The 72,089-nt window shown below is 37.5% G+C and overlaps 2 protein-coding genes and 1 long non-coding RNA gene across 5 annotated transcripts; 1 reads left to right on the forward strand and 2 right to left on the reverse strand.

The window, feature by feature from the left end:
- Window positions 1-27,019: 27,019 nt before the first annotated feature.
- On the reverse strand, window positions 27,020-30,011 carry LOC129730732 (uncharacterized). Its single transcript, XM_055690286.1, has 5 exons — window positions 29,886-30,011; window positions 28,983-29,825; window positions 28,340-28,537; window positions 28,153-28,284; window positions 27,020-28,079 (listed from the first exon to the last, which is right to left on the reverse strand). Exons 1-5 carry the CDS (start codon window positions 29,931-29,933, stop codon window positions 27,882-27,884), a joined length of 1,419 nt encoding a protein of 472 aa, XP_055546261.1. The 5' UTR covers window positions 29,934-30,011; the 3' UTR covers window positions 27,020-27,881.
- Window positions 30,012-41,400: 11,389 nt separating this feature from the next.
- LOC129727654 (uncharacterized) lies at window positions 41,401-43,609 on the reverse strand. 3 transcript variants are annotated; one of them, XR_008728576.1, is made up of 3 exons: window positions 42,228-43,163; window positions 41,790-42,087; window positions 41,401-41,721 (listed from the first exon to the last, which is right to left on the reverse strand). It is a non-coding gene; the product is annotated as an uncharacterized LOC129727654 (long non-coding RNA). The 3 variants fall into 3 exon arrangements; XR_008728577.1 differs by lacking the exon at window positions 41,401-41,721 and having other exon boundaries at window positions 42,228-42,558; window positions 42,629-43,609; XR_008728575.1 differs by lacking the exon at window positions 41,401-41,721 and having other exon boundaries at window positions 42,228-43,609.
- Window positions 43,610-50,525: 6,916 nt separating this feature from the next.
- On the forward strand, window positions 50,526-55,044 carry LOC129727653 (uncharacterized). The gene is made up of 2 exons (XM_055685689.1): window positions 50,526-53,348; window positions 54,536-55,044. The coding sequence occupies exon 1, from the start codon at window positions 50,641-50,643 to the stop codon at window positions 52,675-52,677; it is 2,037 nt and encodes a 678-aa protein (XP_055541664.1). The 5' UTR covers window positions 50,526-50,640; the 3' UTR covers window positions 52,678-53,348; window positions 54,536-55,044.
- The last annotated feature ends 17,045 nt before the right edge of the window (window positions 55,045-72,089 follow it).

The raw sequence follows: 72,089 nt of genomic DNA on the forward strand, positions 1-72,089 counted from the left end.
GGCAGTATCAAGATAAAATATCGGGAGTCATAAAATCAAACAGATTTTATCGTGCGTGTAATATTTTCCACCGACATCGGCGTGACCACTAGTGCTCTGTCTGTATACAGTGGCCAAAACACGCGTGATCCTCGCAGACGGCTCGAAGTCGTTCGCAACCGAGTCCAAGAGGTTGCTTTCAGTATCAGTTTTCCTTTTCACACAGACTGGTTTTAATTTGTCATTCAAAGTGTCATACATTTAATATATATAGTGCACAACAACGCAGTGGCGCTCACGCGCACAGCCTATTGAATCGGTCGATCGGAAAATGGTCTACAGATTTCTAAAGGCAGATATTTTTCTTGAAAAAAAATATTAGAAAAAGATACTGTTGAGGCGAGAACGGGTATGATCGTGTCCTGAATTTTACATTTAATGCAGGGTTGATCAGTCTAAGATGCACCTCTGTTTGTTGTACACATTTGTTCATTCATACTTTTATGCAGAAAAGTGCACAGTAGCATTCGAAGCAGTGGTGCATTTCGAATTTCATGTTATGTTTACACCAGTTAATGGTAATAAAAATAATACCGAATATAAATAGCAACGTTGTTAAACAAGCAACGTCCGTTTATACCCCAGGCATATCTATTTTACCCCCACCGCCCTCAAAAATAGACGCACAGTTCAAACTGATATCTTGGCCTGGCCTGGAAATGAAATAAATATCGCCATAGGGCAGGCACTGCTGAAATGGTCAATGGAATAATTAAATATACGCGTCTCCCGTACATCATTGGCAGCCCAACGGCACCGCACCATTGCGATACCGTGTTTTCATACGCACGTTAGTCGAGGTGTCCTTCGGGTGAATCGGTTTTCCGGTGTATCATCTTCTCCCATGAGAAACGCACAGCTTTCGTTCCGCGACGGCAATGGGATCTCGGTGGGTTATTTTAATTATTGCTTTTATTCTCTGGCATGTTTGCGTGGCCACTCGTACCGATCCGTGGCCCCCGGACTTGGGACAACCGTCAGTTGAATAAATATGACTGTTTCGGTAATTATCGGACGTGGAGCTTGCCACCAATTCAGGCAGTCGACAATTATAGTTCGGCTCGCGGGGTTGATATCAGAAATTTTTCAGTGCTATTATCTGCTACCAAAATAAGAATGTACACATTTCTTGCTTGAACTAGAACTTCGACTTTGACATGGACCTGGACTTCTTATCAGAACAAACTTGTGTTAGCAATTCAAAGTAATATATTTTTTTTTATACTTGAATTTAAAAGTTCTACTTCTTACAACAAATATAAGTTTTATATTTAGTACTTTAGTATATTTAGTATTTCTTGAGTGGTTTACTTCACGCGGATTTTTTGATTACCCAGAGGGTAATACCTAACCGAGGGGTTTTCTAATTTTTTTTTGTTATTTTTTTTCATTAATTGTTAAGACAACAATATCCTTTTTAAAAGACCTCGTGTCACCGTAGGTACCGTCTCTCACCAGCGAGATTTGCTCTACTTTGTTGTTATTTTCGTTTTTGGTCTCCATTGTCTTTAAAAAGTAATATTGATATTTCGTACTGAATTTGGTAATTTGTTTTGTTCAGAATAGAGTCGAAATGGTTCGAGAGCAATTTATAATTGCTTTCATTTTCGATTTTACTTACCTTTACTTTTTTAGATTTTTTATTTTCCCCCGTTTTGTGTATTTAACCACAAGGTTTATTCAAGACTATTATCTGGATTTCAGGGATGTTTTTCAGCATCAACTGTTGTATGCTTTTTTGCTACCTTTTAAAGACACTTTGAAGTTTTTCGTGGTTACTTTAGGATAAATTTTTGATCGTAGCTTTTATTCGTTCTCTGACTAATTAATGTATTTGGAAGAGCATAACGAATGGTTATTAATAATCTGCAACTGAGGTTTGATGCTGCTGCAAATGCACAGCAGTGTGATGTTTATTACGATTTGTTGATACTGTGCATAACCAGCGGTATATACGAAACAAATCCGATTTCAAACAAAAAAGTTCGGCACGTTCTGCTCACGATGCTGAGCCTGTTTTAGAACAACACTTCATTAGCAATGATTAAACCTCTTGGAAAAGACGGTTATAGTTTGATATCACAGCAGAATTTCGACCTTCATACTCATGTAATAATATACAAAAAGTATACGGAAAAATATATCGTTTCACACCATTAAATTGATTAACCCTAATCGAGTGTATTTCCAAAGCTATTGCAAAAAATTCATTGACATAAGAGAGGCTGTCGTAATTCGACGTTCACCTTGCGGTCGTATCTTATAAGCCTTATAACCTCTTCAACTTTTTACAACACAAAAACACAGTTTGTGAGACGGTTATCAACCAATACACCACAAAACTATCAACTCAATTGCAGGACGTGATTTGTCAGGGCATAAGGATTGATATTTTCCACTATTTATGCAAAACGAATCAGAAAAAAATTGATTGAAAAATTAGCCTACTGATAACGATGGATATAAAAAGTATAGAGTAAATTTCAGCCTATCTGTTAGGCCAATAATACAGTAATCACCCGATTATATCTGTACCCGATTTTATCTGCCCCCGATTTTATCTGCCCCCGATTTTATCACATTTTTCACCCGATTTTATCATCATAAAAAATTTCAATAAAAAAATGTCAGGGTGAACTGATTTTCTATTACGCTTCAATATTTAAGATATTTTTCATAATTCTGTGTGTCATTCTGGATGCAGTTTACATTAAAAATTCAACCGATGCACAATGTTACATTTTGCTGTTATCGTGCGAATAATTGATTAGTGATACAAATACAATTTTAACCGTATAATATGTTCGGAGAAGTTTCAAAAAATTTGAAAACGCATCTTTTGAATGTCATGTAGAAAGCTGGAAGATCAATTCTCCTAAAAGTGAGATAGAATATTTACTCTTTCATTAGATAAAGAAAGACGCTTGGTGTCTTAGGCAAAGTATTAGGTGATCTCAAAACAAGAAACTTTACAGAAGACATCATGTTTCTATCTCTTAGATATTGCAAGCAACATCAAGTTTTCTATGAGAAGGCATTGAAAATCGTTATTTACATTTTAAGATTTTTCTGGTTGCAATATGTGAGAGATATCAGCATGCTGTCTTCGGCAAAGTGGGGGTGAGTGAGGTTAGTGTTGTGAGAACATCTAATATTTTGCCTATGGTACTGCGCTACAAAAAAGCAAGCAATTCATTTTACCAATTCAAACAAAAACATGAACAATAAAAAACCTTAATTGTAATTAATTTGCAACTTTACATCGATTTTTTTTAGGTTTTTTATTTTGTAAGGTTTGTTAAGAAAAGTTTCAGGCAACTGAATTATCTATCTAAAAAAATGTTTTAAAAAAATAGCGATGATCGATTTTTTATAGTCACTTTTTGTTTTTAAATTTTTTTTTCAGTACAGGATCTCAAAATGAATTTTTTAAATATTTTTTTTTGAAGCTTAAACAGCTTTCTCAAATTCATCTCTTGACAACTTTTCTCTATCTTTAGTCATTATTCAGATATATCGATTTGTGAAAAAACAACTGTAGCTTTTTTCGTATGTTTGTACAGATAAATTTTCCAAAAAAAGATTAAAAACGCTGATTTCAAAAAAAAAATTAGCCTACTGATAACGATGGATATAAAAAGTATAGAGTAAATTTCAGCCTATCTGTTAGGCCAATAATACAGTAATCACCCGATTATATCTGTACCCGATTTTATCTGCCCCCGATTTTATCTGCCCCCGATTTTATCACATTTTTCACCCGATTTTATCATCATAAAAAATTTCAATAAAAAAATGTCAGGGTGAACTGATTTTCTATTACGCTTCAATATTTAAGATATTTTTCATAATTCTGTGTGTCATTCTGGATGCAGTTTACATTAAAAATTCAACCGATGCACAATGTTACATTTTGCTATTATCGTGCGAATAATTGATTAGTGATACAAATACAATTTTAACCGTATAATATGTTCGGAGAAGTTTCAAAAAATTTGAAAACGCATCTTTTGAATGTCATGTAGAAAGCTGGAAGATCAATTCTCCTAAAAGTGAGATAGAATATTTACTCTTTCATTAGATAAAGAAAGACGCTTGGTGTCTTAGGCAAAGTATTAGGTGATCTCAAAACAAGAAACTTTACAGAAGACATCATGTTTCTATCTCTTAGATATTGCAAGCAACATCAAGTTTTCTATGAGAAGGCATTGAAAATCGTTATTTACATTTTAAGATTTTTCTGGTTGCAATATGTGAGAGATATCAGCATGCTGTCTTCGGCAAAGTGGGGGTGAGTGAGGTTAGTGTTGTGAGAACATCTAATATTTTGCCTATGGTACTGCGCTACAAAAAAGCAAGCAATTCATTTTACCAATTCAAACAAAAACATGAACAATAAAAAACCTTAATTGTAATTAATTTGCAACTTTACATCGATTTTTTTTAGGTTTTTTATTTTGTAAGGTTTGTTAAGAAAAGTTTCAGGCAACTGAATTATCTATCTAAAAAAATGTTTTAAAAAAATAGCGATGATCGATTTTTTATAGTCACTTTTTGTTTTTAAATTTTTTTTTTCAGTACAGGATCTCAAAATGAATTTTTTAAATATTTTTTTTTGAAGCTTAAACAGCTTTCTCAAATTCATCTCTTGACAACTTTTCTCTATCTTTAGTCATTATTCAGATATATCGATTTGTGAAAAAACAACTGTAGCTTTTTTCGTATGTTTGTACAGATAAATTTTCCAAAAAAAGATTAAAAACGCTGATTTCACGTATTTAGTTATTGATTTAACATCTTCAATAAAAAAAAATAAAATTTGAAAAATTTCCCGATTTTATCACTTTCCCTATTTTATCACGCCAAAAATCAACAGGGTGAGATGTAATCGGGTGATCACTGTATAAGCGAAGCAAAAATCTGAATAAGCTTAGGAAAAATATTAATTAAAGCCGCACGCAGCGCAACATATGGTATAATGCTAGCCGCGTTGTCAGATGTAAAAACACTACTCGTGCCTGTCGGCGCTTTACGACGCTATAACTACGGCGGATATGAGCATTTGGCATGAAGAAATAATCAAACTATATCACCACCTCATTTGTCCCCAAGCCATAATCGTTAAACATCAACAACAACAACAAACTTCTCCACCAAAAATAAAACGTGCATTTGTAAGCAGTGCCCCGATCCCATTCGATACAGCGAAAAAAAAAACAGTCATCGACCGTTTTCTGACCGTTCAGACAGTGAGTCATAGACTATCTCACCGAATCTCTTTAACTGCACTTTTTTGACAGTTAGTGGTAACGGTAACTTTATTTACCTTTTAGACTTTATGCTTTTTTCTGATGGAGCGATCGTATGCGTAGTGGAAAGGCTGCTTAATTTACATTTATTCTTAGTGTACAGGCACCTCCCACACAACATTTAAAAGGCATTTTAGTCACAATTTAAATGATCTGCTATAATTGAGCATCACCCGAAGGTGAACAAAGTTACCAGTAGCTGTCAAACTCAGGTGCGTGACGTCACCGTGCGATGGTCTATACCAGCAGTCAATAATGGAAAAAACGAAAACAAAACACGCCAAATGCTGCCGACCACACTCTATAGTTTGCTCCTTTCAATACACATAGACTATCTCACCGAATCTCTTTAACCTCACTTTTCTGACAGTTAGTGGTAACTTTGTTAACGTTTTTGAATTTTTGCTTTTTTCTAATGGATCAATCGCGCGCGTACTGGAAATGCTGCTCAATTTTTAATTGTTCTCAGTGTACTGGCACCTCAAGCACAACATTTAAAAGGCATTTTGATCTCAATTGAAATCATCTGCTGTAATTAAAACAAAACTGCATCACCCGAAGGTAAACAATGTTACCAGTAGCTGTCAAACTCAGGTGCGTGACGTCACCGTGCGATGGTCTATTGTAAATGATCGAGCGAGAGAGTTTTAAAATCGGCTTCTCCGAAACTTCGGTCGCTATCGCTAGAAAAAAATCGTCACACGAGAGAAAAAGAAAAACTACTTTTTCGTTCGACCGATCGTTGCTGCCGTTCAAATCAAACGAAAAAAGCTTGTGTATTCATCGTAGTCACAATCATGTTTCGATCCCTTTTCAAGCATTGTTTCTGTCTAAAATGTTTTCATTCAGTTTGCTTCTCACAGCGTTTTCATGTGCTTTGAGTCTGAGAACATAAAAGATTTCAAATGTTGCTGAATTTTAAATGTTTTCATATTATTTGTTGCAAAAAATTTAATAATTTCACTCTAATTCTTAATTCTAGCAAACGCCTTCATAGTTCTAAAGATATCGATATATATAATCACAAGGTAAACTCCGAAATGGCTTCTAGCAAAACATAATTAGAGGCACGGTTCTCCCAAAGACCGTTATTATAAAAAAATGCACCAAAGAATCTGAGTACACCATTCGATTCGTTATGACGTCCAGAATCTCTGGTCAAAATTTCAAAATCATCGAACGGTACATTTTTGAGTAATGCCCTTTTGAAGTTCGTAAAGTACAAAAAGGTGAAATAAAAATGACGAAATACTTATTGTAAAGCACGTTTGCAGCCACCATTTCATGAAATAATGTTCAAAATAGTTTCTACACATTCCAAGTATTATATTTCAAGACATTCACAATTGAGCCGTTGAGAGCAAAAGTGGTACATGTGCCATTTTTGCACTTTTTGGGTTTTTTGCATAAATTGATGCAGGACGCAGTAATGTACTAGTATGTCCAAGAAAAACCGAGATCTGACAACCTAAACCAAAGTTCTAGCCAAAACAATTTTTGGTAATTAACATAATCACCATTTCGTTGAGAGCAAAAATGGTACATGTCCAGTCTGTGCATATATATATATATATATATATATATATATATATATATATATATATATATATATATATATATATATATATATATATATATATATATATATATATATATATATATATATATATATATATATATATATATATATATATATATAAATAGGATATAAAACAATCATGTCTTAAGCAAAGTTGGTCAAGTGATTGAGTACTTTCAGATGAAGATCTGTCTGCTTTGGCAATTTCTCACTACGTGGCGCTAGTGTTTCACCTATTTCAGTATCAAATCGTATGCTGTTACCAAATACATATACACCAGCACCACGAAGAGACAGAATTCCTTAACAAACAGATCATCATTCAATAGTACTCAATCACTTGGACAACTCTGCTGAAGACATGAATGTTCTATATCTTCAGATTACAGAGCTATAATGCATCATTCATGCTCACACTGGACATATACCACTTTTACTCTCAACGTTTTCTGGTTGTCATTATTTTTCCCATAGAACAAAAGTGGTACATGTTTTTCCATTGAAGTTTGTGTAAGTTTCTCAACCAGAACTCGTTATGTTTTCATATACCGTCTTTTGAAACCTTTCCAGCAATGATTTAGTGCAGTTATGTTGGAAAAAATTGTTGAAAATAATTAACTATTTGAGTGTTTTCGTTTATCGCGTCTCCTGTAAAATTTACCTAATGGCACCTGTACCACTTTTGCTCTCAACGGCTCAATTGTTGAAAAGATTTATTTGAAAATCTCACAGTGTACAGTGGGATTCGAAAAATCATGATCGTTTTAGATTTGATTGTGAAAAATTGATTTTATGTACTCAATGTCTTCAGCAAAATTGTTTTATAGAACAAGACCTTACTTTTGGTATTTTCAGGTTTTCAATCAATCCACCTAACAGTTAGCTAAAATAATATTTTTCTAATTTTCTATATTTCAGATTGCTTCCTTTAGCAAAGGTGTGAAAATTTTAAAAGAAAAACAATTGCTGAATACTGCGATGTCCTATCTGTACGTTGTACACGACAAAATAGAGTTTTTTTGTAGAACATCCCACCTTAAAATCAGTTTTTGTCTATAATTTTGTCTGTAATGGTCAAAACAATGCAAAATGTTCCAAGATTTTATGCATTCAACTAAGCTTCCTTCAAGATTTTATAAAATTTGTTGTTTTGACAATCACAGAAAAAATATAGACAAAAAACTGATTTTAAGGGGGGGTGTTCCATGTAAAACTCTAGTTTGTCGTGTCCAACGTACAGGTCCTATCGTATTATTCAGCAATTGTTTTTCTTTTAAAATTTTCTAGAACATTGCTAAAGGATGCTATCTGGTATATTGAAAATTAGAAATAATATTTTTTTTTATCTAACTGTTAGGTTGACCAAAAAACCGAAAACGCCGAAAGAAAGGCCTTGTCCTATGAAACAATTTTGCTGAAGACATTGAGTACATAAAATCAATTTTTCACAGTCAAATCTAGAATGATCGCGATTTTTCGAGGTTAGATCACTGTGTACTGTGGGATTTTTAAATAAATCTTTTCACTAATGGTTAATGTCTTGAAATATAATATTTGGAATGTGTAGAAAATATTTTGGAAGTTATTTCATAAAATCAGTGGTTGAAAAAAGTACTTTACAATAAATATTTCGTCGTTTTTATATCACTTTTTTGTACTTTACGACCTTCAAAAGGGCAATCGAATGGTGTACTCAGAATGGTGAATACTTCTTTGGTGCATTTTTTTTTATAATAACGGTCTGTGGGAGCACCGTGCCTCTAAATATGTTTTGCTAGAAGCCATTTCAAAGAAGATTTCGGAGTTTGTTGTGTTGTTTTTTTCTGGCATTTGGACGTGTTTTCATTTTCCTATTATTTAAAGCATACCTTGTGATTATGGTGCTTATTACGGGAGTCACTTCACGGTGAAATCAGAGTGAAGTGAGCAAAATCCTATTACGGGACTCACGTAAGTGAGAAAAACGTCGCAAAGTGACATCTGCCGCGGAATCTGGGTTATTATGAGTGTCATATCAGTGAAGTGAGAACGGAAAAAGCGACGTTTCGCGTGGAATTATTCCACGACCATTTTGAACGGTGAAATGATTCCACGAAGATGCATTAAGTCTTAAAATTGATTGATTTGAAGGCGTTTGCTAGAATTTAGAATTAGAGTGAAATTATTAAATTTTTCGCAACAAATACTATGAAAACATTTGAAATCCAGCAACATTTGAAATCTTCTATGTTCTTAATCGTTTCCAACTTTGAAACAATCTGCAGCAAAATTTAAATTCAATTTGGCGGCATCCATAAATTACGTACACTCATAGGGAGGAGGGAGGGTGGGTATTCTTGAGCGTGACGATTTGTTACACAGGGGAGGGGGGAGGTGAGTTAAACGTTACGTAACGAAGATTCTCTGGAGAGATTCTCCAAAACCGAGCATTTCTATCAAGAAAATTTTTCTGCAGCGTTACGTAATTTTTATGGGAGGGTAGGGCTCTTTTCATGTATGGCTTTTCTGGTGTAGGTGATTTTGGGCTTTTCGTTATTCTTCTGACATTTTTTTATGTTTAATCCCTCAATAAACCACAGAAACATACATTTTTCAACAATTACAAAATAGGTGGAAAGAAGAGGGGTTTTGTCAATGTTCGCGATTGTCCATCGGGTGTGGAACCTGGGAAAAATTTACTCAACAATGCAAGTATCTTTTAATTGTGATATTCGGGGATATGGATGTTAGGCATACTGCCACAAGGCATAACGGACGCGAGGCCGAATGGACGAGAGGTCGAATACGATGTTGTATGATCGCATGAGATCCAATTATCGTGACTATGTGTCCCAGATTTGCAACATACATTTCGCATCAGAATGTCTATTGGAAAATATATCGTAAGTTTGATGATTAACGAAAAGCGTCATTCAATGAATTATATATTAAATTCAGATATTTTTTACCCTGTCTATGTAGTTCAAGTATAAATACGTTCTGGCGAAGACTCATAATCGAGGACAAGGAACCGAGGCGGCACTAAGCCGCCATGGCTTGCGTAGACCGAGCCGGCCGCCGACCCGCCGTTGGAAGCGGCGGCTTCTCGCACACAAACGGTTTGCTAGGTCTACTCAAACAGTGTTTCTTCTCCTCAGTTAAGACCGAACGAGCGGTAGCGAGTAAGGACAGCATTCGCTCGAACAGAGACTCGGCTGAAGGCCACGAGTGTATTATTTTCCGAATGACACTCTGAAGCGAAATACATGTTATCGAAAGAGGGCTGTGATGATGATTTTTCGTGTACCCCCTCAAGGCTTTCGCGTATCTCTAGGGGTACGTATACCTCAGGTTGAGAACTGCTTCTATAGTGCCCAGTGCCGCCTTGAGACACGCTTCAGTTGAACCTCTAAAAAGCTTCAATAGCAAAGCAAAGCAAAGCCTTGGTTCTACATCCCGTATCGGAACTTGACTTTCTGTTCATTTTACGCAGACAACGCAGCCAACTGTTTAATGTAAAGTACAATTGCAGTGCTAGCGCTACGATCCTACCGACACCAACAGTCTCTCCCGAGCCAAGAGTCGAACCTACGACGACTGGCTTGTTAGGCCAGCATCGTACCTCAAGTCCAGCTGGAAGCTTCAATAACTACTTGAAAAATGTTGATAAAGATTCATAGAGATTTTAATAAGGTCCGTCTGAAAAATAACTTGGGCGCTAGAGAGATCAAGTTACTTAAAAATTCAAATAGATATTAATTTTTTTTTGATAATTCTGCCAATTCTGCCATTTTAATAAAGACAGAGAAGGCGTAGAATTTATGTTTAAATGAAATGAAAAAAAAGACTCCCTCTGCCCGTCACACAAAATCGCGGTTATTTTGTACACGGAAAAATTTTGTCTGTTACATTAAGAGCAATAACGAAAATTTTTTCTTTTGTGACAAATTTGTTACGAAGCAATAACATGTCTCTCTAGTTGGGTAACAACACATGCTGTCGTATATTTTGCGCATGTTTCTAGTTTCTTCCATCTCCAATTCATCGTACGTGTTTTATTTGTTCGTCGTACACGCCTAGGGATTAGAGAAAAAAATAATAACAAGAAATGCAAACCTGGCATTTCTCCGTCAGATGCAAATGTTGATGATTTCAATAACTTCATATGCTTCACATCACGATCGGTAAACTGCGAAAGACACAAACACAATACTTGCAGGTACAAACTCATCGCATTATGGAAGCCAAACGGATTTGAAGCTCCGCTTATAATGTTTTATTTCCTTCTTCAAATTGTTTCTCTACTAACTTCATCGTGTTAAGTCTTTGAAAAAAAAAAAAACATTTGGACCTGTTTGATAGTACAGAACTCGTGCCAATCTAGAAACTTCATATTCATATTTTAATGTTTTTGACGTAGAATTACGTCATACGGTAACATATATAGGGGCACAAATTGAAAAATCGAGAGCATGCCGCAAATTGTTCGCGTTCGAATACCAGTCAGTTTTCAACGGATTTCTTTCATTCTTGCTACAATCGGTTGGAAAATTAGTTACGCGTTTACCAAAATGCGGAAAATTGTGAATTTGTGATGCTAACTTTTGTACTATTGAAAAATGTAGAGCTTTTTATAACGCATGTTTAGACCAATCAAAGCGCTTTTTCCTCAGCACGGTTGATTTGAATTCATAACCTATGTGTTGTTGTTGCTGTTATTTCACTAGTCCATAAACCAAATTTAGGGAAAAATTTGGGTCTAGAGCTCTGTAGCAACATTTTAGAGAAAGACTTTCCTCTACAAAGTTGTTACATATGACAAAGCGCTTATTGAAAAATTATCAAAAATTAAGGTGACCAACATTTTCGATGTAATCAAGTATTAAAAATCATTTAAAATCTGTCCACTTGGTATGTGGATGGCCCCTTAAATTGTGCTCAAAATCGCAGGGATGGATCTTTGTTGAAAGTAATCAAACCCGTATTGTTTCGTTGGGTTGTTAGGGGGACTAGCTCCGAAATAGGGTGACCATAAAAAAAAGCTTTATTCGATGTGTTTTATTTAAAAAACTTTTGAACCAGTTGATCGATTTTCGATATTTTTGTTTCAAATTAACGGTAGTTACTTCTAGTTATAAGAAAAAATACCAAAAAAAATCTGAGTGCTTTTATAGGCATAATGTATAAAATTGTTGAAATTTTCGTCTTGTTTTTAAATTGAATTTACTCATATTTAAAAAATAACATATTTTTAAAAAATCCTCTATTTAATGAGTCTAGTATACTCTTTAAAATGAGACCAAGAGATATTTTTTATGTTTGCCTCAAAAAATAATGACATACAAATGAAAAACACATATTTTTTGATGAAAAATATTGATAACTTTGAGTAGAATTGCAAAACAGCAGTGTGTTGAGTAAAACAGCATTGCAAATTGTTTCTCTTAAAAAGCTCTAAAAGTCGTTCAAAGACAGTTTGGAGATGAAACTTGAATTAAAAAAGTTAGAGCGCGAAATGTGTTTTTTCAATATAAATCGGTTGTTTTCAAAGATAGAGAAAAACTTTTTTTACAAAATTACTTACAATTAATGGAGCAATAACATTGTAGAACAAAGTTTTCTTCTATCAACAAAGATAAAAAGTTAGATACTTGATTCCATCAAAAATGTTGGTCACCCTAATTTTTGATAATTTTTCTATAAGCACTTTATCATATGTAACAATTTTGTAGAAGAAAGTTTTTCTCTAAAATGTTGCTATAGAGCTCTAGACCCAAATTTCCACCTAAATTTGGTTTCTCGACCATTGTGCAATGATATGCCTACAGGAAGTTTAACTCTCAGTAGTCACGTATAAAAGTTAGCATGCAGAAATTTAGTTTTCATTGTATAACCGATTACTACGGCAAGAGGACGGTTAACTGTTACTGGAAACTGGCTTGAACAACAGCTGATTTTAGTGCAGTAAGGCTAAGTAGGCGACTCATTCGATCGCAGCGTTCCACAGCAGACGGACCACCGGCAAAAAGCAGAACTGCACAGCATTGCTGGACATGTCTGAACATGTTAGTTATGTTGTCCAAATCTGTCGCTTCGCTTTCAGCTATTCGATCACTGCTAATAAGTGTGCCGGTAGCGTATGTGTGATCGTTATGTCTTGTTGGTGGCAGTGTGTGCGGAGCGGAGATTATTCCCAATTATTATTCCCGATGGCTCTTGTTATCAAGAGCATATGAAACTAATTCTCTGTTACCAGTAAATGAAAAATCCAAAATCAACGCTCCTCTTTATGATTACTAATCACCGTGATCACGGTATCCCCTATGCCAGGTAACCAACCAATTAATCAAAAAAATTGAAAAAGAATTTTCGAAATTTACCGCTTTGCACCATTGAATTGATAAACCTCAATCGAGTGTATTCCTAAATATTGAGGTGTGGCGAGATGGACCGTGAGCAAAAAAAATGTAAGGTGAGCTAGTGAATAAACAGTTACATTTCAAATTAGACATTTGAGCCTGGAGCGTTACGGGAGAGATTCTGCATAGGGGCCACGGTCCATACATTTTTTTAGGATTTATATGGGCAGTTGTCCACGGAGGGGGAGGGGGGGTTAAAATCGTTAAAAATCTGTTCACGTGGTATGTGGATGGCCCCAATGTGTCAGTAAAGAAAACTGAAATGAACCTGAATGTTTCATTGTCTCATTGTCATGTTTGATTCGGCTAAAACTTTGCACAAATATTTTTATGGGCACATTTCCAGTCAAATTAAAAAGGTTTGATTGAAATGGGTGCCCTATTTAACGTGGAATTCTATAATATTCATTTGAGTCCCTCCAAAAGAAATCAATCAATCAATCAACCATAATATTCATTGATTTTACCTAGGTAGAATCAACTTTGCTCTTAATTCTTTTTCGAAATAATTTTTATGATTCTAATGATTACTATAACATTGTTTAAAATTCTTTCAATTTTTCTTCTATATGCTAATAAACATCGGATCGTATAGCAGATCAAACTGCTGTTAACTATTCTCGATTCGTGAAAACTATAATCTGAAAAAACACAAACAAATCTCAGACAGACAAAAATTTGTCTAATAAGGCTTTCAAAATGGAAATATAAAACAAAATTTCTTGTGTAAGCCGAATTTCGACCTAAATAAAACTCACATCACAAATGGGATCTAAAGTGCAACACATGAAAGGGTAACCTCCAAACATCGTAACAATAAGTGGTTACCTTAGGTAGTGTATGTAACATACGATTGAACGCTGCTTAACTGTTGCGGTGGCAGCTGGGCCCTCTGTTTGGGGTGCCCTCGGCATAATAATAATCAGTAGAAGAGCGATCTTGGCCCGTAGATCAGTTATTGTTTTCTTCGAGCCACCGAAAGGCTCCATCAAAGTTCGTGGAAGAGTTTAATTTTATGCTTATAACCGAATCCACCGGGAAAGGGTGCAGCAGGGAGCGGGCGCGCGAACGGAGGCTGCCATCAAAGTTCGATCTATCGCTCTCGCGTGGTTTCGAGAGATATATGGCATTGATAATGACTTGCTTTACGCTTCAGGTAGCAGCAATCGGTCGTCGCTGGGCTTTTTGGCGTGGATTTGAGTTACAGATCGAAAAGTCGTTAGCGTGGGTCAAATAGATACCACTTTGCGCCCGCGTTTATAACAGTGATGACTTTCCACATGACGCGACGCGGCCACTTAATGTGAGGCACTCTCGCTCGGGCCTTCTCGGTGGGATTGTGAAGCTGAGAAAGGGACCTAATGGGTAAGATGACTTTTCAAAAATATCGGAGACTCTATTTAGTTTTGAATGCGTTTATGTATATGGGATCGATTGTTGATTCGAATAAGATTTCGAGTGGATGTCGGGTGGATGGAAAGTAGTTTTGATTTTTAAATTCGCTGAAATTAATTGACTTTATGTTATTTTGAGTCGTATAGTTAGCGATACCAGATAAGCTAACCGTTGCGAGAAATTCCCCGTTTAACGATGGATGTTGAAACTGGACTGGCTTTGTATTACTTTGTATGAATACATTTGGTAAGAAAATTTTAACAAGTCACATGATGTTTGCGACGTTACAAGGCACCAAGAAGAATCAGCAGCGATGATGAAAATACCCTTAAAACACATCGTGTAAATGCTCTAGACATCGTAAAATGGCCCACTTGACACGACATTTCAGTAAATTAGCGTTGTATTTTGTTCTCATTCTCTGCGAAAGAGCATATAGTCCGTGCAGTTTCTCGAAGACTTGAATGGCGGTAAATGACGAACCTTGGTCTGGATGATGACGGTTATGATGAAGGAGCGAATGATTGCAGGAGAGCGAAAAACCATCAAATTTTGATTACACAAGTTTTCTGTAAAAACAAAATGAAGACAAGGGACAAATAATGTGCTGTCATTAAACGTGTTCGAAATTTCACGAAAATTTTCCTTTGCTTTCAAAGGGGAATTTACGATATTAAGGTTTATTATGATCATTTTCAAAATTTAATCTCCCTAAGTCAACACATTTAATTCAAATGTTTAGAACGATGGCAGTGATTTTCCTTTGCGCAAAATTACTCCAATGGAGCTATAAATTTCGCACACGCTGCAGCGCTCGCTGTGCAAAGATTGTAAGATTTATTGTGATATTTGTCATCGTGTATTTCGAGATTGGTCGCTTTCCTAACGCCGCCGTCCTACCGCTGAAAGTAATTTACAATCAGCCACTGAATTTAACTATCATTTTCACCTCTTATTGTGCCGACACTGTACTGAAGCTTGACATCACCTCTCCTTCACGGTGGGGGTTAGAGAAGAGCAACTCACCGGTGCACGGTAGCGTGGAAAGGAAAGAAGTTTATTCTGCTGAAATCTGTCTCCTGTGGTTGGTTATGAAAAGATTACATTCTGCACATCCGGAGTGATAATGACGCCACCGCACAAATAGCACGGGCTCTATTTGGCGGATTATTTCAACCAATGAGTAATAAAACACCCAGCGACTAAAGAATCAATTCCACCAAGTCCAGCAGAAAGGGCTGCCATAGTCGTTGCTGCAGCCGCAGCCGCTTCCATTTGGCTAAATCCAATCAGGCCGCTAAGCGGCTTCGAGTGTAAGGGTATTATTATACAACACACTTTGAAGATTTATGGCGCTATCCCTGGACATTATTCACCGGGGGAACGAATGGTGACGACGACGGGATGGCTGCAGCACTCGAGCAAAGCACCGACCAGAGCGACTCTTTCTCCCGATCCAATCCGTTTTCTTGGCGATTTCTGCTAGAGCCTTTCACACTTGCATCAGCTGGAGGAGCGTCTATTCCTCACACTCGGCCGCAGCCGCGCAATCGGTTCGTGTCAGGCGGCTTATTGTGGCGTTTGTTTATTGAATTTATGATGATCAATATATTTGAGGTTATGTTATTATTACTCCTAACCACTTTTCGATTGCCGTTTGATCTCCCGGTCTCGCCCTGATCACGAGAGTATGGGGCGGCTGGCGGCGCATCGGTGAGACCCGGTCGTATTTCTTACCCTTCTTTTTATGCTGTAAACGTTTATCGGAACGATAAATTTTCATAAACTCTGGCCCGGGTATTGCGAACGATGTCTTCATTAGAATCTACTTATCTACAATTTAGCTAAATTGTCATTACGCGAGGCGCGTACTTTATTGCCAGTCGGTCGAGCGTCACGGCGGACTTTCCCATGGACGGGCTTAACTTCGCCGTCGACGGATGCCGCCACCACCTTGGGAGGTTGTAGGTTTATATGTGATGTTGTAAGCGGGCTCTGTTAACAAGTCTGTTGGTCGCTGTTTTATTTCATGCGATTTTGGAAAGGACTGTTCCGATTACCTTCGATTGCTTGTAGCCAGTTCGCTGTGCGATTGAATGTGGCCACCAGCATTCTACATGTTTTTATCAGTTGATTTTATTAGCCCATATAATAGTTCATTTTATTTGGGTGAGTAAAGTACGATACTGATAAATTGGATGAATAAAAAAGCGAACGAACCGGTGAACATCACCTAGTGCTTGTATGTTATGAGTTACTTCAGTCAGATACAACTATTAAATTAGTGCAGCTAGAAAAAAAGCGAATTGTTTTCAATAAGTCTAGAGATAAAGAAAAAACTGAATTTACAACAGGAATTGTGAAAAATCAGCTACATGAAATGCAAATTTTGAATTTGTTTTCTGTAAACTAGACAACTTTTACTCCGATAGCAGCGCAAGTTTGTATACAGAGCTCTTCGAGTCAGAATCGCGTTTTGCGAGTGACTTCTTGCTTTGTTAATTTTAAAACTGCTTGACCTACATTTTGTTTTTACTGTTGAATAGTTAATCGCAAAAGTTAATATAGGTATAAAGGGTTTTATTTTTTTTCGCGATGGTTATGTAAAATTTTCAATTGTAAAAAAATTGTTACTTTTGAGCTGATTTTTGACGTCAAATTAAAGGTCAATCTACCTTTCCAGGGAAAATACCAAGTTGTGCTGTAAATAACAATAACTACTGGTAAGTTCCGTTTTGGCAACACGCTCCTCGATTTTCAGTTGCCAAATATGGAACAGTGCCAAAAACGGAACATTTTTTTTCTGAGAATTTTTTGTTTTTTATTATTCTTAATATTGGTAAACAACATTTGAATATTAATTGGACATTACATTTACCGTAAAGTGTCTTCAATTTTGTTTTACGAGTGAGAATGCAACTGATCACTTAGGCGCAACAAAGGATTAGTCATATATATTCTTCTTCTTCTTGTCCTATTACTGAATTGGGTTGGGTTGAGTGAAATGTTCGATCGCGTTTGAGAGAGGCAGCTTTGTGAAAAAAAGTATTGTTATTTAATAAATACTTGTAAATATTCTCTTCAAGTAATTTATTACCGAATGCATTTGTCCGAATGTTTCACGGAAAAGCGTCCAAAAAATGTAGAAAGACACAACGTGGAAAAACAGTGCTTTGATCTATTTTTATCTAAAATTAACAATATTTCAAAAAAATCGCTCGAAAAGCCATCATTGATAATTTGTTATGAAATTTTGATCTTAAGAAATATTATTCACCAAATGAAATGTGAAGAAAGCAATTTTTGTATTTTCGTGAAGCTCCATGTCGAATAAGATGCACAAAGTTTTGTTCAATGCACTAGTGAAGAGAGAACAAGCAACAGCTGATGTATGGTGCTGCTAGAAACCTTTTCTCCTTGAGAGTGTAAATTGGCTATCTACACAACTAGTGTCGAAAAAAATCTGAGATGATCTATTTATCAAATAATTTTTTGTTTTTAAAATGAATTTCTCAGTATACGATTTCAAATTTAGTTAATTGAATGCTTTGACAACTATTTTCAATCTCTCGTCATTATTTAGATACATCGATATATGGAAAAGAGGTTCAAACTCCAGACCTTTTTAAATGTTAGTCTGGATGAATTTTCAATAAAAAAAAGTATGCAATGTTTCCTAGTGTAGTAAAGCCTACACACTCACAAATTTTCATTAAATTCTGATAAAATGTTACCAGCCAAGAATGTCGAGTTGGCCAAAAATGTGACATATGTTGTATGTATTTATACTTGTAGAGAACAATGAGGATTAGTTTTGAGCCGCCAATCAGTAAAAGATTAGAAAGAATTAAAAATAAATTGTGTTGCCAAAATCGGAACGTGCTAAAAACGGAACGTGCCAAAAACGGAACATACCAAAACGGAACTTACCTGTATTCTGTTAACTTTTTCTGAAGAAGAATTTTTTAATGATTTAAATGTTGTCTAGAACGATAAAAATACTACCTACAACTTTGCTGAAGACATAAGATACAGTAACTGTTCGCTAACTGGGTGCTGTTTAACTGGGCTGCTTTTTAACTGGGCGTTCGCTAACTGGGCTATAGCCCAGTTAAAAAGCAGATGAACGTCAAAAATCAGCGTTTGGCATATCGCTGTCAAAACGAGATAGGGGCACATGAATAGTAAATTGAAATTGATTTTTTCAGTTCAATGGATTTTGGTTGTCATCACACATGCGATCCACCAGATATCCATCTACTCGTTTCCAGGTCAAATAAATATTTTGTTGAAAGAAAATGTTTCCAAGCAACGGTTAGTGCAAATAAAGCACACGCATAGCTGAAGACAATTTATTATTTCTCAGTTACTGTTCATCAATCAGAATTTTTAGTGTATTTGTTTTAAAACATTTTCCAATTTTCGCTGAGGGAGTTTTGCCTAGCGCCATTACATCGAAATCCCCCTCGGTATTTGACGACATTTGAAATGTCAGCCCAGTTAGCGGGCGACATTCGATAACTGGGCTAGGCCCTCAGCCCAGTTAGCGAACGAACAGTGTAAAACGAACAAATAAAAATATGTATTTTTTTTTAAAATTTTGAACGTTTTTACTTTTTCTTTTATCGTGACCAAATTTTCACAGATTGTAGTTAACATTGTTATCTTCAATGTGTAGAAATACTACAAGGTATACAGCCCTAGGGGTTGTATGAAATGGTGACGTAGAACTAAATGTATATATTATATGCTGCGATAAACTGTTCATAGGCAACCGTTTATATTTAATGGTAGTCATTGTAAAATCAACGATGCATGAGTACATGAAAATTTCACACTAGTAGTAGTTGTTGAAATTCTCAAAACTCTTATCTTCAAGCAGTTATAGTTCTGAAAGGAACTGATTCCATTATCTTCAGCTCGAAATGTGTGCTACAGAACTATGATGATCGCTCCATTGTACACTGGAAAAAAAATTAACCCAAATTACCACTAAATAGAAGCTGCTGGGCTGGCAAACTGAAATAGAGCATATCTTATGTCAAATTGGTCACTAAATCGATTGGTGACGGTTTCATTTTGTGCAGGGCACGGAAAATGGTCTATTTTGCGCTTCTTCACCCTATTTCTACGTATTTTTGAAAATAAAGACCTTTTCCCGTGCCCTGCACAGGATAAAACTATCACCAATTGATTTTTTGACCAATTTTACATAAGAAGCGCTATATTTCAGGTGGCCAGCTCAGCAGCTTCTAATTAGTGGGAATTTGGGTTTATTTTTTCCCAGTGTGCATCGGTAGCATTGAATATTTTGCTTGACCGCGCATAATAAAGTTTGCTCTCCGCTGTGCCCTCCAGTAGCTGTGCCAGCTAAATATTCTGCAGCGTACGATGGTAACTGTTGTTGCCGTATGCAAAATTAAGGTAGCATGTTCCGCAGTGCCTAGAAGTTGACTCGTATGCAGCTCTCGTTTCTCAATTTCGCGTACCTCTAACAGCTATATTCCACTCGCTATTGTGTGAAAAACTAGACTAAAGCTGAATTTTCCACACGCAGTCTTTTGTATCGAGTTCAGCGTAGATTTTTGCCATTTGGGCGTGGCCACGCAGTTTAGAGAAAGAGAAACAAAACAAAACACCTACTACTGAGTGATTTTCATAAGCACCTAAAGAAAGTTTTTGCTTTCCCAAAAATCGAAAATCACTCTGGTTCATAGATTAACTGATTTTCGTTACTAATATTTGACTGATAACGGTGTTCGAGTAAACCGGGAAATCACTCAATTTAGCAGTGAAAATTCTTGAAATGAGGGTTATATCTTGCTGTGATAAACTATTCACAGGTAACACTACCGTTTATCTTTGGTGCGCCCTGGTCGTTATTGCAAAAATGGTTATTGAGAAATAGATGAACATTTCACACTGGTAGTAGTTGCGAAAATTCTCATAACTCTTATCTTCAAGCGTTCATAGTTCTGAAAGGAACTGATTCCATTATCTTCAGCTCGAAATTTGTGCTACAGAACACTGATGATCGCACCGGTAGCATTGAATATTTTGCTTGATCGCGCATAATAAAGTTTGCTCTCCGCTGTGTTCTTCAGTAGCTGTGCCAGCAAAATATCCTGCAGCGTAGGATGGTAACTGTTGCTGCCGTATGCAAAATAAAGGTAACATCGTCGGTTTCGTGCAACACTGGCACAAATCAAAATTCATAGTTATTTTTCAATTTTCAAGCAAACTTCAAAATGTAAGATTTCCAATCCTTATTTCACATTTTGAGGTCTATTATGGACAAGTAAATAGCTTATTTTTACTAACTTTGTAGAGAAATTTCGATTTGTGCAGCAAAGGCACTTCTATTCATAACTCTGATTTTTTTTTTGGAATTTTGACACGGGGTTTCTCGGGATGTAACTTAACAATATTTGGCATCGTTTGCCACCAAAAACTCAAAAACGCAAAATTTTGAGTTGTGCCAGTGTTGCACGCAACAGACGACATGTTCCGCAGTGCCTGAAAGTTGACTCGTATGCAGCGCTCGTTTTTCAATGTCGCGTACCTCTAACAGCTATACTCCACTCGCTATTGTGTGACAAACTAGACTGAAGCTGAATTTTCTACACGCAGTCTTTTGTATCGAGTTCAGCATAGATTTTTGCCATTAGGGCGTGGCCACGCAGCTTAGAGAAAGAAAAACAAAACAAAACACTCTGTTGAGTCAAAAAATGTAGGCAGTGGAGTTCATTCCGTCCATGTTATTGTTATCCGTGCTCGGGAAGCAAGCCAGGGAAATGTATGGGAAAAGCTTGACATTGGAACTTTTCACCTTTTTTCACCATTAAGCAGTAAAGCAACAATGTCAAACATTATATCAAACAATTGTCACACATTTTATCGATCCACCGACAGATAAATGACTAAGATGCATTAAGTCGTTCGCTTGCTATAATCGTTTGAAATCAGACACAACATTTGCCAGTTTCATTTTTAATTTCACAAAATGTGATCTAGTATAGAAAACAAAGACGTAGTCCTACGTCAAAACATGAATTTTTAAAAAAGAAACTTTTTGGGATATTTAATATTTTTTTATTGTGTATATACATTCCTCAGAACCGCAACTTTATTACCTATAACTTTACCTGAGACATTATTTTAATCCAACAAAACAATTTTCTCCTACAGTCACTTTACAATTATCAGAACAGTCAACGTATTGTCTGAGTGTTCAAAAATAAATATAAAATCGGTAAAACAATCAACTCTCAATTTACTGTTTTACTGCCTATTTCCGTGTTCTGATGTTGATAAATCAGTTGAGAAGTAAAATATCACTTACATAGCAAATGAAGCCCGTAAAATGAAATCAATAGTACTCACATAGATTCAGGGACATCCGAGAAAACTTACATTTGTTTGTCACACACATGAGGCAGAAACAAATGGGGAGAGGAAAGCCGTTACTCTCTCACGTTATAATTGACTTAGAGAAAAAGAAAGAGAGCAAGATATACAAAGAGGATAGAGAGAGATAAAAAGAAAGAGAGATAAAGAGAAAAATGAAAAGAAAGAGATAGAGGGATAGAGAAAGCGAGATAGCAAAAGAAAGAGAAAGATAGAGAGAGAGCATAAAAAAAAGAAAGGGAAACTTAAAGCACAGACTAGGAGAGAGAGCAAGAGAGAGAGAGAGAGAAAAGGAGATAAAGAAAAAGTGAAAGGAAAGAGCGAGAAAGGGGAGAGTAAAAGAGAGTAGGTATGATCTGCGTCTGTAGTTTATATTATTGGAAAAAAAATCTTAGTGTCTAAAATTCCGATTTTAAGAAATTGGACTTTTGAAGATGTAATTCTTCTGTTAACTTCTTATGAAGAAGAGTTTTAATTCTGATGTATATTTTTTCTGCACGATAAAAGAGAGATGAATAAAAAAAAAGAAGAGAAAGAGCATAAAAGATAGAGAGGAAAATTTTAAGCACAGGCTAGGAGAAAGAGAAAGATAGATAGAGAGGAACATAGAGAGAAAGACAAAAATAAAGAGAGAAACAGAGAGAGGGAGAGTGAGAGATGGAGAGAGAGAGAGAAAGAGAGAAATATGGAAAGAGAAAGAGAGAGAGATAGATGGAGAGAGAAAGAGAGAGAGATGGAGAGAGAGAGATAGCAAAAGAGAGAGAAAGAGAGAGAGAGATGGAGAGAGAGATAGCAAAAGAGAGAGAAAGAGAGAGAGCGATAGAGAAATAGAGAGAGAAAGAGGGAGAGAGACAGAGACAGATAGAGAGAGAAAGAGAGTGATAAGGAGAGAGACATAGAGAGAGAGACAGAGAGAGAGAGATAGAGAGAGAGATAGAGAAAGAGAAAAAGAGAGAGAGATGGAGAGAGAAAGAGAGAGATGGAGAGAGAGAGGGGGGGGAGGGGGAAGATAGGGAGGGAACCTTGAAGCACAGACTAATAGATGCAACACTGAAATCTAGCTCCAACATCACAAAAAACGATCATTTCAAATTTTCAATCGCATAACCGCTGGAAAAAACCGTCTGGAGCACTGTCTAAATTCTCATACATATTTTGACACATGCACGTACGCTAGCGCTGAGGTTGAAACATAAGTCACGGCAGCAGATGGTGCTAGTGTTACTATCGCAATGTACTGATATAAGCCGAACGATGATTTTATGGAAAATTTTTTCACACTGTTATGTCTGTTAGTCTGTGCTTGAAGCATTGAACCAGACAGGTAAAATCCTTACCACCAAGCTGTTTGTAACTGGACCACGGTGCTCCCACAAACCGTTATTATAAAAAATGTATCAAAGTATCTGAGTACACCATTCGATTCGTTATGACGTCCAGAATCTCTGGTCAAAATTTCAAAATCATCGTACGATACATTTTTGAGTAATGCCCTTGTGAAGGTCGTAAAGTACAAAGAAGTGATATGAAAACGACGAAATACTTATTGTAAAGCACGTTTTTCAGCCACCAGTTTATGAAATAATTTCCAAAATAGTTTCTACACATTCCAAGGGTTATATTTCAAGACCTTAACATTTGGTGGAAAGATTTATTTGAAAATCCCACAGCGCACAGTGGTCTAAACTCGAAAAATCGTGATCGTTCTAGATTTGACTGGGAAAAATTGATTTTATGTACTCAATGTCTTCAGCAAAATTGTTTCATTGAATAAGGCCTTACTTTTGGCATTTTTAGTTTTTCGATCAATCCACCAAACTGTTGGATAAAAAAATTTTTTTTTAAATTTTCAATATACCAGCTCGCTTTCTTCAGCAAAGTTGTGGAAAATTTTAAAAAGATAAACAATTGCTGAATACTGCGTTGTCCTATCTGTACGTTGGACTCGACAAAATAGTGTTTTTTGTAGAACACTCCTCTTTAAAATCAGTTTTTTGTCTAAAATTTTTTCTATGATTGCAATTTTTTCTATGATAACAAGCGAGAAGAAAGAAAGTCCGTGTTGATATGTTCCACCGGTATTTGGTTCGCGCAGCGTCAAATATTACATAGTTAGAAGAAACATAGAATAAATGGTGCGACAAGTATTATTTATTAAATGGCGACCGTGAGTTGAGAGAGTTAAATGAAGTAAAATTAGTGAGATTAAGCGCCGTATATGACATATGTGTTAATTGTCTGCAATCAATGCGTTGTGTTTCGGCTGTCGAATGCAAATAAGGCACGTGTGAAAATGCAATGTTAGCTTTTGTTTGGCTGTACATCGAAGGAATTCAAAAAGAATATGTAACCGTTGGCTACAATTCTTAGTTTTTTTTGTACATAATTATTTGTTTGCATGTTTCGAGCCTTCACGTTTCTCTAAAATACAGAACATAAGCACATTAGTCAGGGACGAATGCCGCTGCAACAATATAAATCGCTGTTTGGTCGATGAGGCGGGACTCAGCATGGCGCAAACTGCTTCAAAAATGGAGATTGAAATTAAGCGCAAAACTATTGGAGGGAACTGGCGGACTTTCTAAGACTATAAAAGGAAGTGGACTTACAGACTCGGGAGCTTTTTTTATACACCAGGCGTCCGTGTGCTGTTCAGCAGTGAGTTAGATCAACGATTGGACCCCCCCCCCCCTTTGGGGCTATCGGTAGTGCGTTTGCAGATTGGCCCGCAGCTACAGGAGAACTGCGCAGCACACGGTTCGGCCCGCGAACTTGGAAAGGTTCCGCGCCTAACCCGTAAAGGAGCATCGACACCCTCGAACAATATGTCCTAATCGTTAAGGGGGGTCCCCTCTCGGTGCTAGCCATTGCGGTCAGCCGCGGTCAGGCCGATTGTGTCAAAGAGGAAAGACGCCTGCAACATTGGAGATCAACGTTCGAGATCATTGGGTTCCGGCTATCCACCATCCGCTTGCCGCCTCGCACCGGTTCGGAATCGGGTTGCGCAGTCGAGAGGACTCCTGCGCAGCCGAAGCAGCGAAAACTAGTGAGTAGACCTTACACGCCACACCATCATTTGTGATTACACACCCACACGCCACAATTACACGAAATAAAATAAGTAAAGTGAAGGTTCTTGGTTTTTGTATTTTATCCGCGTTATCCTTGATTACCCGGTAGCTAGCCGACCCTGCGATACCAGCAAGGCCTGCTCTGCCGCAGCATTTGCCAGCCGTAAGTGTTGGGAAGTCAGTCGGTTTCAAATGAGTAGGGATATTGGAAGAATGAGAATGAGAGGATCAAATAGACACAGGAAAAATTACAGAAAAACAAAGAGAGGGAAGGAGGCATTACGTTTTGCTTAGTAGGCTTCAAAAATCCCAAAAAATTTAATGTTTTATGTAAAAAATGGAGCGGATGAGTTGTGAAAATTTTGTTTAAAAGAAACAGCAAGAAAATGAAAAAATTAGTTTAACCCTCCTCCTCAACATTTTTTATCATTTCGCTATACAATATATTTTTGATTCATTAACGCAAACAAACTTTTGAATTCAGTGATTATTTCTTTAATTCACTAAAATCTTATTAGTTTCCTTCAACTTTGTTTAATTCTCAATTGGTAAATGTAGGATTACTTATAACTTAAGAAGAAGATAAAGAAACAGAAAAGAAGAAAAAATAATTAAAAGAAAAGGAGAAGAAAATAGATGAAGAAAGAAAAAAAGAGAATGATGCAAAAAAGGCAGGCAAAACGAAAGGGACAGACAAAAAGAGAGGAAAAGAAAAAGAAATAGCGAGTAAGTGAGAAAAGGGCAAAGAAAGAGAGAGGCAGAGCGAGAAAGGAAGAGAGCGACAGAGAGAGAGAGAGCGTAAGAGGAGGACAAAGAGAGAGAGAGAGAGATAAATGGAGAGGGAGACAGAAAGGGAAAAAGGAGAAGAAAGAAATAGAAGGCATTCCGGGCCACGGATGTATGTATTTAGCGTATTTCGACCGACAATATAACATTTGTTTTAGTGCAACAAAGGTAAAATGTCAAAAAGTAAACCGTCAATGTTAATAGAACCTATCTCAAATCGTAAAATGTGAATTATGTTAAAAATGCTCTACGAATCTTTGTTTCAGAAACTTACCTTGGTTCAGATCACTCATTACTCTCTCACGGTATATTTGACTTCAGGAAAACTATCGCGAGCAGTTCTAATTCAAGAATCCTTCACCCCACAAGCATCGTTTTAGTTCGACTGTTAATGCTAATTGTGCATCCGAATCGAAGTAATTGAGTTCGCTCATTAAATCGCTGAAATTGACCATTATCTTGGGCCATCCACTCCCATTGTGCTGCGAGTGTATGTGGCTGTGTGTGTACGCGCGTCTGCGATGAAAAATTGAAATGGAGACGCCCAACGGTCGGTGATTGCAGCACCAATAATATTCCGTGCAAGCGTTAATGTAAAATCGCTACCGTGCTACGTTTGCATCGTGACAGACGAACATTTTCCCGGCGAGACGAGATTCTGAACGATGATGACAGTGATGACGATAATGGTGATGTCGTTGGAGCAAATTGTCCGGGATGTGCGTAACCGAAGAAAGGGATGTCTGTTCCTGCAGGGCAACGCAAAAAGGCGGAACCCGGCATTAATCTTTGCCATCCCGCGGCAGGTTCCTCTCTCTTCGTACAGACAAACTCTGGTGCTCCGGTAGAGGTATGATACCATGGTAATTAACTTTGTGATCGAGTTCTTGTCTGGCCAGTGTGTGAAGGATATCTTGCGAGAAGGCTTGTACGGTTGTTGTGCAATCTGCTCCGAAAGTGATCATCGATGGTTTGTGATACACTTAAACACATAGGAAATGGCTACCGTTTCGAGATATTTTATTACTAGGAACATTTGACTTATGCTCAAAACCTGAATTGAGATTTGGCAGATCAAACTCGAGGAATCGTGGAATCATTTTATTAAATATTGGGCTTGCCCTGAGCAATCGAATATAACCTAACCTGCAAAAAGTTGTATGCATATCAATCACGAAATCTGAGGAGCCGAAGGAGCTATTTTAGAATTATAGTTGTTCGCAAAAAAATGAGAAGATCGAACCTTCAAGACTAGCGTGCGTAACTTGGAAGCTCCGTTTCTGCCTTTAAATTTAAAACCACAGACTGATCTACCTTCGAGAAAACTTTTTATGAGTGTTTGATAGAAGATAAAAAAAACTGCGCTCAGGTTTTTAAATCAGTGTTGCTAGTAGAAATTAGTCGGTATTGGTGTTATACTGTACGAGAAAACCCGTATTGGCTTCAGGATTTATTTCTATTTTCTAAATCAATTTGGATTCACTGCTCTGTCTCGCGCAACTGGTAGCACGCAAATAAAATACCCCGACTAACGGCAGCACCCTTTTGGCAGCGATCCTAATAAATATTTAAATTAGCTCCCATCAAATGCAAAACGCCTTCGAGGGCTTGATTGATTTTCTAATTTCTCAATAATGCTGCCGGCTAGCCTTCCTCAGTGCTCCGGACGGAGTAGCGTGATCGTAAATTTTGGCAGTCAGGACAGCTAGGTCAATACGAAAGGGTTTGAAAGTCTTTTCACACGAATAACTGTACACTTTTTCCGCCTGTTCGCGGCGGCTGCTACTGCTGCCGATGGCGGGCGGTATCAACCAGAATCGATCAATCTCCAGAGCGGTCGGCACAGTGCTGTGGACACCCGCAGGCGGATAGTGAAATATATGCGTATATTTCTTCATCAGGAGAGTATCTGGGTGTAATCCACGGCGATGATCTTGCTACTGGAATGCGAGATGTGGACGTGCGGCAGCAGACGGGACAGCTCGCCGAAGGATGGAATTTTGGCCCGCGGGCTGACGAGAAAGCAGCAGTCCCAAAAGTATAGGTAGAAGATCGCCGGTGCCCGCTCGTAGATGATGTCCAGGACGAGGGAACTCTAAGGAAGAAATGTTTTTTTTGCTGAATTTCGAATCAGTGATGCAATAGAATGAAAAATAAAATGGGTTTACCGTTCGAACACAGCGCAGGATAATCTCCCGGGTTTGCATTTTTGGGAATTGTAGCAGAAGATTTTCCTCGAGGTATATGTCGTACAAAAACAGCTTCACGATCGTTCCGAAGTGGCTGAAGTATCGCTGCAACTAAAACAAACTCGATGATTAGGATGGTGTAACTATTAGAGAACAAATGTCCTACATAGATTTGCTCCACAGGTCGCACGCTAAATCGACCCTCTCGGACGGTATAGTTGGAAATTCGAATCACTTTCAGTGATGGCAGGTCATTTCCTAGCGGGGCTAGGTTCCACACGTACGTGTGAAGGCTGACCAAATTCTGGAAGTTCCATGAAATCAGATTGCTGGATTTTTCGATGCGAACCAATAGTTCGAGTTTCTGGAAACAAGGCAAAAGGTGCTTAAAATTGTATGAATTATAATTTGAACATTTTCCAATAACAGTCCAATAACAATTTCGGGCCAATAAAATAAATATGTTGCTGTTTTTTCATTTTTCGGATCAGAGCAATTCCAAATGACAGAAGAAAAGAAAATTTTGAATCGATTTCCGGATGAATTATGTTTTGTCCTCCCAAAAAAAATACAGCAAAAACTAATTTTTTAGTTTTTATTTTTTTAAGTTCAAACAACCTAAAATTCTGGTAATCTCAACAACTTTGAATTTCTTGTGCCTAATAAAAAATCTTTTGTATTGTTCTGATTTCAGGCATATTTGCTCAAAATTTTGTAGAATTGCTAGATCACACATTTAAAATAGAACGCATTACTTACAACTAAGGTGCAAACAAGAGTACTTTCTACGAAGTTTACAAAATACATACCCGCAGTCCTTGCAATCGGCCGATAGCATTGCACGCCGCAACGCACAGATCCGTGCCTAGGATTGAGAGCGCCTCAAGACTGTGGCAGTGCTGCAAGAGCGGAGCATAACCCAGCTGAAAATCGTTGTGGCGAAAACCGATAGCGAGATTCTTCAGCTGACTCAGCGTCCTAACAAAGTTATCACCGATCTCGAATGCATTGGAGAACCGTTCCGGAAAAAATGTATCCGATCTCAGCTTCAACATTCGCAACTTCACAAATCCCGGCAAATTGCAGCACTGCAATAGCAAGTCCAGCTTGGTTGATTCCAGAAGTAGCTCCTCTAGCTGACCAGCGACAGTTTCTACTAAGGCTAACTCATTTCCATTCCCTAATACTATCGCTAACCGCGTCAAACAATTTGGAAAATACCACGCGCGATTTCTAGGTAAGTTATTAAGCTCACAGCAACTAACGATCAAATAGTTAAGACTAGGGAAACGACATTGGCCACACGATTCACCAAATAATTCAAACAGTAAATCACTTTGAATATTCTCGACTGTTAATTCTTCTATGTGACTTAGAACCAGTCGCCCGAATATTGCCTTGCGAAGCAAGCTGAGAAAGTTCTTTCTTCGCGCAGATTTTGGACTAGATTCGTCATCACGAATGCTGACGCAAGGAAATTTGGCCCACTCCTCACTATCATACGCAAGGAGTTCGACATTGTCGGAGCTCACTTTCAGCTGGCGCTTCAATAAAAAATGCTTCCTGACTAGGATCCGGTACCAGTGGCTGCATACCAGGTGCAGATGTCGCCGTTCCGCAACGGTGAGCTTGTCGAATATGCAGCAGAGCACCTGAAATTGTTTGGAAACCGTTACACTGCGAATCAAAACTGTTAGGCTGCAAACTCTAACCTCAACGGGAAGGTACTGTATCACTGACATTTGCACGTTTTCAACCATCGAAGATGGAGTACGAACTACCGAGCAGAAGCCAACTGCGATGCGACGATTGCTGGTTGAAACATCTGATCGAACAGCTGCCAGTTTTGCACCAGAAGCAGGGATCGGTCACGGACTGCTCCTGTCCGGAGGCCTTGCGAGGGAAATTGTTATGCGGGCGTAATTCATGGAAAATAGAATCAAAACGAAGAGGATGAACGACTAGAAGGAATATTGCGCCGAAATGATGTTCATAGTTTTCTTTTTTCATTTTTGGTTTGTTTTATGTGCCGCACATTTCTATGCGTAGCTAAGCACGTGGTGGAAGTGCCGAATGTTCAAGTTTCGTTCAGCTATCGTTGAATGGATTGCGTTGTAGTTGAGCTGCTAAAGAATGTTCTACTGAGTAATTTGCTATTTCTTTCGTATTTCCAGGTATGTATTGCCTATCCGTGGCTTAGGTTTCTGGGCATAATAGTGGTAGAAAGGATGTCCGTTATTTTGATTGAAGTTTGTACCTGTGAACGAACTGTAGAACAGGTCCATATTCATTTTAACGGAATAAAATAATTAATGCATGCTGAGTAATATAAATAATGCATAAGTTGACATTGATTTGTGTTTTTAATTTATCGGTTCATATTCGAAAGGAATTTTCGACAATGTGTGCCTGACAAATAGTTTTTATGGGGAGTGTTACTTCATTATCAACATGAAGAAAAGGGTCGCAAAAAGTATATACAATATAATTAATATAATATAATTAAAAACGAAAAACAAAGAACGTCCCGAACAGATGAAGAATTGGTGACATTACTCGATAAAGTACTGACAAACCCATAATTGAGCTTCTCAACAGACGAGAACTAATGCGCTTGAGCCGGGTATTAAAGAGTGGCTGTGTTTTAGACAACGCCAGGCCTCATATTAGAAAAATCGTGGAAACTTTTTGAGAAACGCTGAAATGAGATGTTTTGTCCCACTTATCATAGTCGCAGACATCGCTACATCTGATTTTCATTTGTTCTTATTTATGAAGCATGATTTGTCGAAGAAACATTTTTACAAATTTGTTAAAACGAAGAAGTGCATTGATTCATTCGTCAAAAACAAAAAGTAGAGGAATAGGATGAACAATACATCGAGTAATTCCAGTGCAATAACCCTAATAATAATAAACCATTGATAATTATTAAAACGATTTAGCCGCAAATGCTATGTTTAAATTTTATTTCTGGTTATATGTATTTAATTTGATAAATTGTTTACTTTGCCTTCATACAGTAACAAAAAATATCGATATCAAACACTCATTACTGGTTGTAAAGTCAAGCTTTCTCATTTATATCGAAAACTTGAGCCGAGGAGGCTTGTGTTGTTGGGTAAATTCGACAATTGCTGAGTGCTACGATTCTACTGACACTGATAGTTTCTTTCAAACACGAATTCAAAACCGATTAGAAAAATCATTTTTTCAAAACAAAACGTTCAAACGTTGTGCAGTTCATTGTTGATAAAACCTAAACTAAAACTTCAAATCAGAGTTGATAAACCAAGCTGTATATATCTGAACAATGAGTGATGAAACCACTGAAAACAGAAATCACTGCAATTTTCTACTGAAAATTGTAAGGTACAAATTTATTTCATTAAATAATTTGATTTCGTGAGTAATGTTCTTGGTTGTGAGAAAACTTAAGAAACTTGTGGGAAAATATGTATCTTGAAAAAGCAAATCTGGAAATGAAATATAATAGAACATAATAAAGTAGTGAACGCACAAATATTTTCCTCTGGTTTCAACTAACCGTTGAAAGCCAAACCTAAAGGGTGATACGGTCGAAAATTGGTCAAACAAAAATGTGTGTAAATCGGTCATTTTTGAATAAAATATCAAATCTTGTTCCTTTGTCAAGCTACCTTTGTACTGACCTTTCTCTTGACTTCTTCCATCAAGTTTTGTAGGTACAGTCCTCTTGGTCACTTTGTTCGCCGCCGAACGCCAGTTAGCCTTGAACTGAATCTCGTCCTTCGTGTCTTCTTGAGGTTCCACTTGACAATAGCCCAGTATTTGTCTATAGGGCGGAGCTCTGGTGTATTAGGAGGGTTGATGTTCTTTGGTACCACCTGGATGTTGTTCGCGTCATATTACTCTTGGACTGTTCCGGAACGACAAGATGTCAAATCGTAATCTCATTAGCTTATGAAAATTTTAATTCGAGAGAAGAAAGTACTATAAAATCTGATCCAAAGCAATTTTACCGTTATGCAAATGAAAAAATGAAAACTGATAATTTCCCATCACGCATGCATTTTGAAGCTTATAGAAGCGCTGAGTCTCAGCTTATTTGCAACCAATTTCCGAACTTTCCAGGCAGTTCACAAAATCAACTACACTCAAAAGTTCAAGCTTCTGACATCGAACACAGAATGTGTGAAATACACAACGCAACAGTTGTACAATGAATACATTGACAGAGATCGAAATCAGAATATGTTTCATACACACAAAACTCGTGATGTTTCGGTGAACTTCGGTTTCGAGCGAACGATTTCCTTGGGGACTTTCAAAATAAAAAATTCCAACATCGATGCATAAAACATTTGCATTTTTATTAGTAAAACCATTGCTTGACTTTTCAATCTTTCAATCAAAGAAGTGTAGAAAAAATCATTTATCATCCCAATCTCCAAATCAGGTAAACGTTCTGAAATAAAAAAAATATCGCGGTATAGCAATCATCGTTTGTATTTCTAAATTATTTAAATCAATCAGTAACAGTGGCGTAGCCAAGGGGGGGGGGTTAGGGTTAAACCCCCCAGAGCATTTGATCTTATATTTTTTCCATGTTAGGATTCTGCATTACTTTAGCAGTAGGGTTGAGATGCTTCGTCTCCTCGAAAAAAGTCCCTATGCAAAATTTTTAGCTTCGGTATGTGTAGCCTCAAAGTGGTCAAAGTTTCACTTTTATGATAGACTAAAAATATGATCGACGAAAATGTCGAAATGAAGTTATAGAAACCGAACTTTTTTGACACCTAATGTTTAGCAATGCAAGAAAACTTCGAGATCTGGTGTAGTTTACAAAAAAAAAAAATCAGAAAATCGGTTTTCTGTCTTCTAGTTCGAAAACCTGCTGACTCCATTTCGAAAACCTGCTGACGCCATTTCTAAGGCATTTGGGATTTTGGCTTTTTCGATATCAAAAATGTTATGATTTTTTATCGGCCAGAAAAGTAAAGCTTTAACCGCTTTGAGACACAATTTCTGGACGTCCGATGGCAAAGGCTAAGTTAATCTTTTAGACCTTTGCAAGAGACTTGTAATACAGAATTCACCGTGCGTACGAAGAAAATGAAGACCACCCGGTTTCGAGAATGTTGCTAGATTGATTTAGTTAAACAAATTCTAATGAAACCCAGGAGAGAAACAATCTCCTTTTCCAAATTTTTCGCCTGTCCTCCTTTAGATTTTTATTTCTAGGTGTTGAAAACTTCATCGCTATTCTTCTTTTTTTTGTTGTCTACTCAGTGCGCTGTCATGCAGTTGTTGTTGTTTTTTTTGTGGAAGTTTTTGTTCTGGGGAAAAAATGTCGTGAAAATATGCTATTTTATACTATGCAACAGAAGGTTGAATCAAATGTCTGTATGTGGGAATGGAATTTTGTGACCTCTGGAAAAGTTGTTTTCGAATTGATCGTTGACTGAACTACGATTAATTTAAGCAGCACGTGCGTTGCATGGTTAGCGGCATCGCTAATGATAGCAGAAAAACACTTCATTTCCCAAGTTGTTCTCTCCTATTCTCTAACCTCAATATTCTCTCGCACTCAGGGCCGGATTTAGATGCTGGGGAGCCCGGGGCAGATATTTTCGTGGGGCCCTCTTTTCTGAAAAAAAAAAAAATAGCGGTAAAAAAATTAAAATTGTAAAATGACTCTACCCTTCGCTGATAGGTGATGAGCAAAAAAAAGGTCAGGAAAAAGAATTATAAGTTTCCGTTAGACTCTGCTAGTAATTTGAGAAGTAAATATTGAATTTAGTCCGTACAAATACGTCATCATCAGTGCTTATGTGGACTGGTTCTCCACTATGTCTTCACGTCTAGCCCAGGAGTAGAGGGCGTCTCGTATCGAAAGGCCCGGCGCATTTGCCCCCTTGGCCCTTCCATAAATCCGGGCCTGCTCGCATTAATTTCTCTACTGCAACGCATCTCTTCGAAAAAAAAAAATGATGGGAGCGCATAAAACCACTGTTTCTCTAGTGCCGTCTAATGCATGTGGTAGGTTACTCCTGTCTCTCAACCTGCCACTCTCTTCAATACCTTCAAAATTCATTTTTTTTTCATCAATCCTGGTAATCCTGCACATAAATTTCCTGGTTGACAGAACCTTTCGCGATGAAAATGTTGCTCTTCAAACTACAGAAACAGATAACCTGCCACACGAGATGTTTCTTTGCAAACTTCGACAGCTTAATGTGTTTGAAAATCTCTGCCACCTTTTATCTTCCAGTGGCCGTACAGATCCTGTACAACGCAATCAAACTTCGTCCGCACCTTCACGTACAGTTTTCACAATCGTTGTCGTCTGGCCGACTTGTTTTGCTTAGCGTTACGATTTGAAGCCACCACCTTGTTGTAAGTCGACAGTCCGGCTCGTTTTTTTGGGTTATTCACAGCGGTAAACGACATTCTCAGCTTGCCTGTGACATCTCGGACGGAAAGGTTTGGACTCCGCTTGAAACTACTGGCCACTCTTTACGTGAATTTTGCAGCTTTTGGATTTAAATTTCTCCCCGATTCTGTCTTCCTAGCAGTCGACAAACGTTCTTTAAACACTTTAATTACGTTGTTGATGGTTCATTTCGTTGATAAACGGCTGGACACGTGTAGCTTGAGACCCTAATGTGATCACTCACCTCTGTCCAGCAACTCCTATCGTAACCTTCACGAGACGGCGCGCCGACCGGGATTCGAGTAACCCCCGGTGGAAACTTTGGGAAGCGTGTCGTACGCGGCTGTCCCCATGTTAGGGGTGGCGTACAACAGCGTCTGACCTGGAGCGGGTGGCTGAATTAGGAAATGTTGTATCCCACCAGCTACATCTAAGATGGTAACCCCATCAGCAGGATGTAGGTATGGCGACTCTGGTAAGGTAGCATATCGAAACCTTTCTTCAACCACGAACAACGAAATTAGAAATACGGAACGGATTAATCGGCAAAGACCTAGGCTACGAACACGGAAAAAAATTAAGGTAAACGATTGGAAATTGGGTACTTGGAACCTCCGATCTCACAATAAAACCGGCGCGGGCTGCCTTGCTTGCTCGAGAACTACAGCGGCAGGGAGTCGAAATCGCAGCGATTCAGGAGGTTCGGTGGTCAAATTCCGGAGAAAGGGAATTCCGTGCAGTAGACCCTATTGCACGCACTTCTTTCAAGTACCACATCTACTACAGTGGCGGCAAAGTAGCGGAACGGGGCGTCGGTTTCGTAGTGTTGGGAAATCAGAAAACAAGAGTCATCCGGTGGAGGTTCGTAGATGACTGTATATGCGTGTTGAGGATTAAGGGCAAATTCTTCAACTACAGTTTAATCAACACCTACGCACCGACGAACGACAAATCTGATGAAGTTAAAGATGAGTTCTATGACAAGCTTGAGCGAATCTATGACGAGTGCCCAAAACACGACGTAAAAGTCGTCATCGGAGACGCAAACGCACAGGTTGGGAGGGAGGAATTCTTCCGTCCGGTCATTGGAAGGCATAGCCTCCACTCGTCAACCAACGAAAACGGCCTGAGGCTGATAAACTTTGCCGCGGCCAGAGGAATGGCCAAATGTAGCTCCTATTTTATACGTTTGAATATTCGGAAACACACCTGGAGGCATCCAAATGGAGAAGCCTACTCCCAGATCGATCACGTACTGATTGACGCTCGGCACTTTTCGGATGTTACTGATGTTAGGTCTTTTCGGGGACCAAACATTTACTCTGACCATTATCTCGTCGTTTGTAAGATCCGCACACGGCTGTCAAACGTGCTGAAATCTCGCACAGAGAGGACGATACGTTTCAACATATAGCGGTTGAAGGCTGATGGCGTAGCAGAAGAAGAATAGAAGTCTGAAGTACAAATTTCCCTGCGCCGGTCATGTGTAATGACAAGGACGGAAACCTGCTTATGGATAAGCCGACACGGTAGCAACCAGGTGGAAGGAGCACTTCCAGGTGCTACAGAACGGTGAGGGGCAGGAGGAGTGAACGATGAACAGGATGAGGATTATGAGTGACGAACAAGCTGTGGAGCCACCAACACAGGAGGAGGTCAAAAAGGCGATTAGTGAGCTGAAAAACGGCAAGGCCATTGGGAAGGATGGTATCCCGGCCGAAATTTCAAAAGCGGGAAGCGAGCGGCTGTACTATGCGATCCATCAGACCATACTTAGAATCTGGGCGGATGAACAAATGCCGAGCGACTGGTTGGAAGGCTTCATATGTCCTATATATAAGGGGCCATCCACATACCACGTGGACAGCATTGGGAGGGGAGGGGGGTTGGCTAATGTCCACGGTCCATACAATTTTTTTAGAATTTATATGGACAGTTGTCCACGGAGGGGGAGGGGGGGTCAAAATCGTTAAAAATCTGTCCACGTGGTATGTGGATGGCCCCTAAGAAGGATCATCGATTGGATTGTTGCAACTATCGAGGCATTACGTTGCTCAACTCCGCATATAAAGTGCTCCCCCGTATCCTGCTTTTACCACGAAAGATCAAAACAATGGTCGCAGTGGTCCAAATCTTACAAAAACAAAATCCTGTTCTTCAGATTGAAACCGTTAACGGAATCCTTTGTTGGCGAATGCTAGGCTGGTTTTCGACAGGGGCGTTCCACGGCTGATCAAATCTTCACCTTGCGGCAGATCCTCGATAGGTTCTGGGAGTATAACCTGCCGACGCGCCATCTGTTTGTGAATTTCAAGGCGGCATACGACTCAGTGAAAAGAAACGAACTGTGGCAGATCATGCTTGAACACGGTTTCCCGACGAAACTAGTTAAGCTGAGTTGAGTCGTTTGACGCTGGAGGGATCGAAATCATGCGTGTAGATAGCTGGCGAGACATCAGCCGCGTTCATAACGTTGGATAGGTTGAAGCAGGTGGATGTGCTCTCTAATTTCTTATTCAACATCGCTTTTGAAGGTGCAGTACAAAGAGCAAACGTACAAAGAAACGATACGATCATCACAAAATCTCACATGCTTCTTGGTTTGCGGAAAACAACGATATCATCGGTATCGACCGTAGGGCAGTGAAGGAAGCCTCCGTAACTTTTAAGAGGGAAGCAGTGAGATTGGGACTTGTCATTAACTCTGCCAAAACGAAGAACGCGGTAGCTGGCAGGGAGTGTTGGAGTTCGCGTGGTGTTGGTACTGAGGTTGAGATAGATGGGGAACGATTTGAAGTGGTTGGCGAACTCGTTTATCTTGGTACGCTTGTGACATGTGACAATGATATGAGCCGTGAAGTGAAACGACGAGTTGCAGTTGCGAACAGGGCCTTCTACGGATTACGTAACCAGCTATGGTCCCGTAGTTTGCAAACTCGCACAAAACTAGCGCTGCATAGGACGTTGATACTCCCGGACATGAAGCATGGACGCTGAAGGCAGCTGATCGACGAGTGCTCGGAGTGTTCGAGCGTATAGCTCTGCGATCGATACTTGGCGGTTAACTGAAAGATGGAGTGTAGCGCAGACGCACGAATCACGTGTTGTACCAGGTATACAAACATACTGATATAGTGAAGGTAATACAGCGGGCAGGCTTCAGTGGGCTGGACATGTAGCCAGAATGCCTGATGAGAGAGCCGCCAAAACTATCGTCAGTAGAGAACCAGGAAGAGGCCGTCGACTCCGTGGTAGGCCTCGCACGCGGTGGATGTGCGCAGTGGAAGAAGATACACGATCTGCTTGTATACAAGGAGACAAGAGTACGGCTGCCCAAGAAAGAAGAAGCTGGACATCTCTAATTTGTTCGGCCCTAGATCGGTGAACGGTCCTTTAGCCAATAAAGTAAGTAAGTTACTTCCCTCATTTTAATTAAAGGAAATGGCTGCTGAAGCGCATCAAGAGTTAAAAAATGCTCTCGGAATTATTACTACAAGTGTAACGGTGTCGTGACTGGTTCCATCGCTTTATAGATGGTTATTTCGATGTTGACGACTTTCCGCATGAATAAAATCCAAAAATCTGCGACGACGCTGAGTTGGAGGAATAGCGCAATGAGGACCCATTCCAAACGCAGGAACAGTTTGCTTCGGTATTAGAAATTACCCGTCAAATCATTTCAAAGCAATTACATGCTTTTGGAATGATTCAAAAACAGGGACTTGGGATCCTTATCATTTGAAGCCTAGAGACGTTGACCGTCGTTTTTGCGCCTGTGACAAATGCTCCAGTGGCGAAAGGAAGGTTTTTTTCATCGCATCATCGGGTGATGACAAATGTATTCATTACAGCAAACCAAAGAAAAGAAAGTCATGGGTATTGCCTGACCATGCTCTTACTATTGTCGACTGCAATTCACGAAAAACGGTCAATAAACGAGCAAAGGTACGAATCAAAGTTTTAACTGCATGACAACGCTCGCTCTCATACTGTAAAAGTCGTTGAAATTTACATAAAAACGCTCCGATTATTACTTGATCCGTTCGATGGCACATGTTCTGACTGATCAGCAGTTCTGCTCATATAAAGAGTCAAAAATTGGCTTGATTCGTGAATTGTCTCAAAAGACGAACACTTTCATCGTAACGGTGTTCGAGCTCTGACAGGCACATCGGGGACAATATTTTGCACGATTTACAGGTAACTGTTCCTTTGATAATGATGTTGCGTTTCTATTAAAAATTTACGAGAACTTTCTATTTAGAAACGTAAGACACAATCAAAACTTATGATTTTGGTTATTAATTAATTTAAACATAGTTTTTATAGCTTGAAAATGACAGTAACTAAGAGAACGGTTTTAGTTTAAATTTGTAAATGCGTATGAAAATTTATGATCTAGTCAAGTTTGACATGACTAAATTTTATCACACATTTTAGCTTTACATGAAAAAATAAAATAAAATAAAGAAATTGAAAATGGATTCATAGTTTTCATTTATTGATTTTCTTTAAAAAAATCTGTATAAGTCTTGAGAAGTTTCTCTTGACCATACTCGGCGTAAGGATTGTGCACTCTTCTAACTGCAGCCAGTCTTCTTCACCGGACAAAGCGACGACCGCAGGAAGCAGACTCATTTCCGGTGGCGCATTTATGGCTCTTGCGCAGCGCTGTAGCACAGTACCAATTTAACGGCATTCAATGACTTCGCAATCTCGGGCGGTACACCGCGTGGTGGATTGCAAGACTGCATGCACTCCCGGTCTTGTCTTTTCTTGGCTTGATAGCAGAATGGCTCCAACCGTCATCCAACCACGAGTGCGAGACAGAGAAAGAGAGAAAGAATGCTGACCGAAAGCCAGCGCGATGAGCCCTGCGCTGAATAATATTTACAAACGTCATTTGATCGTTTACTGTATTATTAGTTTGTTTTAAAGTAAGATGCCTCTAGGCGATCTCCGACTCCGCGAACGCTGCACAGAACAGACTAAAGGTGGAATTAAACTGCTGCGACGGTAGCATTATGCGCACCGGGACTCGTTTATACGATGTGCCAAGATTACGACCCTTGGGCTGCTGGAATGGACCCCATAGGCGTAATGTAGCAGTGCGGGAATGGGGGCCTGACAGCAGCGGGAAGGAGAGAAATCACTACTGTTCTGCATTTTAATAAGTTTTGCGTTGCATCCTACTTGCCGGTTTTCCAATCTTGCGTCTGGGCGCATATCGCGTTCGGTCATTTTTCATGAAGCTTCAGCCGAGCCGAACTGGAGCGCAAACAGCGGAAGAAGAGGATGCTGCTTCCTCGAGGCTATGGCTTTTTCGGTGAATTTAGATACCTACAGGAAATGTTTAAATTATTCATAAACGTTTCGTAAAACGGTTTCCGTTCACTCGGGTTGTTTAACTGGCATTTTATTCTCACTTTTTCCCCGATTTGGGTAATTATGATTTTTCTTTAAGCCCTTATGGGGTCTCGACTCATCTCTCACCAAGCGCTCGCTGTCATGTGGCATTCGTCCTTTACGTTTGCCTCAGGTCCGCACTGCTGTTGTAGAGTTAGATTAGTTGTTCGTGCAGAAACAGTTTCATCCCTCGGCTGACTAATGGACACACGTTACTGATTTTCTGCGGTTGCAGATGAGGGTAATTGCAGGCTTTTGGACTGCTTTTTATTGCAGATGCGTTTTCACGAGAAATTATGTTACATTTCCTCTCGTTCATGAGTGCTGCTGGAGCGGCTACCGGCTGACCGACTGACTGACGGACGGATGGATGCGCAAATCGGGACCAGCAGCATCATGAATGAAAACATCTTGCTGACTGGTAGGTTTTTGGCTCTGGAATGTGGTACTGAACCCACAATACAAATCAGATAAAAAACACCGATCGATTAGTGATCCATTCTTCATGATCAGCACTGGCAATTGTTCGGAGCTAAGGTTCATTTCATTGAGATAATTTTCTGCGTGCTACCGTGCATCCGCGTGTCCATCGGCAAACTTTTCAGTTGCGGTTTTAGGTGATTACGGGGTTGTCGGTTCGGTTCGAAACATCATTTATTTTTATTGAAATCCTAAGTGCTGCACTGCAATCTTGTCCAACCGTGGCAAGTCACGAAGGTCCGGCCAGGCCAGGCCAAAAGTGGTGCCAGATGAGTCCCGCTTCTGGTGTCGACTCTCGTACGACAACCCAGCTAACCGGGCCGACCGTAGTGGACTGTATAGATGGTATTTTAATTATAATTGTGATATAATTTAAAGCAGACAACGAAAAAAGTGCCCGCGGCATCCTTCTCCTCCTGAGCCGACCTGATTTTAGGCGGTTACAATTAATTTCCATTCTCTTCCAAAGAAGGATTAAGAAAAATCCTAAATGGAAAAAACATCTTTGGAAAAACTTGTCATTAATATGCATGGACAAGATGATGAAATCATTTCTCTTGTCAATTTGTTTCAACATCGCAAGTGTTGAAACTTGAAATTCCATCCACCACTCATGTTATGAAAATATGAAAAGTGGATCATAATCAAAGAAGGTATTGTTTTGATTATGGAGGCAAAAACAATACCTCAGTTATTAAATCGAACGCAAGTTCGAATGTTTTAAGTTTATATTTACAGCAAAAAACTCCAATTCGCGGATGTTTAATCAAAACATGCAACCGAGCGGATTTACGAAAAAGTTAACAACGATTGCATCAGCCGTGCACGGGCACGTTCGCGAGGAAAGAGACGGAAGAGCGGCCCGCTCTCGTGAGAAGACGACGCCGCGGGAAAATTCGGAGTGACCGGAGTAGCGGCGAAGACTTAAGCGGGGACTTCAAGGAAGTCCGACGTCGTTATAGTGATACCCCTCGTGAGGCAGGTGCCTACGTCGTTATAGATAGTCCGCGGTTCGTTTAGGTGTTAACTCTTAAGTTTTATTCCGCGAGGCAGAAGTGATGCCCGTTGTTTAAGTTTCGGTTTAGTGTTTAAGTGATTTAATATTTTTTCAACTTAACTGATAGATTAAAAGTAATTAAAATCGAGCAGATGTAGTGCAGTTAATCAAAGGACATATCACATCCAGCAGTAATAGTGTCTAACCACTCGGTACGTATTCCGCTTCATTGGTGACAGCGCAAAAGAGCCTGAAAAGATAGGCTCAGGTGCGCCGTTTTCTGGCTGGGCCAGTAGTGAAAAAGTAGAAAAAACTTACGTGCTTAAGTGACTTTGACGTATCGGAAAAACAGACCCAAATCAACGAAAGTGAATGCCACGAAACGTGCAAGTCCAATATTTCTAAGGGCTCCTCCTCGAAGATGGTCGAAACCTAAAAGAACAAATAAAAAGGATTAGAAGAAGAAACAGTGAAAGTGTTAGAGGAACAATAATAACAATCCGAGATCGACTGTTGACCAGTGTTACGCGAATTCAAGTTTTCGAAATCCAATCGCAATAGATCCCACGGACAGGGAGCAGCTCACAGGGCACTGGAACCAGCAACAGGATTCAACCTACAAAAAAAATGAAAATAAGGTAAGATCAACCCAAGTGGTAACCAGCACAAATAAATTAACCTCCCGCTTTAAGGCCCTAGTTGGAAGACCCTAATTCTATTCTTGGTTCATAATCATAGAAAAATACAATTACTTACCCATCCAACCTCACCGCCATAGCGGACTGTTCACCACACTATTCTGGCACAGAATATTCCACTTTCTGGCACAGAATATTCCACTACTACGACACTACATTCTAATCCGTGGCTAGTCACACGCCACTAAGATAACCTCAGAATTTTTTTTAATTTAATGAACAAATCAAACTAAAAAACCAGGGGTACCGACCCGTACTGCCCATACCGAAACAAATTAAGAATGACGACAATCAATAATGCATAATTGCATTTTTATTAGTCGATTGACACGGTTTCACACATACCAGTGAATCAAGTCCATCGAAAATTTTCCAATTGGAATGGAAACCTAAAAATATATCAACTCACAGTGGGTCAAACACGTGAGTTGATCACATAAAATAACATCAATAAAATACCTTTTCATTCGAGTTCCTCACAACTGGACTCAAAGTAAACAGCGAAACCAAAGATCAGAGGATCTAAGGTTCGAAACAGGAACGTTTTTTTTTTCTCTCTCTCTTTTAGTTTACTAATACATGATCAAATTTTTGTTATTTCACATCATTACATGAATTTAACTTTTACAGCTAAATATCACAAAAGATGACAAGTGACAAGATGACAAGATAGATGATGACACAAATATTAATCCACTGATGACAGGCATCGCCAAATTGTATAGGATTAATCACGTCTCCGATACAGCAATAATCGCGGAACGCATATGAGTATGCGATTATTGCGAACAAAAGTGGGAAGAAGAAAACTAAAGCTTCATCATGACCTACGTCAATAATTGCAAAGCTTAGTAGCTACGCGAGACCTTGACCGTCAAACAAATGGCACATTGAGCCAGTAATGAAAAAATAAAAGTCCAAAATTAATTTTCACGGTTGAAACACAAACGGCAATAAAGAGTGGTCAAGGCATAATTAGGAACTACGCTTAGAGGGAAAGAAAAAAAAAAAAAAAATAATATAATTATCTTTATATATTAAAGGGAAATGTTTCTTCACAAATGCATAATTTGAGAACAGATAGAAGAAATTGCAAGACTATTGGTGTTGTTTAGTTCGTCTAGAGCCCCGACGGGTTTATAAATAATAATAATAGGGGAATTCCACTAGAAAAGATAATAAAATATTAGCAATAAAATTACAAATTTGACACATACTCATCGGAGCAAAGCCCATCATGCAACACTCACTATGAAAGTGGTACTCCAGGAGTAGCGACCAAAACGACTTAAGAATTGCATACTAAGCAATTCACGCAGAGCCGCAAGGGGAACACAATTCGAACGAAGCGAAGCACGTCGCACACAATTTAAACAAAGCCGTGGTATGAAAAGACTACACATAGAACAAAAAGGTTCTATACCCAATACCAAGACATATAAAGACATGCAGTTAGCACGTTCAGCCGATACTGGACTAAATTTAGTACCACAAATACATTAAAATTACTTAATCCCATAAGTATGAAAAGGGGAGAATAGAGCAAAAAGACCCAAACAATCTAAAATTGGAAAAAACTCTCGGTATCCCTACAAATATCTCCTTTCTCTTTTTAAGGTCAAATAATATGCTGCTGGAAGCAGGATTAAATGACCAGATTAGAGGAGATCAAGGAATACGTTGAACGGGAATATAAAAATCTACTCAAAAGCAAAAATAGGGCAAGATCACTTCAAGGAATTCTAACGAAAAAAGAACTCCTGAGGGATCACCTAGAAGAATTCGAATCTTTAGTCCTTAAATATGATAAAAGACTAAAGGACAAAGATTGGAACAAGCTCACAGATGACTTTGAGTTTGTAAAAACCAAAGTAGAGCAATCCATTAGAATATTAGAGGGAACTTCGATAATCCCAGAAAAAGAAAATAAGAGGCAAAGACGAAACTCAGACTATTATATCGAAGTGGTAATTCCTACACAAGGATTAAACCACTCGATATCCCTCGAGGATTCGCAAATTTGGGAAGCGTTACCCTTTACTTCATCATTTAATATATCAGGTGAAGTAAAGAGCTTTCTACAAGACAAGAATCAGATAGATAGAGAGGGAGAAAAGGCATCAGGAGAGGACTATCCGATATCGTCTTCATTTATATTACAAGAAGACGCTTCAAGCCGCTTCAAATTTCCAGATCATATTAGTCTGGAAAGCGAAACAAATCCGGAAAATAAAAACCATACAGAGGATTTTGATTTCGATAACACAAGTTTCATTGAAACTTTAGAGAGGCTTAAAAATAAATATTACAAAGATAGTTTTTTCTTCAATAGATTACTAAAGAAGAAAAAAACCAAAATGCCAGCAGAAACAACAAAAATGATGATCGATGCAGCTGCGATCATTCCAATATTCAGTGGAAAGGCGGAAGAACTAGATCCCTTCCTACTACAAGTTGATTATTTTGCAACAGACATCCCGGCAGCAGCTAGTCACACCCCATTATTGAATGTGGTGTACACAAAGCTCAGAGGGGATGCACTCAAACGGCTCAATGATATAAGGGCCGAGAAATGGCCCGAAGTTAAATTAAAAATGGAAAAACTTTTCCAGCCTGAAAAGAACATCGGGGCAATCTTCAAAGAAATCGAAACCCTACACCAGGGTTATTCAGAATCATTTGAGGAGTATAAAACACGAGCCACAAAAATTTACGAAAGTGTGAGAGATATCCCAGGACAGGAGGGAAATGATTCATATGTGTCAACACACCTAAGGAAACACTTCCTAGGGGGCCTGAGAAATCACACTTTGATTTCGGCAGGAAAGTCTCAACGAGATAAATCCTTTATGGACTTGCTCGAATGGCTACAAAAAGAATGTGAGGAGGAAGAAGAACTCCAGGATATCCACAGAAGGACGAAACCGGAGAACTCACCAAATTCTCCTCACAGAAAAAATTATAACAACATGAACAATAACACTCAAGGAGTTGCTTATTTAAATAACAACTTCAGAAGAAACAATAATAACAATTACCGAAACCAGAACAGAGGACACAATCCTCAGGCAAATAATCAAAATCAAAGTTACCAGAACAACTACCAAAACAATGGTAGTAGCAATAATTACAGAAATAATGGTAATAATACAAACTACCAAAATAATGGTAGTAATTACCACGGAAACAGGAATAATAATAATTATCAAAGAAATGATAATAACCATTCCAATTACAGGAACAGTAATAGTTTCCGGGGGAACAATACCGATTTTAGACCACAGAATAACGATTACCGAGGAAATGGCCAAAATAATGGCTTTAACAGAAATGATAACCGCGGTAATTATCAAAACGGTCATAATTCAAATTATAGGAATAATGACCGAAACAATGATACCAATAATAACAACAGAAACAATGGTAGAAATTCCTACGAAGGAAGACCCTTTCAGGGAAACCAACCTAGGAACCACCAAGGCCAATATGGTAATAACAGGGATTACAGAAGAGATGGGTCAAAAAACTAAAAAGGAGGGATTCAATAAACCAAAGGTTGACGGAATCCCAATTTAAAAGCTGCCTTTTTACATCATCAAAACCAAGAACACAAAAACTAAAAAACAAAGAGACTATAAATAAAACAACAGAAATTAAGTTTCCAATAAAAGAGACCCACGATCAGAGGTTTAGTCTAATACTAAATACACTCGAAAGATCGAATGAGTATACTGATTATCTACTAGATACAGGTGCTCAACCAAATATAATATCATTAAGAAGAGCTAGAAAAGTCGGTGCTGTATATATAGATAAATCCGACAGATCAGAAATCAAGGGAGTGACCAATAGTGAAGCATTGAATTCCATTGGCTCTACTTGGATAAACCTAAAGATATTAGAACATGTAATCCCGACAAAATTCTACGTGATTGACGAATTATCAATTCCAGCAATACTTGGAGCAAAATTCATGAAAAGCCATATTGATTCGATTGGAGGTAACTTTAAATATGTTATCTTCAAATTGAACATTCCAAAGAAATCAATTGAAGATAAAGACAAGGTTGATATTAAAGTATCAAAGATTACCAATAATAATTCTAGAAAACCCGAACAAATATTCATAGCAAATTATCAGGATGAAGCTATATTATCTAACAGTGAATCTGAAGATGAATACTTCGAAGATGATTACACCAGTGAATATTTAGAAAGTTCAGATGATCATGGAGAAAATAATTCAAGCTACTTTAATAGTTTAAAACCTGAAATAGGCTCTGCCGACAATGGAGATGAAGATTACTTCGAAATATCTTCCGCGAACGAAGAGGAACCAATTACAGAACCCGATAACGAATTTAAAATGGAAGATTTGGATTCCAATCAAGATTATAGCTTATTGGAGAACAAAGGAATTACACAAGCAAGAGGAGGAGAAAGAGTGAAAAAGGTTTTGGATAGCCTGAAACTCCAACATCTCGAAAAAAATACATTTTTTGAAATGGAAAATATAATGGCAGAATATAGTGATATATTCTTCCTAAAAGGGGATAAGTTGACTATCACAGATGCAGCAATGCACGAGATAGAGACAACAACCAATGTCCCTATAAATAAGAGGCAGTATAGATTCCCAGAATCTACAAAAAAACAAATTAATGAAGAAATAGACGAAATGCATCGCCAAGGCATAATAAGGCCTAGCAAAAGTCCATGGAATGCACCAGTTTTGTGCATACCTAAGAAGGATTTAGATGCGGAAGGGAACAAAAAGTACAGAATTGTAGTAGACTTTAGAGCTCTCAATTTGGTTACTAAACCATTTGTTTACCCCATTCCCCTAATAGATGAGATGTTAGATACTATAGGGGATAGTAAATATTTTTCTACATTGGATTTGAAATCAGGATTTTATCAAGTTCCGATTGATCCAAGAGATGCGGCGAAAACAGCATTCTCAACCCCGAATGGACATTATGAATATACGAGAATGCCCATGGGACTAAGAAATAGCCCATCAACTTTTCAAAAATTAATGAACTCAGTGCTATATGAATTGCCAGACATAAGGGCTCGGGTCTATCTTGACGACATTTTAATATACGGAAGAAGCATAAAAGAACACAACGAAAATCTGATCAGAGTGTTGAGAGCTCTGAGAAGACATAACTTGAAAGTGGAAACCTCAAAATGTCAAATATTAAAAACAAAGATAAATTATTTAGGACACACTATTGACGAACACGGTATACGTCCTATGAAAGATAATATTGAAGCTGTAAGGGATATGCCAGTTCCAAAGACAGTAAAAGGAGTGCGCTCATTCTTGGGAACAGTGAATTTTTATGGAAAATTCATCCCAAAAATAGCGGAAACTCGAAAACCTTTGAATGATTTATTAAAGAAAAATGTTCGTTTCAAATGGTCAGACGAATGCCAAAGTGCATTTGAGAAATTGAGAAATTTTCTAACATCGGATACTCTTTTGGTAAGACCAAAGTATAACGATACCTTTGTGTTAACTACGGATGCGAGTGACTACGCAATTGGAGCAGTCCTCTCAAATGAAAAAACACCAAATCGACCCATAGCCTACGCTAGTAGAGGCTTAGTAGGGGCCGAAATAAGGTATCACGTAATCGAGAAGGAATTACTTGCCATTGTTTGGGCAGTAAATCGATTCAAGCACTATATATATAATCAAAAATTCATCGTTTATACAGATCACAGACCTTTAGTTTCTCTGTGGAATCTGAAAGAAACATCTCACACCTTAACTAGGTTGAGATTGAAATTGCAAGGTCTGGAAATGGACATACGATATAAACAAGGACGAGAAAATATAGTAGCCGACTTTTTGTCAAGACTTCAACATGAAAATGTTGAAAAGGCCAACGACACTAACGAAAATACGGTCGCTGTGTTGACTCGTCAACAAAAACGACAACAGGATTTACTCATAAATGATGATGAGAATTCCGATGATGTCCCTGAAGATGAAATCTCCAAGATATTAAACTCTGACATTTCGGACAACGAAAAAGTTACCTTAAACGACTCAAATGACGCCTTAAAAGACGCAACATATCTATCAGCGGAGGACTTCAAAATCGCTCTGAAACAGGAATTGATTGATGAATCAAAAGTGGTTATTACAAAAACTATTAAAGATGAAAAATCATGCGACGCAAGATTTGTCATCCTAAATAGCAAAACTGCTTTCAATGAGTTAACATCTTTATATGATTACCCTCACGGTATCAAAGATTGGGTCAAAGATAACCTTTTGACACATCCTTCAAATAAGGTAGCAGGAATATTACTCGAAGGGAAGAACAACTCCCTAATGAATTTTGACAATTTTATTGATTTAATGTTAACATATTTCAATAACTGCCCGGATTTCATTCTAAACGCAAAGACAATTCACATGATCTCGTTTAGAAAGATAAAGCAATATCAGATTTTACAAATAGTAAAATATATTGCGTGGAAATTGGATATCAACATCATTTTATACAACGCAGACAGTGAACGAACTATAGTAAACAAGGACGAAATTCAAACAGTTTTGCATGAATTCCACGATGCGCCTCTTGGTGGACACGTAGGAGCAAAACGAATGCATCAACGAATAGGCACACTTTTTGTATGGCCTAACATGAGAAGAGACATTGAGAATTATGTAAAACAATGTGACTCATGTCAGAAGAACAAGATTTGGAGCCATAACAAAATCCCAATGAAGATAACAACTACGTCATCAGAACCATTTGAGAAGGTTTTTATAGACATAGTTGTCTTACCAGAATCCGATTTTGGTAATAAATATGGACTTGTCATGCAAGACGACCTAACCAGATTCTTGGTAGTAGCACCAATGGAGAATCAAGAATCAGAAACAGTCGCCAGGACATTTATAGAACATTACATTTGTAAATTTGGAACACCTGCTGAATTAGTATCAGATCAAGGTTCAAATTTTATGAGTGAGGTGTTCAAACATATTTGTAAAATTTTGAAAATAAAGAAAATCAACACAAGCGCGTATCATCCTCAAGCCAATTTAGTTGAGAGATCAAATCGTGAATTAAAAACATACCTGCGTCAGTACGTAGTAGGCAACCCACATGTATGGGACCAACATCTGCCATACTTTACGTTCGAGTACAACACGACGATTAACTCTTCGACAAAGTACTCTCCGTTCGAACTTGTATATGGACGATTAGCTAGATTACCAGCATCCATATATAACCAAAGGGAAAATGGTCTAAATTACGAAAGCTACTCAAAAGAGATGAGGTCTGTTTTCAAAAACATTCACTCAAAAGCTAAAGAAAACCTAATTCTGTCAAAAGAAAAGCGCAAAGAGCTCTATGACAGAAAAGCAAACGATTGGCAACCTATGTGGGGAGATCTGGTCTTAGTACATGCCAACCCCATGGGAGTAGGGCAGAAACTCCAGAGCTATTGGAGAGGCCCTTATGAAATCGTAGATTTGCCCAGTGAGCAAACCACGGTAATCAAAAACGGCAACAAACTAGAGAAGATCCACAATAATCGCCTAAGAAAATACCATAATTAAAAGAATGAAATGAAAAAAAAAAAAAAAAAAAAAAAAAAACATTGAATGAAGCATAAAAACACTCAAAGTTCACTACCTCTTCGTTTTATTTTTGGGGTGTCCGGATTTAAAACACATCAACATTTTGGTTGTAAATCCGGACAGTGCAAACAGGAAAAGGACGCCGTTTGACAGTGCGTTTATGTTTCGATTTATCTAAATTTTATCTCACGGCTTACTATGGTATTTATGATGTTTGAACGATCTTTCACATATAAAAAAAAGCTCCTGTATAACATTGCATCTCATAAATTGCATAAATTACCATCTAATTGAGAAGTATTGATGAAGGTGTCCGGATATTGGTACCGTCCGGATTGTGATTCATCACGGTACAGCTCGGCGACTGATCGTCAGCCCTACTGATTTTTGCGAACGAAGTGGAAATAACAAACACAGAAAAAAAAAAAAAAAAAAAAAAAAAAAAAAAGGGGTAAAACCCACAACGAAAGACGAATTATTAATCAATAAAGGATGTGATATTACATTTGTTAACATAAAGATTAACAAAGAAAGTTTTACAAAAATATTAGTATATTATCAAAAAAAAAAAATTATTATTACGTACATAATATTTAAGTCTATTACATAAAAATGTCTCTCAATGAATAAATGTCTACGTCTAATGGCCTATGATCCCTGACCAGAATTGGTCAGGCTTTTTGCAAACAAAAAAAAAAAAAAAAAAAAAAAAAAAAAAAAAAAAAAAAAAAAAAAATCTGCCAATATCAAAATATTTTCTTTTCTCCTCGATTACAGGAGCATTTTTCTTCTCGTTAACCTATTCTGGTTAACGAATGGTGGATTCATTTTAGAGGAACAACACGAGCCGTTGATAAGAATGGGCACATACGTGTTGAAGGTAAGATTCCCGGTATTAGGATTAGAAGAAGGAGGGAAGGCCTTATTAAAATCTAAGGCAGATTATAATTATACTTGTGTATTATTACAAAAAATAATAAAAAATACACATTGTAATGTCATGCTGAGTGATTTAGAAATGGCATTCAACAAAAGCATGGATATGAATAAGTTCATAAAAGAATTTTTTCCATCCCGAAGAACTCGTGGTTTTATAACAGCCATTGGAGGTATGGATTCTGATGATAGAATTCGGGTGGATATAAATCTGGACAAATTAAGAAGGAACGAGGAATCCTTGGTCTTATCACTAGATCATCAAACTGCGACAATTGATGCTATGTACAAATTTGTAGACAGCTCAATGTTGCATATAGATGATAAGATGAAAAACGTGATGAATACGTTCAACACATTAGGGAAACTGGTCCAAGACGACTTAAGTTTCGCTAGTACATATAAAAAGGCACTACAACTTGAGTCGGAATTAATTGAAATTGGATTTAGAATTCAATCTTTAATAAATGACTTAAATAAACAACAGAATATTATACTACAAGTCTTGCTTAATAAAGACAATAGTATAACATGGTTTATTCAATTACTAGAGCCAGCAATTTTGTTGCAAATATTAAAAGAGGCTGAAAGTAAGATCAAAGGGGGCCTCGAATTTCCAAGAAGACAAAATAGCGGAATATTGTCAGAGATTTTGAGAATAACGGATGTATCCTTTAAAACGGAGAACAACCAAATGTTGTCAATTGACCTGAAGATACCGTTAGTTTCAAAGAGGAAATTCAAAGCATTTAAGGGAAGTTTTATTCCACAAATAAATGGAACTATTATCATGACCATTAATTTGGATCGGAATATAATAATTGAGGAAATTGATAGCTATTGGGGATTCCTATTAACGGAAACTCAATACGAAAACTGCAAAATATACATGAATTTTAGAATTTGTGAATTAAAACTGAAGGAGGAAAATTTAACTTCAGAAAACGAGTGCCTATTGAATCTCAGATTCAGAAATTCAACAGAAAATTGTAAGATTAAACTTCTGAGAGTCAATCACGACGCTTGGTTTGAAACCGAGGAGTCAAATGTTTGGGAGTATGTAACCCCACAAGAAGTTGAAGTAAATATTTTCCATGGAGAAAATAAAACAAAATTGATTGTTAGGGGTACAGGTCGAATGAGGCTAACCCCAAACATGAGGATTCAAACAAATAACACAAAAATTTGGTATTCAGATACTACAGTATCGGATAACAAAGCATTAGTAAACACAATGAACTACAAAATAATGAATTTTACGTGGGAAGAAAGTACAATGCATTTGATCCCAACATTGAGTGGAAATTTCTCTAAAGTTTCATTCTATGATCGAAAGAAGCTTTTTGATTTAGGAATCGATGTTGAAGTTCTCAAAAAGCAAAGACCCTTCCTAGAAAATTTAATTTATTCTCCACTTTCATCAGGCTGGACTATAGCTAGTATAGGGACTGGAGCAATAATTATGTTGGCAACGTTGATAGTACTTTTTATTTGTTGCTTTAAAGGGCAGATTTCTTGCCCACAAAACAAAAAGTACGTCTCTTCATATTCCAAGGAAAGGAAGTCGAAACCTTTTAAACAAAGGAATCCAAAGGTTTCAATTCTGAAAAAACCTCGTTCATCACCTCCAAAGATACCGTTGAGAGGACAAAAGATTACCCATTTAGGGCCATTGATCGACCCACGGGAACCGAATTCAGACGCTGAGATGCTTAAAAGGAGGAAAGATATTTTCGCCAATCCAAATTTAGAACATAATGGAGAAATCATGCTCATGCGTGAATTAAATCCACAAGCGAATTTACCAGCAATTCAAAAATTAGAAGAAGAATATATGGAACCAGATATATTTCAAACCTCAACAGGAATAACAAATGAAAGCGATATCCAGGGGATATCAGAAAATAAGACAATTATAAAAACACAAACTAGAAGACCACCAGTCAGAATTCGGTGGTAGAAAAAGTTGATACAGAGCGACAACCTACAGCTAATTATAACATAATGCGTTCGCCAATAACAACAAAAAAGCATTTGAATGAACCGAAGAGCTGGAAATCCAGGATAAGTAAATGTCTTGTCAAAGATTGTCAAAAATGTCTGCACGTAATAATGTCAAATAGATGAGCACTATAAAAGAATTAAAAGGGGAAGAGGAAACATACCTCCCATAAATAACGCGAAAGAGTAAAACTTTGATTAATTAAATCGGAAGAGACCCCACATTATTTGAAAGAAGGGCCTTTCAAATGAAAATAGAAGAAATGAAATATTGACCTAGAGCGGATAAAAGTTTCCCTCGTTACAATCAGTATCCCATGGGAAATGTTAAATGAGATCGTACTTACCGTTCGACAATAGTAAAATTGAACATTGTCGATAAACTGAATTTTTTTTTTACGATTTTTTATGTTTGAATGGATAGTGAATTATTGGACAAGGGAACACTACCTAGAATGACTGTGATTTGAATGAAATAACAAGGGAGTAGTGACCCAGAATGGTAGTTATTGAGTATACGAATTGTTAATTATATTATATACAGCAATGTATTAAGAATTTATTTTACTCATTTCTTTTTGCAGACAGAGCAAATGAGATACGAACAGGCCTATAGCCTAGGAAATTGAGGTAAATATATATAGAAAAAAAAAATAAGAATTTAAATCCTGTTTGTAGTAGTCAACAAATACTTTTGACACTACGTAAAATGTATGCCAAGAAACATTTAAACAAACGAAGAGGACTAAAACATAGGGTAACGCCTCAAATTACAAATATGGAAAGACCGAAAAGACACGAAAATTATGAGATACCACAAAGATTAAAAATTTTGTTGGAAAGACCAACAGTATCTCTGGAAGAACAGATAAGACATTCCTGGAATAAGGAAGACTGTTCTGAAAACATATTTGTAGAAACTAATGGTCTCACAGCCCATCGAACTTATGCAAGAAACAATACTGATTGCATAAGAGGTAAAGTTGGGTTCACAAAAGGTCTCCATGTATGGGAAATAACATGGCCTAGTGAACAGAGGGGGACACATGCATACGTTGGAATAGCAACGTCTGATGCAACCCTACAATGCATGGGTTATCAAAGTCTATTAGGACTAGATAGCAATTCTTGGGGCTTTGACATAAACAGGGGCATGACGCTTCATGATTCAATCATTGACACGTACCCAAAAAAAACAAAATGGTAGAGAACGAAAATCTTTTGAAAAGTTCAAAATAAAGTTCGAGATTATTAAAGTGATACTGGATATGGATAAAGGCACACTGAGCTTTTTAGCCAATGGCCAATACTTTGGAGAAGCCTTCGAGGGTCTCCAAAATAAGACACTATACCCAATAATTTCAACAGTTTGGGGCAGAAGTGAGGTAAAAATGGAATATTTAGGTGGTTTAGAGTCTAAACCAATTACCTTACAGGAATTGTGCAAATACACAATCTGTAAAGGAATGTGTTCAATACATTTCAAAGAAAATGTCAAACTTTTCCAATTACCAAAGTCAATAGAGAACTATTTGTGCCTTCAAGGAAAGGACTTTTGGAAAAGGAGTCTGAACACAGACAGAAAACATGAATGCACAAATTATTGTGTCACAAATAACACGATTGGGCTCCGAGTAAAAGACGTGTGAAAAAAAAAAATTATGGATTTACACACATCTGTCAGCACATTTTTTTTTTAGATATATAACTATGTAGTATGATAGAGTTTAATTTTAATAGTATATAATTATTTTTGGGATTATTCTACATTTTATTATACAATTATTTAATAGAAAACAAAAGGAGTATATTTACAGATTAATCCTGCCTAAAACCTCAAATCAGGGGGGGTTTTAGGTCAACAGCAATTTACCAGGCGATCCACAGAAGACGAGAAGGAAGATAAACCAGAATGGTGAATAGAAGGAAGGTAAAACAGAATGATGGTATGGTGAGTGTAGATTGCTGCTATACGGTAATGCAAGTGTAATTTTGGGTTATCCTTTTCGGTATTAAATACTTGCATTGCTGTAGACCTGTTTTTTTTTTTTCATATTTCCAATATTTTTACTTTTAATTTGGTATAAGATTTTTTGGCTTAATTATTGACAAGAGGGGTGAATTATCATGAATTCTCAAAATTATATATTTGTGAGAAAAATATTTTTCTTGACTCTATATTTTGAGTAAGAAAATGGAAATATTAAAATTAAAATTGTTTTCATTATTAATAAATATTAAAGACATATATGCTTAAATGGGAAAACATGAAAAAGGTATCAAATTGGGAAGAAGTTGACAATAGGAGAGAGTAGAGAATAGAAAAAAAAAAAAAATTTATTTAAAGTTTATTACATTAATTAATCATTTGAAAAAAAAAAAAAAAAAAAAAAAAAAAAAAAAAAAAAAAAAAATTATTATAATATAAATAAAATACACTAAAATTAAAAGTAAAGTAACATATTCAGAGCGTAAAGATAGGGATATAAAGTAAGGAACTAAGACTAGGGTCAGACAGTAGGAGAACGATAAAAGGATCAGTACTCACCGAACGGACGGCGGAGATAAAAGACGGATGGAGAGAGATGAATCTAGAACGGATTCAGTAAATATATATTTGACTGAATCAGAAATTAATATAGCAGTTGAATAAAACGGAAGAGAAAAGCAGTCTTTCATCATCAATCAAGAAAGATGTTTAAGGAGATAAGACTATTCTATCAGCTAGGAGAAGCCGGATAAGTCATTATATACACACACTTTACACCACTTGCAATGGGATAGACCTGAAGAGCAGGATCGATGAAAACGGGTTTATGTCTTCAGGGAACAGGAAGAATCCCAAATTTATCGGCAGGATTATAAGTGTAGAGAAACACCAGATCAAGTCTTAGGACTACGTGCAACAAATGATCGGTGTTATATCCGAGCATAAAGATTAAAAGCTGTAACATCTAGGATATATCTCAACAGAATTCAGGACTTAGGTCAACCAAGAAAGATCCTGAAACAACAAATATTCTTCGTGTTAATGGGACGGATAATACCAAGGAAGGAGGATAGACAGGAGTGGATAGAGGAGCGAACGAAAGGGGGCGGACGGCTCTCAGGAAAGGAGAAGGAGAAGGAGTACGGAATAGTATGGATAGAACAGTAGTAGCTAGGGAATAGAGTAGTAGGGTACAGAGGCAAAAGATCTTTCATTTCCAAATTATCCAAAAATCAGGTTCCTTCAAATTTTTTTTTTTTTGTAACCCATGCCAAATACTTTCATCATGTTTTTAATGAATTGCATTAATTAAAAACTCGATCAGTGGGGGTTTTATGAGCCGACCTGATTTTAGGCGGTTACAATTAATTTCCATTCTCTTCCAAAGAAGGATTAAGAAAAATCCTAAATGGAAAAAACATCTTTGGAAAAACTTGTCATTAATATGCATGGACAAGATGATGAAATCATTTCTCTTGTCAATTTGTTTCAACATCGCAAGTGTTGAAACTTGAAATTCCATCCACCACTCATGTTATGAAAATATGAAAAGTGGATCATAATCAAAGAAGGTATTGTTTTGATTATGGAGGCAAAAACAATACCTCAGTTATTAAATCGAACGCAAGTTCGAATGTTTTAAGTTTATATTTACAGCAAAAAACTCCAATTCGCGGATGTTTAATCAAAACATGCAACCGAGCGGATTTACGAAAAAGTTAACAACGATTGCATCAGCCGTGCACGGGCACGTTCGCGAGGAAAGAGACGGAAGAGCGGCCCGCTCTCGTGAGAAGACGACGCCGCGGGAAAATTCGGAGTGACCGGAGTAGCGGCGAAGACTTAAGCGGGGACTTCAAGGAAGTCCGACGTCGTTATAGTGATACCCCTCGTGAGGCAGGTGCCTACGTCGTTATAGATAGTCCGCGGTTCGTTTAGGTGTTAACTCTTAAGTTTTATTCCGCGAGGCAGAAGTGATGCCCGTTGTTTAAGTTTCGGTTTAGTGTTTAAGTGATTTAATATTTTTTCAACTTAACTGATAGATTAAAAGTAATTAAAATCGAGCAGATGTAGTGCAGTTAATCAAAGGACATATCACATCCAGCAGTAATAGTGTCTAACCACTCGGTACGTATTCCGCTTCACTCCAGTTCTCGAGCAGATCGCGGAACAACTGGACCAGGCAGTAAATGTGTAGTTTGGGCTTATCCGGAGATTACCCATATGCACACAGCGCTCATTTATTGGAACTTTTTTTTGCTTCGCCGGTTACTCGTCCAAGCGGTAATCGTTTTCAGTCTTACTGCCATGCTTTTGGGGGGAAGCTGGTATTTTTTTTTGCTTTTTTTCGGGAATTCGTTCAATGCCCGCAGGTGAGAGTCAACCGAAGCCGTGGCTGCCACTACAACTGCAGTACCTAGCAGTGGTCGCGGGTTTCTAAGGAGGTTGCTATAATGATACAAAAATAAGCAGTTGTGAGTGAAATATATTTTAGAACAACAGCACGAAGGACTTACGCGAAAGACATTGTAATGAGGGTCCTTAGTTTTTTTGGGGAAATAGAGCAGCAAATGAGGGCCAGTTGTTGTTTTGCGATTTTTTGCTAAATTCATGTCAATGACTTGATCGGTAAACCATTGACGTCAATATGATTTTCGAGGTCAGTGTTGAAAAGTTTGAGTATTTTTGCAGAATTTGCATTTGCATCACTTTGCATTATCATTAATGTTTGCTACGATTCAATGCAAAATAATCAAATTTTAACTGATTGAATTACCTTATCAACAAACTGTGTAAGTATTTTCAGTAATTTTGACTTGTACAAAATAATAAAAATCTATAAAAGCTGAAAACTGAACAGGTTAAAATGTCAGCTCAATCAGACTTCGGGATGTGGAGCCAAGCTTAGCCAAAGTTTTACTGAAGTTTTACAAAGCTTAACAAAGTTGATCGATGAAAAAAGGAAATAAATTGTCAATATGAATTGGTCGCATTTGATTTTATTTGAAACCAAATGTCTTAGAAATGCATAAACCTTTGAGATCTGGTGTTGATTAAAAAAAAATAGAGACAAGACCAGATTTTAACAAACCTATTCTAACCTTCTAAGCCTGAGCCTGCACATAGCCAAAGGTGACAAAAACAAAACCTTCACTATCTTGATGAACATCAAATACACTGTTTTATCACTCACAGCGTTAATCCCAAAAACGCAACTGCTGCAAAAAAAACGGGAGTAAACAAGTATAATTATATAGGAATGATTTAGACTTTGGTTATGTTTTGTGCCACCTTTAACCTACACAATCGTGTGGGCTCGGGCTCAAAGGGTTGAAGCATTTGGTGTCAAAAGCGTTTTTCGATATCGAAAATTTCATGCCTTCATTAGCTTGACTGACTGCACATATCAATGGTTGCTACTCCGTGATTGATCCAAATCAGGAAAATTGCACAGTGACCGGAGTGACCGTCCAGTCTCATTTTACAAGTTTTAGTGGCACAATACTTTAAAGGATCGATAACAGCGCTGGCCGTGTCCTTGTAATTAGGTGGGAAGAGAAAAGGGATGTAGGCGTGAACTTTGCTATTCGGAGACCTCCACAAAGGTCAAAGGAGAAAAATTTTTGTTAGTAGAAAAGGGTTTGTTGGATCAGGATTCACTTTGATAAGTGATGCGTACTTGTCTCTATTAAGTTGTTTCCGGTCTATCCTCTGTTCAGTCGGTTGATTAGAGAAGCATTATATAGTAGGTATTAGAAAAAGCAAATATTTGCTATTTTTGGTACGGATTTTATTTTGAAAATAAAGTGAATATCTAATACTTGCTGATAATTATCTATATTTGATAGCGGCTAGAAAAAGATAAAAAGGAAAATAATCCCAAATAGAGCTCAGAATCGTCGAAAAGCCCTTCTAAAGGCTAGAAAAAAGTAAAATAGAAAATTATCCCAAATTAAGCCCAAAATGGCTGTAAAGCCTTTATAAAAACCAGAAAAAAACCACAAAAGAAAATGATCCCAAGTTAAGCTCAGAATCGCCGAAAAATCCTTCTAAGAAAAGGCCGAGGTAGAAATTGATTCCAAATTATGCTCAGAATGGTGAAAAACCCTCTTTTTAAGGTTAGAAAAAGCCAAAATTAAAAATGATCCAAAATCAAGCTCGGAATGGTCCAAAAACCCTTCTAAAGGCCAGAAAAGGGCAAAATAGAAAATGATTAAAATTAAGCCCAAAATGACAGTAAAGCCTTTTTAAAAATCAGAAAAAGCCACGATAGAAAATTTTCCCAAATTGAGCTCTGAATCGCCGAAAAGCCCTTCTAAAGCCTAGAAAAAATTAAAAAAGAAAATGATCCTAAATTAAGTTCAGAATCGCCAAAAAACCGTTTTCAAGGCCGAAAGAGAAAATGATCCCAAATTGAGCTCAGACGTGTCAGAAGCCTTTCTAAAGATGAGAAAATTACACAAGGGGAAATGATTTCAAATTGAGCTCGGAATAGCCGAAAACCCCCTCTGAAGGATAGAAAAAGCCAAAATAGAAAACGATCCCAAATTGAACTCAGAATGGTCGAAAACCCCTTCTAAAGGCTAGAACAGGCCGAAATAGAAAATGATTTCAAATCGAGCTTTGATTATAGAAAGCTTTTCTAAGAGCCAGAAAAGGCCGAAATAGAAATTGATCATAAATTGAGCTCAGAATCTCCTATAAGTTCATCTAAAGGACAGAAAAGACCAAAATGGAAAATGATCCCAAATTAAGCTCAGAATGACCGAAAAACCCCTTTAAAGGCCAGAAAGGACCAAAATATAAAATGATTCCAAATTGTGCACAGAATTGCCCAAAAAGACTTTCTAAAGTCTAGAAAAAGCCGCAACAGAAAATGATCTCAAATTGAGCTCAGAATCGCCGAAAAGCCTTCCTAAAGGCAAGTAAAGCTAAGATAGTAAATGGTCTTAAATTGAGCTCAAAATCGTCGAAAAGCTCTTCTAAAGGCCAGAGAGGGTCAAAATATAAAATGATCCAAAGTTGAGCTCGAAATTGCCAGAGAAAAGAAAAATCTAAAACAGAAAGAGACCCCAAATTAAGCACCGAATCACAGAAAAACCCTTCTAAAGACTAGAAAAAGCCAAAATAGAAAATGACTCCAAGTTAAGCTCAGAATCGCTGAAAACCCTTTTTTAATGCTAGAGAAATTTAAGATAGAAAATGATCCCACACTGGGATCAGAATCGTCGAAAAGCCTTTCTAAAACAAAAAAAAAGCCGAGAAACCTTTGTAAAGGCCTGAAAAAGCCAAAATAGAACATGATCCAAAATGAGGCTCAGAATCGCCAAAAAGCCCTTCTAAAGCAAAAAAAGCCAAAATAGGAAAAAAATTCCAAATTGAGATCAGAGTTGCCTTTATAAAGATAAAAAAAAACAAAACAAAATAGAAAATGATTCCAAACTCAGCTCAGAATTGCCGAAAAGCCCTCCTTAAGGCCAAAAAAGGCCAACATAGAAAATGATCCAGAATTTAACTAAGAATTGCCGAAATGCCTTCCTAAAGAGTAGAAAAAGCTAAAATAGTGAATGATCCTAAATTGAGCTCAGAATCGCCGAAAAGCTCTTCTAAAGGCCAGAAAGGCCGAAAAGCTCTTCTAAAGGCCAGAAAAGCCGAAATGAAAAATGATCCCAAATTGAGCTCAGAAGTGACGAAAAGCCTTTCTAAAGGCGAAAAAAATTCATGAAGGACAATGATCCCAAATTGAGCTAAGAGCAGCCGAAAAGCCTTTCTGAAGGATTGAAACTGCCAAAATGGAAAACGAATTGAACTCAGCATTGCGAAAAGCTTCTTCAAAGGCCAGAGAAAGCCAAATTCGAAATTGATCTCAAATTTAGCTCACAATGGCCGAAACCTCCTTCTAAAAGCCAGAAAAAGTCAAAAAAGAAAATGATCCCAAAATAAGCTCAGAATGGCCGAAAACCTTTTCAAAGAGCCAGAAAAGGCCGAAATAAAAAACGATCTCAAATGTCTAAAATGTTCGAAAAGCCCTTCTACAGACTAGAAAAAGCCAAAATAGAGAAAGAACCCATATTAAGCTCAGAATCGTCGAAAATCCCTTTTATAGGCCAGAGAAGACCAAAGATAAAATGATCCCAAATCGAGCACAGAATTGCTGAAAACCCTTCTAAAGGCTAGATAAGGCCAAAATAAAAGATGATTCCAAGCTAAGCACAGAATTGCCGGAAAACCTTTCTAGAGGCAAGAAGAAGCTAAATAGAAAATGAGCCCAAATTGAGCTCAGAATCGTCGAAAAGCTCTTTTAAAGGTCAGAAAAGAACAAAATATAAAATGATCCCAAATTTAGCTCAAAATTGCCAAAAAGCCATTCTAAAGAAAAGAAAAATGCAAAACAAAAGAGACCCAAAATCGCAGAAAAGCCCTTCTAAAGACTAGAAAAAACCAAAACAGAAAATGATCCCAATTTGAGCTCAGAATTGCCGAAAAGCAAAATAATCCGAAACTGAGATCAGAATCGCCGCAAAGCCTTTCTGAAGCAAGAGAAAAATTAGGAAAAAGATCCCAAATTAAGCTCAGAGTTGCCGAAAAGACTTTAGTAAGGCCAGAGAAAGCCAGAATAAAACATGATCCAAAATTAGGCTCAGAATCGCCGAAAAACTCTTCTGAAACAAAAAAGATCCATAATAGGAAAAAATCCCACATTGAGGTTAGAGTTGCCGAAAAGCCTTTATAAAGATCAGAAAAAACCAAAATAGGAAATGATCCCAAATTAAGCTCAGAACTGCCGAAAAGCCCTTCTAGAGGCCAGAAAAGGCCAACATAGAATATGATCCCGAATTGAGCTCAGAATTTTCGACAAGCCTATCTTAAAGTAAAAAAATAGATCAATAGATGATGATCCCATATTAAGCTCAGAATCAGCGAAAAGCCCTTCTAAGAAAAAGGCAAAACAGAAAATGATAACATATTGAGCTAAGAATTGTCGAAAAGCCTTTCTAAAGGCAAGAAAAGCAAAAAAATAATCTCAAATTAAAACCCGAGCCGAAAAACCCTTTTGAAGGCTAGATAAGGTCTGAATAGAGAATGATCACAAATTGAGCTCAGAATCACCGAAAAGCCCTTCTGAAGGCCAGAAAAGGCCAATATAAAGAATGATCCGGGATTGAGTTCAGAATTGCCGACAAGTCTTTTTAAAGGCACAGAATCGCCGAAAAATCTTCTATAGGCTAGATAAGCCAAAATAGAAAATGATCCCATATTGAGCTCAGAATTGCCGAAAAGCCAAACTGGAAATAATAATTCAAAATAGAAAATGATCCGAAATTAAGCTAAGAATTACCAAAAACCTTTTCTAAAGGCTAGAAAAAGTCTAAATTGTTCCCTAATTGAGCTCATAACCGTCGAAAAGCTGTTCTAAAGGCCAGAATAGAAATGAAAATACCAAAATATAAAATGATAGAGCACATGATTGCCGAGAAGGCTTTCTAAAGGCTAGAAAAGGCCACAATGATCCCAAATCATGCTCAGAATTGCCGAAAAGGCAAGAAAAAGCTGAATAGAAAATGATCCTAAATTGAGCGTAGAATCGTTGAAAAGCTCTTCTAAAGGCTAGAAAAGGCCAAAACAGAAAATGATTCTAAATTGAGCTGAAAATTGCCGAAAAGCCATTCTAAAGGAAAGAAAAATTCCAAAAGAAAAGAGACCCTAGATTAAACACAGAATCGCAGAAAAGCCCTTGTAAAGACTAGAAAAAGCCAAAATAAAAAATGATCCCTAGATAAGCTCAGAATCGCCGAAAAGCCTTGTTTGATGCCAGCGAAAGCTGAGATAGAAAATGATCCCAAACTGAGATCAGATTCGTCGAAAAACCTTTCTGAAGCAAAAAAAAAAAAAAACAATATAGAAAAAGATCCGAAATTAGGCTCAGAATCGCCGAAAAGCCCTTTGAATGCAAAAAAAAAACAAAATAGGAAAAAATCCCACATTGAGCTCAGAGTTGCCAAGAAGCCCTTATAAAGATCAGAAAAAGCCAAAATATAAAATAATTCCAAATTAAGCTCAGAATCGCCGAAAGCCTCTTTTAAAACTAGAGAACGCTAAGATATAATATGATCCCAAACTGAGAGCGGAATCGTCGAAAAGGCTTTCTAAAGCAAAAAAATATAGAAAAAGATCCCAAATCAAGCTCAGAGTTGCTGAAAAGCCTTATAAAGGCCATAAAAAGCCAAAATAGAACATGATCCAAAATTAGGCTCAGAATCGCTAAAAGCCCTTCTAAAGCAAAAAAAAAACTAAAATATGAAAAAATCTCAAACTGAGCTTAGAGTTGCAGAGAAAATGATCCCAAATTAAGCTCAGAAATACCGAAAATCCCTTCTAAAGGCCAGAAAAGGTCAACATAGAATATTAGCTCAGAATTGCCGAAAAAATAAGCCTCAGTAGATAATGATCCCATATTAAGCTCAGAATTGTTGGAAAGTCCCTTTAAAGACAAGAAAAAGGCAAAACAGAAAATGATCCCAAATTGAGCTCAGAATTGCCTAAAAGCCTTCCTAAAGGCACAGAATCGCTGAAAAACCCTTCTAAAGGCTAGAAAAGCCAAAATAGAAAATAATCCCATATTAAGCACAAAATTACCGAAAAGCCCTTCTAAAGACTAGAAAAATGCAAAGCTGAAAATGATCCCAAATTAAGCTCAGAATAGCCGAAAAGCCTTTCTAATGGCACAGAATAACTGAAAACCCCTTCTAAAGGCTAGAAAAGCCAAAATAGAAATCCCATATCTAACACAAAATTGCCGAAAAGCCCTTCCAAAGGCAAGAAAAAGGTAAAACAGAAAATGGCACCAAATTGAGCTCAAAATTACCGAAAAGCTTTCCTAAAGGCACAGAATCACTGCCAAAATAGAAATCCCATATTAAGCACAAAATTGCCGAAAAGCTCTTCTAAAGACAAGAAAAAGGTAAAAAGAAAATGATCCTAAATTGAGCTTAGAATTGCCGAAAAGTCTTTCTGAATGCACTTTCATCATGTTTTTAATGAATTGCATTAATTAAAAACTCGATCAGTGGGGGTTTTATGAGCCGACCTGATTTTAGGCGGTTACAATTAATTTCCATTCTCTTCCAAAGAAGGATTAAGAAAAATCCTAAATGGAAAAAACATCTTTGGAAAAACTTGTCATTAATATGCATGGACAAGATGATGAAATCATTTCTCTTGTCAATTTGTTTCAACATCGCAAGTGTTGAAACTTGAAATTCCATCCACCACTCATGTTATGAAAATATGAAAAGTGGATCATAATCAAAGAAGGTATTGTTTTGATTATGGAGGCAAAAACAATACCTCAGTTATTAAATCGAACGCAAGTTCGAATGTTTTAAGTTTATATTTACAGCAAAAAACTCCAATTCGCGGATGTTTAATCAAAACATGCAACCGAGCGGATTTACGAAAAAGTTAACAACGATTGCATCAGCCGTGCACGGGCACGTTCGCGAGGAAAGAGACGGAAGAGCGGCCCGCTCTCGTGAGAAGACGACGCCGCGGGAAAATTCGGAGTGACCGGAGTAGCGGCGAAGACTTAAGCGGGGACTTCAAGGAAGTCCGACGTCGTTATAGTGATACCCCTCGTGAGGCAGGTGCCTACGTCGTTATAGATAGTCCGCGGTTCGTTTAGGTGTTAACTCTTAAGTTTTATTCCGCGAGGCAGAAGTGATGCCCGTTGTTTAAGTTTCGGTTTAGTGTTTAAGTGATTTAATATTTTTTCAACTTAACTGATAGATTAAAAGTAATTAAAATCGAGCAGATGTAGTGCAGTTAATCAAAGGACATATCACATCCAGCAGTAATAGTGTCTAACCACTCGGTACGTATTCCGCTTCACTCCAGTTCTCGAGCAGATCGCGGAACAACTGGACCAGGCAGTAAATGTGTAGTTTGGGCTTATCCGGAGATTACCCATATGCACACAGCGCTCATTTATTGGAACTTTTTTTTGCTTCGCCGGTTACTCGTCCAAGCGGTAATCGTTTTCAGTCTTACTGCCATGCTTTTGGGGGGAAGCTGGTATTTTTTTTTGCTTTTTTTCGGGAATTCGTTCAATGCCCGCAGGTGAGAGTCAACCGAAGCCGTGGCTGCCACTACAACTGCAGTACCTAGCAGTGGTCGCGGGTTTCTAAGGAGGTTGCTATAATGATACAAAAATAAGCAGTTGTGAGTGAAATATATTTTAGAACAACAGCACGAAGGACTTACGCGAAAGACATTGTAATGAGGGTCCTTAGTTTTTTTGGGGAAATAGAGCAGCAAATGAGGGCCAGTTGTTGTTTTGCGATTTTTTGCTAAATTCATGTCAATGACTTGATCGGTAAACCATTGACGTCAATATGATTTTCGAGGTCAGTGTTGAAAAGTTTGAGTATTTTTGCAGAATTTGCATTTGCATCACTTTGCATTATCATTAATGTTTGCTACGATTCAATGCAAAATAATCAAATTTTAACTGATTGAATTACCTTATCAACAAACTGTGTAAGTATTTTCAGTAATTTTGACTTGTACAAAATAATAAAAATCTATAAAAGCTGAAAACTGAACAGGTTAAAATGTCAGCTCAATCAGACTTCGGGATGTGGAGCCAAGCTTAGCCAAAGTTTTACTGAAGTTTTACAAAGCTTAACAAAGTTGATCGATGAAAAAAGGAAATAAATTGTCAATATGAATTGGTCGCATTTGATTTTATTTGAAACCAAATGTCTTAGAAATGCATAAACCTTTGAGATCTGGTGTTGATTAAAAAAAAATAGAGACAAGACCAGATTTTAACAAACCTATTCTAACCTTCTAAGCCTGAGCCTGCACATAGCCAAAGGTGACAAAAACAAAACCTTCACTATCTTGATGAACATCAAATACACTGTTTTATCACTCACAGCGTTAATCCCAAAAACGCAACTGCTGCAAAAAAAACGGGAGTAAACAAGTATAATTATATAGGAATGATTTAGACTTTGGTTATGTTTTGTGCCACCTTTAACCTACACAATCGTGTGGGCTCGGGCTCAAAGGGTTGAAGCATTTGGTGTCAAAAGCGTTTTTCGATATCGAAAATTTCATGCCTTCATTAGCTTGACTGACTGCACATATCAATGGTTGCTACTCCGTGATTGATCCAAATCAGGAAAATTGCACAGTGACCGGAGTGACCGTCCAGTCTCATTTTACAAGTTTTAGTGGCACAATACTTTAAAGGATCGATAACAGCGCTGGCCGTGTCCTTGTAATTAGGTGGGAAGAGAAAAGGGATGTAGGCGTGAACTTTGCTATTCGGAGACCTCCACAAAGGTCAAAGGAGAAAAATTTTTGTTAGTAGAAAAGGGTTTGTTGGATCAGGATTCACTTTGATAAGTGATGCGTACTTGTCTCTATTAAGTTGTTTCCGGTCTATCCTCTGTTCAGTCGGTTGATTAGAGAAGCATTATATAGTAGGTATTAGAAAAAGCAAATATTTGCTATTTTTGGTACGGATTTTATTTTGAAAATAAAGTGAATATCTAATACTTGCTGATAATTATCTATATTTGATAGCGGCTAGAAAAAGATAAAAAGGAAAATAATCCCAAATAGAGCTCAGAATCGTCGAAAAGCCCTTCTAAAGGCTAGAAAAAAGTAAAATAGAAAATTATCCCAAATTAAGCCCAAAATGGCTGTAAAGCCTTTATAAAAACCAGAAAAAAACCACAAAAGAAAATGATCCCAAGTTAAGCTCAGAATCGCCGAAAAATCCTTCTAAGAAAAGGCCGAGGTAGAAATTGATTCCAAATTATGCTCAGAATGGTGAAAAACCCTCTTTTTAAGGTTAGAAAAAGCCAAAATTAAAAATGATCCAAAATCAAGCTCGGAATGGTCCAAAAACCCTTCTAAAGGCCAGAAAAGGGCAAAATAGAAAATGATCAAAATTAAGCCCAAAATGACAGTAAAGCCTTTTTAAAAATCAGAAAAAGCCACGATAGAAAATTTTCCCAAATTGAGCTCTGAATCGCCGAAAAGCCCTTCTAAAGCCTAGAAAAAATTAAAAAAGAAAATGATCCTAAATTAAGTTCAGAATCGCCAAAAAACCGTTTTCAAGGCCGAAAGAGAAAATGATCCCAAATTGAGCTCAGACGTGTCAGAAGCCTTTCTAAAGATGAGAAAATTACACAAGGGGAAATGATTTCAAATTGAGCTCGGAATAGCCGAAAACCCCCTCTGAAGGATAGAAAAAGCCAAAATAGAAAACGATCCCAAATTGAACTCAGAATGGTCGAAAACCCCTTCTAAAGGCTAGAACAGGCCGAAATAGAAAATGATTTCAAATCGAGCTTTGATTATAGAAAGCTTTTCTAAGAGCCAGAAAAGGCCGAAATAGAAATTGATCATAAATTGAGCTCAGAATCTCCTATAAGTTCATCTAAAGGACAGAAAAGACCAAAATGGAAAATGATCCCAAATTAAGCTCAGAATGACCGAAAAACCCCTTTAAAGGCCAGAAAGGACCAAAATATAAAATGATTCCAAATTGTGCACAGAATTGCCCAAAAAGACTTTCTAAAGTCTAGAAAAAGCCGCAACAGAAAATGATCTCAAATTGAGCTCAGAATCGCCGAAAAGCCTTCCTAAAGGCAAGTAAAGCTAAGATAGTAAATGGTCTTAAATTGAGCTCAAAATCGTCGAAAAGCTCTTCTAAAGGCCAGAGAGGGTCAAAATATAAAATGATCCAAAGTTGAGCTCGAAATTGCCAGAGAAAAGAAAAATCTAAAACAGAAAGAGACCCCAAATTAAGCACCGAATCACAGAAAAACCCTTCTAAAGACTAGAAAAAGCCAAAATAGAAAATGACTCCAAGTTAAGCTCAGAATCGCTGAAAACCCTTTTTTAATGCTAGAGAAATTTAAGATAGAAAATGATCCCACACTGGGATCAGAATCGTCGAAAAGCCTTTCTAAAACAAAAAAAAAGCCGAGAAACCTTTGTAAAGGCCTGAAAAAGCCAAAATAGAACATGATCCAAAATGAGGCTCAGAATCGCCAAAAAGCCCTTCTAAAGCAAAAAAAGCCAAAATAGGAAAAAAATTCCAAATTGAGATCAGAGTTGCCTTTATAAAGATAAAAAAAAACAAAACAAAATAGAAAATGATTCCAAACTCAGCTCAGAATTGCCGAAAAGCCCTCCTTAAGGCCAAAAAAGGCCAACATAGAAAATGATCCAGAATTTAACTAAGAATTGCCGAAATGCCTTCCTAAAGAGTAGAAAAAGCTAAAATAGTGAATGATCCTAAATTGAGCTCAGAATCGCCGAAAAGCTCTTCTAAAGGCCAGAAAGGCCGAAAAGCTCTTCTAAAGGCCAGAAAAGCCGAAATGAAAAATGATCCCAAATTGAGCTCAGAAGTGACGAAAAGCCTTTCTAAAGGCGAAAAAAATTCATGAAGGACAATGATCCCAAATTGAGCTAAGAGCAGCCGAAAAGCCTTTCTGAAGGATTGAAACTGCCAAAATGGAAAACGAATTGAACTCAGCATTGCGAAAAGCTTCTTCAAAGGCCAGAGAAAGCCAAATTCGAAATTGATCTCAAATTTAGCTCACAATGGCCGAAACCTCCTTCTAAAAGCCAGAAAAAGTCAAAAAAGAAAATGATCCCAAAATAAGCTCAGAATGGCCGAAAACCTTTTCAAAGAGCCAGAAAAGGCCGAAATAAAAAACGATCTCAAATGTCTAAAATGTTCGAAAAGCCCTTCTACAGACTAGAAAAAGCCAAAATAGAGAAAGAACCCATATTAAGCTCAGAATCGTCGAAAATCCCTTTTATAGGCCAGAGAAGACCAAAGATAAAATGATCCCAAATCGAGCACAGAATTGCTGAAAACCCTTCTAAAGGCTAGATAAGGCCAAAATAAAAGATGATTCCAAGCTAAGCACAGAATTGCCGGAAAACCTTTCTAGAGGCAAGAAGAAGCTAAATAGAAAATGAGCCCAAATTGAGCTCAGAATCGTCGAAAAGCTCTTTTAAAGGTCAGAAAAGAACAAAATATAAAATGATCCCAAATTTAGCTCAAAATTGCCAAAAAGCCATTCTAAAGAAAAGAAAAATGCAAAACAAAAGAGACCCCAAATCGCAGAAAAGCCCTTCTAAAGACTAGAAAAAACCAAAACAGAAAATGATCCCAATTTGAGCTCAGAATTGCCGAAAAGCAAAATAATCCGAAACTGAGATCAGAATCGCCGCAAAGCCTTTCTGAAGCAAGAGAAAAATTAGGAAAAAGATCCCAAATTAAGCTCAGAGTTGCCGAAAAGACTTTAGTAAGGCCAGAGAAAGCCAGAATAAAACATGATCCAAAATTAGGCTCAGAATCGCCGAAAAACTCTTCTGAAACAAAAAAGATCCATAATAGGAAAAAATCCCACATTGAGGTTAGAGTTGCCGAAAAGCCTTTATAAAGATCAGAAAAAACCAAAATAGGAAATGATCCCAAATTAAGCTCAGAACTGCCGAAAAGCCCTTCTAGAGGCCAGAAAAGGCCAACATAGAATATGATCCCGAATTGAGCTCAGAATTTTCGACAAGCCTATCTTAAAGTAAAAAAATAGATCAATAGATGATGATCCCATATTAAGCTCAGAATCAGCGAAAAGCCCTTCTAAGAAAAAGGCAAAACAGAAAATGATAACATATTGAGCTAAGAATTGTCGAAAAGCCTTTCTAAAGGCAAGAAAAGCAAAAAAATAATCTCAAATTAAAACCCGAGCCGAAAAACCCTTTTGAAGGCTAGATAAGGTCTGAATAGAGAATGATCACAAATTGAGCTCAGAATCACCGAAAAGCCCTTCTGAAGGCCAGAAAAGGCCAATATAAAGAATGATCCGGGATTGAGTTCAGAATTGCCGACAAGTCTTTTTAAAGGCACAGAATCGCCGAAAAATCTTCTATAGGCTAGATAAGCCAAAATAGAAAATGATCCCATATTGAGCTCAGAATTGCCGAAAAGCCAAACTGGAAATAATAATTCAAAATAGAAAATGATCCGAAATTAAGCTAAGAATTACCAAAAACCTTTTCTAAAGGCTAGAAAAAGTCTAAATTGTTCCCTAATTGAGCTCATAACCGTCGAAAAGCTGTTCTAAAGGCCAGAATAGAAATGAAAATACCAAAATATAAAATGATAGAGCACATGATTGCCGAGAAGGCTTTCTAAAGGCTAGAAAAGGCCACAATGATCCCAAATCATGCTCAGAATTGCCGAAAAGGCAAGAAAAAGCTGAATAGAAAATGATCCTAAATTGAGCGTAGAATCGTTGAAAAGCTCTTCTAAAGGCTAGAAAAGGCCAAAACAGAAAATGATTCTAAATTGAGCTGAAAATTGCCGAAAAGCCATTCTAAAGGAAAGAAAAATTCCAAAAGAAAAGAGACCCTAGATTAAACACAGAATCGCAGAAAAGCCCTTGTAAAGACTAGAAAAAGCCAAAATAAAAAATGATCCCTAGATAAGCTCAGAATCGCCGAAAAGCCTTGTTTGATGCCAGCGAAAGCTGAGATAGAAAATGATCCCAAACTGAGATCAGATTCGTCGAAAAACCTTTCTGAAGCAAAAAAAAAAAAAAACAATATAGAAAAAGATCCGAAATTAGGCTCAGAATCGCCGAAAAGCCCTTTGAATGCAAAAAAAAAACAAAATAGGAAAAAATCCCACATTGAGCTCAGAGTTGCCAAGAAGCCCTTATAAAGATCAGAAAAAGCCAAAATATAAAATAATTCCAAATTAAGCTCAGAATCGCCGAAAGCCTCTTTTAAAACTAGAGAACGCTAAGATATAATATGATCCCAAACTGAGAGCGGAATCGTCGAAAAGGCTTTCTAAAGCAAAAAAATATAGAAAAAGATCCCAAATCAAGCTCAGAGTTGCTGAAAAGCCTTATAAAGGCCATAAAAAGCCAAAATAGAACATGATCCAAAATTAGGCTCAGAATCGCTAAAAGCCCTTCTAAAGCAAAAAAAAAACTAAAATATGAAAAAATCTCAAACTGAGCTTAGAGTTGCAGAGAAAATGATCCCAAATTAAGCTCAGAAATACCGAAAATCCCTTCTAAAGGCCAGAAAAGGTCAACATAGAATATTAGCTCAGAATTGCCGAAAAAATAAGCCTCAGTAGATAATGATCCCATATTAAGCTCAGAATTGTTGGAAAGTCCCTTTAAAGACAAGAAAAAGGCAAAACAGAAAATGATCCCAAATTGAGCTCAGAATTGCCTAAAAGCCTTCCTAAAGGCACAGAATCGCTGAAAAACCCTTCTAAAGGCTAGAAAAGCCAAAATAGAAAATAATCCCATATTAAGCACAAAATTACCGAAAAGCCCTTCTAAAGACTAGAAAAATGCAAAGCTGAAAATGATCCCAAATTAAGCTCAGAATAGCCGAAAAGCCTTTCTAATGGCACAGAATAACTGAAAACCCCTTCTAAAGGCTAGAAAAGCCAAAATAGAAATCCCATATCTAACACAAAATTGCCGAAAAGCCCTTCCAAAGGCAAGAAAAAGGTAAAACAGAAAATGGCACCAAATTGAGCTCAAAATTACCGAAAAGCTTTCCTAAAGGCACAGAATCACTGCCAAAATAGAAATCCCATATTAAGCACAAAATTGCCGAAAAGCTCTTCTAAAGACAAGAAAAAGGTAAAAAGAAAATGATCCTAAATTGAGCTTAGAATTGCCGAAAAGTCTTTCTGAATGCACAATATCGCCGAGAAACCCTTCAAAAGGCAAGGAAAGGCCAACATCGAAAATGAATTTAGCTAAGAATCGCCGAATACCCTTTCTGGAAGCCAGAAAAAATCAGAATAGAAAATGATCCCGAATCAAGCTCAGAATCGACAAGAAGTCCTTCAAGCCAAAAAAATGTTCTCTTTCTCTGTTCAATTTCTCTTCTCAATGGCTAGCAAAATAGATAGGATTGTGTTTTTTAATGTACAACAAAGCAACATACAAATTCAACAATATGAGTCAAACATGGGCGGAAATTCAGAAACAAATGAAAATTCTTCGCTCGTGCGGTGTATAATAGGTATAATTTAAAATTTACGCTTTTACGCATGGGTTTCTTAGATAATATGTAATTGTGCTCAACTCGTCGGTGGTACGCAGTTTTAACATTATCGAGCAGATTGAAGTACCAAATTTGATTCGATTTTGTAGAATTTAAACTCACAATTGAATTGTCAAGTATATTATGATCACACTTTTTCCATTTTTATTTTTTCTTTAGTTCTTTATTCTGTTTTTTGTTTTCTCTGTCTATCCAATTTTCGGTTTCTCAATTTCTCTTTTTCGCTGGTCCTCTGTGTCCATCGT

This window comes from Wyeomyia smithii, chromosome 3, assembly GCF_029784165.1.
Source record: "Wyeomyia smithii strain HCP4-BCI-WySm-NY-G18 chromosome 3, ASM2978416v1, whole genome shotgun sequence".
Lineage (NCBI taxonomy): Eukaryota > Metazoa > Arthropoda > Insecta > Diptera > Culicidae > Wyeomyia > Wyeomyia smithii.

Excerpts from the sequence above, each read along its gene's own strand:
- LOC129730732 (XM_055690286.1), bottom strand. The coding sequence starts at position 29,933 with ATGGTTGAAAACGTGCAAATGTCAGTGATACAGTACCTTCCCGTTGAG. Across the intron at positions 28,285-28,339 it reads GACCTGTGGAGCAAATCTAT|TTGCAGCGATACTTCAGCCA; the intron begins GTAGGACATTTG and ends AGTTTGTTTTAG. Across the intron at positions 28,080-28,152 it reads TCCTGCGCTGTGTTCGAACG|AGTTCCCTCGTCCTGGACAT; the intron begins GTAAACCCATTT and ends TTTCTTCCTTAG.
- LOC129727653 (XM_055685689.1), top strand. The coding sequence starts at position 50,641 with ATGGGCACATACGTGTTGAAGGTAAGATTCCCGGTATTAGGATTAGAA.